Source organism: Musca vetustissima, unplaced genomic scaffold, assembly GCF_032173495.1.
Source record: "Musca vetustissima isolate MV318-11 ecotype Yass unplaced genomic scaffold, APGP_CSIRO_Mvet_v1 utg14980, whole genome shotgun sequence".
In the NCBI taxonomy this organism is placed as follows: Eukaryota; Metazoa; Arthropoda; class Insecta; order Diptera; family Muscidae; genus Musca; species Musca vetustissima.
The window spans coordinates 1-72089 of NW_026880833.1; the positions used below are offsets into that span (position 1 = coordinate 1).

General features: G+C 32.5%; 1 protein-coding gene, 2 non-coding genes and 1 pseudogene across 3 annotated transcripts; 2 read left to right on the forward strand and 2 right to left on the reverse strand.

The window, feature by feature from the left end:
* Positions 1-5: 5 nt before the first annotated feature.
* On the forward strand, positions 6-7976 carry LOC133326694 (tyrosine-protein phosphatase 10D-like; the record flags this gene model as incomplete). Its single annotated transcript, XM_061535314.1, is given in 5 exon segments — positions 6-593; positions 663-921; positions 985-1113; positions 5012-6373; positions 7945-7976. Coding segments are annotated over 5 exon segments (2370 nt in total), but the record flags the coding sequence as incomplete, so codon positions are not given.
* LOC133326698 (small nucleolar RNA U3) lies at positions 3092-3302 on the forward strand. Its single transcript, XR_009754201.1, has one exon. It is a non-coding gene; the product is annotated as a small nucleolar RNA U3 (small nucleolar RNA).
* A 4781-nt stretch (positions 7977-12757) lies between the features above and the next one.
* Positions 12758-12828, reverse strand: Trnag-gcc (transfer RNA glycine (anticodon GCC)). Its single transcript has one exon. It is a non-coding gene; the product is annotated as a tRNA-Gly (tRNA).
* A 9154-nt stretch (positions 12829-21982) lies between these two features.
* Positions 21983-22709, reverse strand: LOC133326696 (serine protease inhibitor 88Ea-like; annotated as a pseudogene).
* Between the last annotated feature and the right edge of the window lie 49380 nt (positions 22710-72089).

Below are 72089 nucleotides of genomic sequence, written 5' to 3' on the forward strand. Positions count from 1 at the left end.
GTCGCAATAATTGCCGTAAAACCACCAAGGATTCTCGTGCCAATGACAATATGTCCCTGCCGGATAGTGTAATTGAACAAAATCGCCCGGTGCCAATTAAAAACTTTGCCGAGCATTATCGTATGATGTCAGCCGATTCCGATTTCCGTTTCAGCGAAGAATTTGATGAGCTGAAACATGTGGGTCGTGATCAGCCATGTACATTTGCCGATTTACCATGTAATCGCCCGAAAAATCGTTTTACGAATATTTTACCCTATGATCATTCACGTTTCAAATTACAACCGGTCGATGATGATGAGGGTTCAGATTACATAAATGCCAATTATGTACCCGGTCATAATAGTCCGCGTGAATTTATTGTTACCCAGGGTCCACTGCATTCAACACGTGATGATTTCTGGCGTATGTGCTGGGAAAGTAATTCACGGGCAATTGTCATGCTGACAAGGTGTTTTGAAAAGGGCCGTGAAAAATGTGATCAATATTGGCCAAATGATACCGTACCAGTATTCTATGGTGATATCAAGGTGCAAATATTAAATGACAGTCATTATCCAGATTGGATTATGACCGAGTTTATGGTGTGCAGGGTAAGATATATAAATTTATTTTCTAATTCTTAAATTTTATAAAATATTTTTTATTATTTCTCATTATAGGGAAGTGAACAACGTATTATACGCCATTTCCACTTTACAACATGGCCTGATTTTGGTGTGCCAAATCCACCTCAAACTCTTGTGCGTTTTGTTAGAGCATTCCGTGATCGCATTGGCACCGACCAGCGACCCATTGTTGTACACTGTAGTGCTGGTGTTGGTCGTTCGGGTACATTTATAACATTGGATCGTATTTTACAACAGATAAATACCTCTGATTTTGTTGATATCTTTGGTATTGTCTATGCCATGAGAAAAGGTACGAACCAAAACAAAAATATTATTTGGTATACTAATATATTTTCTTTAATTTATTGAATAGAACGTGTTTGGATGGTCCAAACGGAACAGCAATATATTTGCATCCATCAATGTCTTTTGGCTGTGTTAGAGGGTAAAGAAAATATTATTTGTCCACCCCGTGAAATGCACGACAATGAGGGCTATGAAGGTAAGTTTTATTACTTTTTGTTGTTATTGTTATTTTATATTATTTCTGATAATTCAGATTGATGGTTATTGGTAAATTGGTTTCTGTGTAACCTCTATACGGGATAATAGATTAATAATACATGTTTAAAATTTCGTTCCTATGGATGTTTTATAAATTAAAAACCTTTAGTCTAATTTGCTTTAGGTTCGACTGTCTATGCTATTGTCTCAATATTTAAACATTTTTTAAAAAATATATATACAAAATTAAGTACATAAAATTTCAAATCGTGCTAAATGGCGTTTCACTTATTAAATTTTTAGGAGCAATTCCAATCTATAAAAATAGCCGACTTGTTATAATTGATATAAATTACGTTAGTTAGTAACAAAATTTGTTGAAATATCGAGGGACTGACCGGTATTCTCACAAGACATAACAGCCCGCAGACCCACTTACATAAGATTGGATGCGAGGGAAGCAGCTGATGCAGAACGTGAGGGGAAGACAGCGAAACGTTAGAACGTTTTATGTGTCAATGCCCAGCCTTTTTAAGCTTCCGATCTTAACTCTTGGGAAATGACACATTTCATGAACTAACCGACCTAATGGGTTGTGAATGGAAAAAACTGAAGGACTTCACTAACAAAACAAAGTTCCAGAGTAGCTCGGAATTAAGACAACATATCATAATAAAGCAGAAAATATCCATATTCTTCTCCTCTTGTAAAGTGTTGGTCATTGATCTGTTTATATTGTATTTGTGCATATGTTTGTTACATCAAAAGAAACCGAGATAGACACATGGTTCCTTCTTTAGATTTAGATATAGCTCCCATATATAGTTTCGTCCGAGTTTATGTAAATCCCAACATTTGTCCGATTGAGACAAAATTTTGAACAGAGTACTGAATTAAGTGCTGATTGATGTCCGCGAAGTTTTGTTAAAATATATTCAGATTAATATATAGCTCTTATATATAGTATGGTCCGATTTTATGTAAATGGTCTCCCAATATTTTCCGATGGAGACAAAATTTTGCACAAAGTCCTGCAATAGGTGCATATTAATGTATGCGAAGTTTAGTGGACATCGGTCCTGATTTGGATTAATCTCCCATATATAGTTTTGTCCGATTTTAGATAAATGGTACACCAAACTCCCAATATTTGAGTTGAATTCGATTCATATTTTATGTAAATGATGCCCCGAAGAGCCTATTTTGTTCGATTCACACGAAATTTGGAAGAGGTGAATTTAGAGTGATGTTTATTAAAGTTGCAAAAATCGGTTTAGATTTCTAAGTTCCGGATTTAGTAATCGTCCCATTGTTTTCAACTGAAAAGGGACATAGATTAAACGGTCTACATAACCAAACACATATTGATCCACATAATTCCCTAAATTTTAACATAACAATACCAAATCATATGTGACCGAAATGCGAACGACACACATAGCTTGCTAGAATCATATTGTTTGACTCTTGTTATACTAAAAGCTGGATTTTTGGGATCAATATTAATTCAATACATCAAGTCTTAAGTCTATACATCATGACTTCCTAATTAAAATTTTGGAAAAAGTTTTCGGAAATATCATTTTTTTATCTTAAAATTAATTTATAGATTGTCTAATCCGAATCAATCTGAAATGCTGGTGCGCTATGACAATACAACGTGTTTCCCCTCCTCATGTGTGTTTGTTTGACGTCATTGTTAGACAAGCAGCCACTCATAGAAATCCAAAAACATGCCGTTTACAACAACCACATTTATGGGGTGTGGATCTATTGTTGTTGTAAACGTTGTGTGTGCTGCTTGTTAATCACTTGTATACGATCGCTTGGTATGTGAATACCCGATATGAATTCCTATACAATTTGTTACCTTCAGTGTATTTCTAATTTTTAAATTTTTTCAACATTCTTCGATAGTTCTCATTTAGATTATAATTCTCCGAACTAATAGCGTTCACATTGAGTGTGTTGAAATTAAGACTATACTTCACAGGATCATTTCTGTAGTCAGTCTTCAATTACTTTCATTGCAAAATGAAAAATCACACACCCGCGATGAGGAGGTACATCGTTTTATCTGTAGCGTGAGGTTTTGAACTTTGTCTTTTGTTTGCCGATTCCGGTTGATTGGGACAAAGTTTCTTCGATGATCGCTCGATTAAACGGATAAAACGACTTCTGAGTGGTGTCGTCCCCCTTTTAATTAATAAATTTAAAAGAAACTTGGTTTTTCGATTCGTTCGATTGCAATAGCTACCTTCCATAAAGCTTAATATTATTAAGGTATTTAATATTAAGTGAGGAATATTCTAGCGATATAAAGATTTCCAAAAGGTCAAATAATTGTAATATACAGTATTGTTCGAAACCTAAGCAACTTTTTCTTAGTGAGTAATAATGGTCTTTTATTATCTTGTTAAATTGAATTATGAAAAGTATTATTTTATTAACTATTACATTATACAGTCGACACTATACGGTCGACTCCGCTTTAGTGAAACGGAAAAAAATTTGGATTTTTGAACTGAAAATAATTTCAGTTATCCGAACTCATGATAAGCGAAACATTTTTTACTTTTACGAATTTCAATAATCTCTATATCATAGCGAATATGTATGTTTCGATTTTTTTAAGAAAATTGACGATAGAAATTAAAACTGGTTAACATGTTCACTGCTTATGGGAATTATATTATGAACTGTAAAACTTATGAACTTGTAACGAAATCCATCGTCTGCCTGTTGCAATCGTAAGACCTATCTTAAATACAACGTTTGATTTTAAGAACCTAAAATATCGGTCTTAAGTCTTTTTAACAGCTGGCTAAGCTGTAATACCTAATATGAGGTTGTAAATGAGTATAATACTTCCTTGCAAAACTTGTCACCAGACCTCAATCCCATTGAGAGCCTTTTCAGCATTTTAAAACGAAGGATTGGAACACGTCGCTTTAAAAACAGACAGGTACTAATGAACTGCTTAAAATCAGAGTGGGAAGCTATACCAACAACAATTCTAACAAATCTTGTAGAGTCAATGCCAAAAAGATGTGCGGCAGTGATAAAAAAATTAAGGGTATCATACGAAATATTGAAAGTTGCTTAGGTTTCGAACAGCTGCTTTGTGAGTTAATTTTGTTTTCATTTCTTTATTTTTTTTCCAAAGAAATATAATTTAAATTTGTTATTATTTTCAGATTATAGACATATAGTATAATAGTAAATAAAATATATATTTTTTATAAATCAATCTAACGATATCATATAAGACCATGACTACGTACTAAGAAAAAGTTGCTTAGGTTTCGAACAATACTGTATATGTATATAGGATCTATAATGTCTTCCGAAATATATGAGAATTGTATTTAAAATATTTTATCAAACAAATAGAATCAGTCTGTATGTAGGTGTCCTAATTATAACTATAAAGATTTAAAAGATTCTATCTACCTGTAGGTTATTGAAGTATGTTGTGGTAAGGTGTGTAATCCATGAGATTCTGTGGCAAAAATTAGGGTTATATAGATGAAAGGAAAATAATATTTTTTAAATGTAATTTCTCGAATTTCATTTCTTCAGCCTTTAATAACAATCCATATGAACGAAAATTTTAAACATTTTTATTTCTTTATAAATAAATATATATTTTATATTCATTTTAACAATCTGAATTATTGCATAAATCACATTTCTTAAATATGTATACACACAAAGAAAATCATGTACTTGGTGTTGGGTTTCAATGCGTAACTAACATGCCACAACAACTATTTTTTCTCTTGTTTCTTCCCTAAACAAATACACAAATTAAAATAAATATATTCTAAAAAAAACAATATGAAAAAACACAAACAAAAACAAAAAAACTGCACATAATTCCTAAACCAAAAAAGGACAACCTTGTCAATTCGATGAAAATGGTGAAATTATTGCCACCATTGAAGGTCACAATGAAATGCACGATATGATATTACAACCCGAAGATGCCGAAGCCATTGACGATGAAAATGCTGGCATTATCAATGACGATCAACAGCCGCTGACTAGTTTCGGCGGTGGTGCTATACACAGTGCTTCCATGACATCCTTTGGCACATCTGGCCAGGCTTATACAAGCGATTCTTTGGACAGATGACATACGGCCAATCAGAACGATAACAACAATTCGGTGGTTATCGTTCTGGTTGACAATAAGCCTAGTTCGATGATCTGTAAGGAAGGTTCCATAGATGTCATTAGCATTGGTGGCGGTGGCAATACGACCACAACCACAAGCAGTAATAATAGTGCCAATTCGCAGCAGCAACTGAATGGTATCGGTGCTGGGGACAACAGCGGACAACACCGCGGTTCAATAGCCACCATAACAAATGGTCACAATACGTTACAACATAGGCGCAAATCACAATTAATAACATTTAGTTCATCTTCCTGTGATATTAAGAATAGTCTTAGCCATGAATATATTATGGTCAATAATAATAATAGTAATGCAACTAAAAATAATTCCTCAACGAATGGAATCACTGGCAGTCACACAATTGCCCGGGGCAGTACTGGTAGTGGTTCGCAAGCGGGCATGGGCAGTGCCCATAATAATACACGCCTCAGTTTTGCCGAGGAAGATATTATGATAATAACCGGAGCACATCACCCATCGTCTCAGACACCGCATCAGCAACTACAACAGTCTCAAGTTCCAAATGGTTCAATAACCGGTTCCAATGGCAGTGCTTGTGGTTCTGTGGATCATGGCAATGATCTAGATGATGATGTATTTCGTCGACATTCCCTTGAGGTGGACGAAGAGGCTCAAGATGCCCTATATAATGAAGAATATGGTAGTACACATATCGATGCCAAATCCAATAATGCCAATAACGACGATAGCGGTGGTGGTAGTTATGAAGATTCACACGCCCTGCACAGTTCCCTCGGCGGTAGTAATCGCAATAGTTTAGAAAAAGATGATGACGAAATTGAAGTGGATGTCATTAGCACCGATGCCAGTTGTTATGACCAGCTGTTGGGCAGTAGTTGTAATACGCGCAACGATGAAGATGAAATTGCCACCATTGTTGGTGATGCTGACAATTATACGAAACTCTCGAAACATAATAATATGAAAACGAATGGTGTTAATTCATATGGAATAGTAAATGGTAGTGCTGGAAGTGGAGGAGGAGGTGTCGGTGTTGGTGGTGGTAGTATTGGTGAAACTGGTGGTGGTATTATATATGCCAATCCTTTTATGGGTTTGTACAAAAATTTTTATTATAAAATAAGTAGATTTGCTGGTTGTCTTCTTTAGTTTGTAATATGTTTGTTTTTATTGAAAAAACAATTGCATGCTGTTTTAAAAATTTAATTGAATTATTTTTTAACAAAAACTTGAATATATAATAAACTATTGATTTATTAAACCGATAACAGAATCGTATTACGAATGTTTGTAAGGGATAATAAGATTCTATTATATGTTTAATAAATCAATAGTGTATATACTTAACTATCGTACTTTCTGGATATTCTCCTCATTTACATATTACGTACAATTTTAAAACATTTTTTTAAAATTAAAAAATAATTGAAGGCTGGGCCAACATTACAATATCAAATAATACTTCAAATTTTCACTTCCTGATATTTTTTAATTTTTTAATACTATTATGAAAGGTAATTTAAAAAAAGAAAGATTCACCCGATTTCAGTAAATGGTGCAGTAGAGAACCCACTTCAGTTCGAATTATACTACATCGCCTAATTGATCTATTGTTGTTGCCAGCGCCATCTATTGAATGGGTAGAATCAAAAATCGATTATGGAAAAATTTAAAACACATTTGTATTTTTTCTTGACCTTTTGATCTACTGTAGATATCTTAATGAAATTGGTGTCATGTGAAATTGTATTTTTCAACTGCATGGTTTGAATCATGTCCATCAATAGATGGCGCTGACGACATATTTAGAAAATTACCTCTTTTTTATATACCTCTTTTTTGTCATAACTATGGAAAAGTCCAGATATTTAAATTAAATTGGTGTCATATGAATAATACAATGATATTTGTGGTATAAAAATGATTCACTGACCATAGTGAAATATATATATATATATATATATATATATATAGGTGGGCTTCAAAAATGTGTTTTAAAATGTTTTAAATCATGTTTTAATAGATGGCGCTGATGGCGCTGGGTTTATAAAAATTACAATTTATTTTTGCTATAACATTTTTCGTATTGCTGATATTCAAGTAAAAGTGGTGTCATATGAAAGGTATAATTGTATACTTTTTTGGAAATAATTGAAATTTCAAAATTAATTGAACATTAATATAAAATTGGAGTTTTAAAATTAGTTTAATATTAATATGAAATTTGAGTTTCACGATTAAGACTGTTTTATTTATTTTAAGGCTGAAAGAAAAAAGTTTTTCGGCCGAAATCGTATAAATAAATTCCTCTAAAATGAATGTTCTCTCCGCTAAGATTTTATATTTACAAATTTTAATATTTTCTTCCATACATTCCCGCAAAAGCATCTCCCGCCAAAATCTCATTTTTTAAAAATTATACTGTGGCGGACCACAATATTGTTCCGTGCTTCCTTTTTATTATGCATGTTATTCGTTTATATTTAATTTATATAATTTACTATCATTGCTTTTATTTTGTAGTCTAGCTACTTTTATTTCACTTTTTTATTAGAAATATATTCTTAATTTTTCCGCATACTAACATTAATTGTTCTTTATTATAATTTAATTTAATTCAATTGCTAATATATATTTTCATTTCATTACTCTTTTTCATTACAGACGACGAAGGCATTGCTGAATCTGGTATGTAAGAGGTATGTTGTCGGATCATGTCACCCCCAAAAAACTTTCACAACCAATGCTTCCTGATCCACCTTATACATCCATCCCTCCCAACTTCCCTAAACATCTGCAGCAGCTAATCCTCATTGTTAGGGATATGGTATAATACAATAATAAAATTAATATATATATACATACATATATATGTAGACATATATACTTGACAAATTCTGATATTAGATATACATATAAATATAAACTATTAAACCATATATATACAAAAAATGTATATTTATTAATGAAAAGCCACATAAAACAAAACGTAATCATTAAAAAACAAAAATTGTTTTTTTAATGATATTCATTGAAATGCGAAGAAGAAGAAAACCTAACTCGAAATATTACAACAAAAACAAAAAACTAAATGAAAATTGTAAAACTCATCATTATTAAGAAAGAATCTCTCGCCAATAAGAACAAAATAAAAATGAAAAAACAACAACAAGAACATAAACATATATATAAACAATGTATTTTTTAGATAACAATGAAAACAAAACAAGGACACTTAACTATTTTACATTAAATTTATACAACAACAAAAAACAACAACATATAATAATTATATATATTAAATATTTAAAGGAAAATGTAATTTTTTTATTTCATAAGTTAAACAAAAAAAATATTTCATATTAAAAAATACAACATTTTGACAATGCAATCTAAATGGAGGATTATTATATTCATACAGTTTCGATTAAAATTTTTAGTTAAAAATGGTAATTAAAATAATTTATTAGCTAAAAATGGAAGTAATTTTTTGTCAATTTTATTTGAAGTAGTAAAACATCCAACCTATATTTTGTAGCTTTTAAATGTATTTAAAATACATTTTAAAAATTACCAATTGTCCCCATAAAAAATTCGTTGCCGTACACAGAATCGAATACAACTTTTTTGATTTTATAAAAGTGAAATCTTTTAATAATAGATTCTGGAACAGACCAATAATTTACCTTTAAGTTTTGATAGTTTAAAAACCAAAATGGTCTGAAATGTTTGTTTCTCATAAAAATCGTAATTATATTTCCACCATTAGGTTTTCAAGCAACATTAGAGAATTTATAATATTGTGTCATATTTTCTAAATATTTATATAAATATATAAAAATGTAACAAATCAAACAACCCTCGGTTTAAATTGCATTTTCGGAATTGTTGTGTTTTTTTTATATAAACAACTATATACAATTTTTTTTAGATGCAATTGTTTTATATATACACAAAACACACCTAATGTAACACTAATCAAGAAACAAAATATTATGTTAAATTATTATCACATTATTATTTTTTATTATACAAACAAGAAACTGTATTATTTTTGTTTTAATTTTTTTTTTCTTTTTGCCGTTTGAAATTTAAGCTTGTGTGAATGTAAATTGTAGAAATGATAAACAAACAACTCTTAACAAATTATAAACAATATGAAATGCAATAATAATTTAAATTTATAAGTGTAATTGTTAATATTCATCATAGTAACTCTCTTTAACGCCAATGTATTTTTTTAATTTTCTGTTTTCTTTTCTGTTTATTTGTTTCATATATAAGAATATCGATTTAAACATTTTGTTTTTGAATTGTTTTCCCATTTTGATTTTTATTTTTGTTTAAGATTTTTTTCTGCGTCCATTATTAAAACAGAAAAGCAAGAAGCAAACAATTGTGAATTTTTATTGTGTATGTTTTGATTTAAATAAATAATAAAAAAATAAAAACATCACTCATCTATAAAACAAATGTGTGTTTTTCTTATAAAATGTCAAGTAAGTATTAAAAAAATTGCTTAACATTTTAATTAAATAATATAATTATGGGAAAATAATGATTTAAGAATCAATTAACCACAACGTATCTCATTTATGCCTGAAAGTATGCTTCAAATAATGTCCATTCCCTAAAAAGTTGGCAACACTGGCATAGACATCCGGATAGCGCCATCTATTGAAACACATGATTCGAAATGGCAAAACAAAATTTGAAGAAATGTTTTTTCATCAAAAATGACATATCGTTAAAAAATTAAATTGCGTTTTTAAATAGTTTAGAAATAAAAATAAATTAAAAAAATTACACAACCGTAAAGTAGGGATCTTAGTCTAACGGCACATAATAAGAGAGGGCTACTCCTAACACGTTTTTGTATGGAAAACGAGGCCTATTGCGTATCGTATTTAGGTTGAAACAATTTATCATTATTTTTGGATTTTTTAATACTTTGAAAGGTTTGACTACATTTTCCCAACAATTTGAAAGTGGATATTATTATTGCATATAAATCATTTTTAAAATTTATTGATATCTGTCTATTTTTTGGTATTTTTTTGAAATTATTCCTATACCCTTTTAAACATTGAAAAACAGCCGATTCTGTTCTATGTGAGAAATACCAATTAAGATCTCCTCTGTCAAATGGGTTAGAAAATGCAGTAAACCTCTTTAATATTTAATTAATATAAAAAATAATGATTTAAAAAACAATTAACCACGTTTCTCATTTACGCCTGAAAGTATGCTTTAAATTACGTTTGTTCTCCAAAGAGTTGGCAACACTGGCATAGACATCCGGATAGCGCCATCTATTGAAACACTTGATTCGAAATGGCAAATCAAAATTTGAAGAATTGTTTTTTCATCAAAAATGACATATCGTTAAAAAAATTAAATTAAGTTTTTAAATAGTTTAGAAATAAAAATAAATTAAAAAAATTACACAACCGTAAAGTACGGATCTTAGTCTAACGGTGCATTATAATAAAGGGCTACCCCTAATACATTTTTGTATGAAAACCAAGGCATTTTGCACATCGTATTTAGGTTGAAACAATTTATCATTATTTTCGGATTTTTTAATACTTTGAAAGGTTTGACAACATTTTCCAAACAATTTGGAAGCGGAGATCATTATTGCATATAAATCATTTTTAAAATTTATTGATATCTGTCCTATTTTTGGTATTTTTTACTTATAACAATTTCGGCAGATTTTCGATGTTTAAAATGGTATAGGAACAATTTCAAAACAAATTAGCAATAATTTGGCAATATTAACGAAATATTGACGAAATAGAAATTCAGTTTTGCCTCATAGTGGAAATATAATAATAGTGGAAATATAACATTGATTATATTGAAGAGTTTTATCGCAACTAAATTTGTTTGAATTGGTTTTTGTTCTAGTGGTAGGGAGGGTTGTTGTGGTATTTAACGAAAAAAAAAAATCAGTTTTTTAATAAACAAACAACACCTCCCTGTAGTTTGCAGAAAAATAATTAAAAACAAAAATTGGTTCCAATATAATCAATGTTGTGTAGGGTATCATGTTGTCCTATATATCCACAATAAGGCAAACCAAATTTTCTATTTCCTCAGTATTAACAATTTAATGCCAAATTAGAGCTAATTTCTTTTGAAATTGTTCCTATACCCTTTTAAACATCGAAAAACAGCCGATACTGTTCTATGTGAGAAATACCAAAAATAGGACCCATATCAACAAATTTTAAAAATAATTTTGATTTAAATAAGATCACCTCTATCAAATGGCTTAGAAAATGCCGTAAATCCCTTTAAAATATTCAAAAATTGGAAAATAATGATAAATTGTTTCAACCTAAATACGATGTACAATATGCCTCGTTTTTTATACAAAAGTGTATTAGGAGTAGCTCTCTCTTATTATATAACGTTAGACTAAGATCCCTACTTTATGATTGTGTCATTTTTTTAATTTGTTTTTATTTCTAAACTATTTAAAAACGTAATTTAATTTTTTAACGACATGTCATTTTTGATTAAAAAAATTAAAATAAAAAATTGATTTTCAAATTCCAATCATGTGTTTCAATAGATGGCGCTATTTGCATGTCGTTGCCGGTGTTGCCAACCTTATCAAAATATTCTAACAATGTACGCAAGTAAAGCATACTTTTAGGCGCAAATAAAACAATGAAAATTAATTTGTAAGAAAAATTATTTTTTTATTAATATAATTTATTGCTATTTTTTAGAATTTATAAACAATTAAATTACAAATATCATCTTATATATGAATAAATAGTGTACTGAAATAAGTAAAGTGAAAATGGAAGTGAGATTTAATTTGAAAAAGGGCACATTTTTTCGTTTAGCTTCTATAATTTTCAAATGTTGTTCCTTTGTGTGTTTTTAATACTACAAAAAGAAATATGAATTTAGATTGCTGGTTGTTTAGAATCCCCAAGCCGTGGTAGGATTCTTCTAATAAATAATCCAAAGGGTATTTCCCACCATTGTCCTCCTATTGCGATCGAATTGAATCTGAAATGAAACACATTCATTAAATTAATAAATTTAAAATAAATTTTAGTGGTACGTATAAAACAAAATTGCATCTGTTTTTTTGAAGTTATAGTGTATATTAGAAAATAAATATTTGTTTCATTAATAAAATATTAACAAAATATGAATTACTGGTCACATTCATTAAATTAATAAATTTAAAATAAATTTCAGTGGTACGTATAAAACAAAATTGCGTCTGTTTATTATTGTTTTTTTTTTTTTTTCAAGTTATAGTGTATATTCGAAAATAAATATTTGTTTCATTAATACCAGTAAAAAATTTACATTTGAAATATTTTGTTAGGTTTACAAATTCCAAGATAAAAACTCTCTACAATATTAATGCTTCAAATATGATTACTATTTTTTAATAAAATTCAATATAAATATTAACAAAATATTAAAAAAAAAAAAGAAGAATTGCATCGGCCGGGAATCGAACCCGGGCCGCCCGCGTGGCAGGCGAGCACTCTACCACTGAACCACCGATGCCTGCGTTAGGTCGAAGACAACTAACACACAAATCATTTACAGTTTGAAATTTATTGCAACCACATGAAATAAAATTAAATATTTTCACCTGTTCAAACTACAAAGCAAAACTACAAGACATTACAAACATCAGATATTTCATCGTCGATTTGGAAAATCCTTTATTTTCTATTCATGGCGAAAAATATTAGAGATATTAAAAATTTGTTCAAACAATTAAAAAAGTGTCAGTCGGCGTTCCCGGCAGATATATGCAATACATACATATTATGTATTGTTGAGAATACTTTGCATATAACTACTTTAATTCAACATTATTATTTAATCAAATAATCCTTGAAGTCTTTCTTTGTCATAGAAAATAAATTTTATATTAATATAAAATATTGTCTCAATAAAAGCAATACTTTTCAATATTCCATTGCGCATTTATTCTGATTCAATAGGTTATGGGCCCAGCGCCATAACGGGGATATAAGGAAAAATCTGAAGGATTAATTTAAACAATAATTTGGTGAGAACAAATATATTCAATTTTTGGGTTGTGTGAGTTAAGATCTCGTGCTGAAGAACAAATAATGACATCGTATAATGGCCGTATTCCGTTATTCAACGGAAATAATTATTTGACCTGGAAGACACAGATGGAAGCTGTTTTGCACAAAAACAGACTGCTTAACATTGTGTTGGGAGTGGATAAAGCACCAAATATAGGCAGTCTCCCCAGAAATCCTACAAACGAACAACGAGCTGAATTTGAAGAAAAAATGGAAGTTTTACAAAGGTTTATCGAAAAGGATATGGATGCAAGAGCCGAGATTTTGATAGCATTGGAACCGAATATAGTGAACACGGTAAGGAATATAAAAACGTCAAGCGAAATGTGGAAGCATCTTCAAGATACATACGACCGCAAAACAACAAGAAAAAAAATTGAGTGTTATAGGAAACTGCTGAACTTGAAAATGTCGGATAATCAAACTATTTCTGAGTTTTTTATCGAGTTTGAAACGTGTTCATCATCAATATCGGAAATGGGGGTTGAACTCGATGAAGATCTGCAAGCTGTTGTAATTGTCGATGCGTTACCAGATAAATTTTCAGCCGTTAAGGCGGCTGTTGATACTGCTAACGAATTTCCAAAACTTGATGTCTTGAAGGCAAGGTTGCTTGAAATTGGCGAAAAAGTTGAAGTAAGCCAAGATGCTGCAATGAAAGCAAAGCATTTCAAGAAGAAGGCAGAAACGTATCCGAATTACAACCTAAATCTAATGGAAGGTAGGTACAAAAAGACAATAACATGTTTTCGGTGTAAGAAAAAAGGACACAAGGCTAAAGACTGCAGAGCGAAAATATCTATTGAATGGAACTCAAGATCCAGTGAAGACAAGGAAAATTCTTTGGGCGCTACAGAAAATGCATATTTTGTCAGATCTAAACAGGAATGGGTAATAGATAGTGGCGCATCATCACACATGTGCAATGATAAATCTCTTTTTCTTAATCTTGACACGAGCTATACTGGAAACGTCAAGTTAGCGGATGATAAAGGAATAGATATCAAAGGCATAGGGAAAGTGGCGATTTGTGTAAATGTTAGCGGAGAAAAGGCCATTTACTTAAATAACGTCTTATATGTACCAGATTTAAAGCACAATCTCTTGTCTACCAGTAAGGCCACTGATTCAGGTTGCAAAGTAGTAATGGAAGAAAATAAGGCATTTATTATGCGAAAGGGCAATATCCTGATAGAAGGCTGTAAGAAAAATAGCATATATACTGTCAACATATTTGAAAAGGAGATAGCCGCAAATTCTGTGAGTAAAAGTGCTGAAAATGAGTTTAAATTATGGCATGGGCGTTATGGTCATTTAAACTGCAAAGATCTGAGTAAGCTATCATCTTTTCAAATGGTGAAAGGATTACCTAGCTTGAAGACAATAAAAATTGATTGTGAAGCGTGCATTCGTGGAAAACAAACAAGAAAATCTTTTCCCCGAAAGAATGAAAAATCATCCACCGATGTGTTGCAACTTATTCATACAGACCTATGTGGTCCAATGAGGTGTGAGTCAATGGGAAGAAGCCTTTATTTTGCAACATTCATCGATGATTTCTCACGAAAAGTTTTTGTCTTTTTTCTCAGACATAAAGATCAATATTTAGAGGCTTTTAAGGAATTTAAGGCAATTGTAGAAAATGAGACTGGAAAGAGAATTAAGATATTGCGAAGTGATAATGCCAAAGAATTAGTCAGCGAAAAATTTTCAAAGTTCTTGAAAGATTGTGGTATTTATCGTCAGCTTACTGTAGAATACACCCCACAGCAGAATGGAGTTGCCGAACGTATGAATCGGACGTTAGTCGAGATGGGTCGCTGTTATATGTTAGAGGCTGATCTACCGACTTCTTTGTGGGCTGAAATTATAAATACATCAGCATATATTAGAAATCGATGTCCAACAAATTTAAATAATGGAAAAACCCCTGAAGAATTGTGGACAGGTAAGAGACCGTGCGTGAAACATCTGCGGCAAATAGGATGTAAAGCATTTGCCCTAAATAAGAAGTCTAAATCCAAATGGGAAGCAAGAAGTAATGAGTATATATTAGTGGGATACTCAAATGAATCAAAGTCATATCGGTTGTGGAGACCGGGCACCAAAAATGTTATAAAGAGCTGTGATGTAAGATTCATCGAAAACGAGTTATTCAAGAATACAAAAAAAGCTGATACTGATTTATTTTATGAATTTGAAATCAAAACTCTTGACAATATTAATAATGAAATATCAAATGATGATGAGCAAGAATCAAATGACGGGCTTTTGGAACGTGATGATAAGGAGCTTGACATAGAAATTTCCAAAGAAAGAATCAATCAGAAGCCAGATAAACCTGATAACAATAACACCAAATCTGTTGGAACGAACAGTCAAGAACCACTTGAATCCATTAAACATCGACTAAGGTCATGGTCATTTAGGAAAAATAATGAATCGTCCCATATGGTTGATGAAAAAAGTATGGACCCAAGATCAATTAAAGAAGCATTATCATCAAACCATGCTGCCGAATGGAATGAAGCTATTAATGAAGAATACGCATCATTGATGAAAAACAAAACATGGACATTAAGTGACTTACCAGAAGGAAGAAAAGCTGTTGGTTGCAGATGGGTCTTTAAATCAAAAATTAGACCTGATGGAACAGTAGAAAAACGCAAAGCAAGACTGGTCGCCAAAGGATACTCCCAAGTTATGGGTATAGATTATGTGGATACGTTTGCTCCGGTTGTAAGACAGACATCATTGAGATTGATTTATGCTCTTTCAGCGGAGCATAATCTTCAACTACGGCAACTAGATGTATCTTCAGCATTTTTAAACGGAACATTAGACGAAGAAATCTACATGGAGCAGCCAGAGATGTTTGTAGAAGAGGCAACAAAACATAAGGTATGCAAGTTACAAAAATCTATCTATGGACTCAAACAATCTGGAAGACAATGGTTTAAATGTATTGATGCTATAATTTTAGAGTTTGGTTTAAACCGATCAAAGTATGACCAGTGTATGTATTACATCAACAATGCAGAATCTTGCATGATTGTTGCACTCTATGTTGACGATATAGTCATTGCGTGTAATAACAAGATATTGACAGAAAAATTTGTTAAGACACTTCAGTCAAAATTTAATATCCGAGACATGGGTATTCCAAAACATTGCATTGGTCTTGAAGTATATGTAAAGAAAAATGAAATTTCAATATCACAATCAGGATACATAAAACTGTTAGTAACGAAATATAATTTAGAGAAATGCAAACCAGTCAAGATGCCCATGATAGCTAATATGAAGTTAGAAAAGGAACCGCAAGTTGCAGGAGAAAAAGAAAAAGTTGACGAAAAGCAATATCAAGAATTAATAGGACATTTATTATACATATCACTGCACAGTAGGCCAGATATTACGTGTGCTGTTAATATGTTATCGCAATTTTCAATAGATCCGAGGAAACAACATTATTCTGCTGCTTTACAAGTAGTAAGATATCTTAGTACTACAAGAAATGCAGTTATTTCTTACAAGAAAACGTCAGCTCCTATCGAGGGTTTTTGTGATGCAAATTGGGCGCAAGATGTCAATGATAGAAAATCTCAATCTGGATTTTGTTTTATTCTAGCAGGAGGAGTGATCTCTTGGGAATCTAAAAAACAGAAAGTAGTTGCAACATCCAGTGCTGAGGCTGAATATGTAGCTCTTACGGAAGCGGCTAAAGAAGCCTCGTACTTGAGTTACCTGCTGGCAGAAATTGGTTTTCCTAATGAGGAATCCATAATAATAAACACCGATTCTCAAAGTGCACAAAAAATGGCAGAATTTGGTGCTCACCATTCTAGAACAAAACATATACACTACAAGTACCACTTCATAAAGGAGAAGATACAAGATGGGACTGTCAAGTTAAGCTATTTATCAACGAAAGAAATGATTGCGGATGCCCTTACAAAACCTGTACCCAAACCAAAACATATATTTTGTTTTACCAATATGGGCATTGTATACAATTGAAGAAATAATATGTTGAGGAGGCATGTTGAGAATACTTTGCATATAACTACTTTAATTCAACATTATTATTTAATCAAATAATCCTTGAAGTCTTTCTTTGTCATAGAAAATAAATTTTATATTAATATAAAATATTGTCTCAATAAAAGCAATACTTTTCAATATTCCATTGCGCATTTATTCTGATTCGAATAAGATGTACATAAGCATACATGTTGTGTTTTTGGAAGACCAAATGTATTTTACAAGAAGTTATCACACAAAAACAGGAGAACTTATGAATGAAACAATAAAACATAAAGATGATGAGAATTTAGTGAGGATTATTCTGGGTGAAAATTCACATACTTCTATAACAATAATAATAAGGTGAAGATGAAAATAATTATGCTGTAAATCAAAGCGAAGGGCAGGATGCTGATATGAATATGAGTCAGCTGTTAGTGAGGAATTGTGAATGATTACGTTACATATGCCGTTTTTGGAATAAGGAATGAACCAGGTAATTATTCAGAAACAATTAATAGTAAAGAGAAAAAGTATTGGAAAAAGACTATCGAAGCTTAAACGAAAATAGTAAATGGAAAGTCGTTTATATGCCTGATAATGTAAAATTGCTAACAAAATGGAATGGAATATAGCTCGACATAAGGCTCGCCTAGTAGCACGAGAATGTGCACAAAGAAGTAATGTTGATTATAGTAAGACATATTCGCAAGTGGTGCAATATAGTTCCCTAAGGAATTGATTTTCAGTAGCGGTTGAGCATAAACTTAATATCAATCACATATATGTTTGCACAGCCTTTCTACAAGGCGATTTACATGAAGATATTTACATCGCAACTTCTGACAGTATGGTAATTCCCAAAGGGAAAGTTATAAAATTAAATAAAACAATACATGTTTTGAAACAATCGTCACGAATGTGGAATCCAAAATTAAGCAAAACTTTGAAGGAGCTAAGGCTAGATCATAAAAAGGGTGATCAATGTGTATATTAAAAAATTTATAATTCAAATATCTTGATACTCGCAGTCTATGTAGATGACATGATAATTCTTGGGAACAATGAATTTCAAAAGAATTGGTTTTTAAGGAAATTGAAAAAAAACTTAAGGAAAAACTAAATTTGTTTTTGGGTATACGTGTGTCAAAAGAATCGAATGAAAGTATATCCCTGGATAAATCGTATTATTTACAAGAAGTGTTTAAATGATTTACAATGTTTTCGTTTAACCCCGTCACAACTCCAATAGACCCGAATGTGAAATTATGTAAGGAGGAAAGTCCCAAGACGAAAACAGAAATTGAGAACATGAACAAGTATTCGTATCAACAGCTGATTGGGAGTCTTTTATTTGCAGCCCAAGTTACTAGAACAGACATATGTTATGCTGTACATTTTTAAGTTATTTTAACAGTAACTACGGCTTGCAACATTGGCAAGCCGCTAAACGAATTCTTCGGTACATAAAATGAAAAATCGATATCAGATTGACATTTAAAGGAAATTCCGATAATACTCTACATGGATACTCCGACTCCGATGGATGTCATGGAATCAGCAAAGATGTTATATTTACGAAATAAGTTCGACGGTTTTGTTAAGAATATGGGACTGAATTAAAAATTATTTTTAGTGAGGGGATGTTGAAGTAAAAATTATTTTTCTTGTGTAACAACATACCTCATTCATATAACTAATGTAATTTATGGCAACTCTGCTTTATCTTTGTATTCTTTGAATAAAAGCCTTCTTAAAGTTAAATACGTGCGCTTTCCTTTCTCTGTGAATACAGGCAAATAGTTAATTTTTTATCTTCAATTCCATCAAAGCCTTTATGGAGGGTGCGCTTTCAACTCTGTCCAATTGGGCACATGCCAATGGTCTTGGCGTAAATCCCGCTAAGACAGATATGGTGCTCTTCACTAAGAAAAGTAAAATTCCAAATATCCGCTTGCCAACTTTGGGTGGAGTTACCCTATGCCGTCTATGTGAGGACGAAGAAGAGCTAGAAACAATTGAACATATCCTCTGTAGGTGCCCATCGCTGAGTGGCAGAAGATACAGACAGTTTGGTAATTATGATAGTGATAACCTAGCATTCTTCTCCGGAATAGACCCCAAGCTTTGTTAAGACTTTTACATGGTTAAAAAGACCTCTTTTTCTAAACCATCCTTTTTCTCGTGGTATAATAATAAAAGGCAACAGCAAGTCCCAGGTGATTTGGTTCGTACGTTCTACTAGTGTCAAATTTGACATTTTGTCATTGCATTTGACATTTTGTTATTGTATTGTGTTTTTGTCAAAGGTTATTTCAAAACAAAAAATTTAAATAAATATTTGCGTAGATAAAATACAAAATTTGAATTTTAATTTGCAAAGAATCGGAAACTAATAATATTTAATTCTCTAGACATGCGAAAGTGCGTTTTGTGCAAAAAAAGAACAAAAAGAGAAAGGACCTTTTTCAAAATCCCAGTGAATCCACAACGCAGGCAAATCTGGGCTAAAATTTGTGGAACGGATTTTAGCTGAAACGACTGCATTTGTTTTGACCACTTTTTACCAGACGACGTTCAAAAAGTAGGAAAAATGGAAACTTATGCCAAGCGCAGAACCATTTGTGGTAGAAACACTAAACGATTAGAATTTAGAATGGTAAGTAAATACATATTTATGAAATTAAGATGTAAGTAATAATTACATTATTTAGTTTCGGAGATATGAAGGCAAGAAAATATGCACAAACAACAAACAAAAATCTATAAAAATGGAGCATGGCTGGAAATTTTTTCAAAGTTTAACCGCATTTTAGAGCCAAATTAATTAAAAAAAAATTATTATTTTTCACTTGCAATTTTCTGAAACAAAAGGACGTAACTACAACACAATTAAAGTACAACCAAGTGACTTATAATTATCCGATTGAGACTAAAATTTGTGCAGCTGTGTTAAATTTTGTTGAAATCGGTTCAGATTTAGACATAGCTCCCACACAAATTTTCGTCAGATTTTGTGTAAATGGTGCATTAAAGTCTCTATATTTCTTTCGATTTGCATCAAATTTTGCATAGCGTTCTGAATTGAGTCTAGAGTGATCTGTGCTAAGTTTCATGTATTTCAATTTATTTAGAATATATTTGAAATTGTATTCAAAACAATACACACACATATACAAAATATGTATTTTGATTTGATGGAAAAAATAAATTTACTTGTGTTGGAAGTAAAGTTCTAGGAAGTCAGTACTAGGAACTAAATCTTCGAATTTATATATTCATGTACGGGATATAGAAACCGGCAAAGAAATCTGGGATAAGTTGAAGAAAATGTACGACGATGCTGGCTTAACACGGTGCTGTGGTTTATTAGAAAAGTTAACAAGAATTTGCCCTATAAGTACATGCAGATTCATTTGGACCTATGGAGGAAAACTCGATAGGTGGAAGTCGATATTTTTTACTATTTGTGGATGATTATTCCAACAAAATTGTTACATACATATTGAAAAACAAATCGAAAGTTGCATCAAAACTGAAAATATTTATGAAAATGGCCGAAAATCAGTCAAAAAAGAAAGTAAGGATAGTGAGGTCGGATAATGGAAATTTGGAATTTTGTAATAGTGAGATGAGAAAAAATTGCGAAAATAATGGTATTTTACACCAAACATCAGTAACTTACATTACTCAACAAAATGGTAAAGCAGAAAGGATGAACCGTACAATTGTTGAAAAGGACAAAACAATGATGATTAAAGCGAATTTAAGTAAATGTTTTTAGAAAGAGAGTATAAATACTGCAACGTATTTATTAAACAGAACACCTCATAAGAAGCTGAGGAGATTATCATTCATGCCTTTATTCAAACCGACATTCAAATTTATAAATTGTGCTAATAAGACGCCGTAAAAAAGAAATATATTAATAAAAATGGATGATAAAAAAAATTGGATGTGAATTTTTAATAATAATAATCAAAAATAGGCTTCGAATTTTATTGGTTTCTCAATGAAATCTCGGTCTCACAATATTTTTGTGAGATTGTTGTTGACCATTATGCGGATTTTTATGGGCGATTTTTTTTTGATAAATCAGCTTAAATACAATTCGCTCAAAATTGTCATTCAGATCATAAATGTGACCCGTACTTTGTATACAATTTAACATCAACAGACAACAGACATGCTCAGAAAGTGATCCTGTGCATGTTTTCAAAAAGAACCATGTATCTACCTCCTTTTTTCATTTTGTTGTTGTATAAATTACCCTAACGGCCATTCTTGTTATTATTATAATTTATTCGAAATAAACAGAAAAACAAATAAAAGAAAATAAAAATAATTATTATAAACAAAACAAAAAATAATAAAATAATATTAAAAAATAAAACATATAAAACGAAAATTAAGCACTCCTCATTTTTTATAAATAAAACAATAGACAGAAAGAATAGGGCAAATGTCGTAGTATTAGCAGCAGCAGTAGAAATTAAATTGAAAGAAGAAGAAAACAAATAGAATGGGAACGAGACGAGTAAAGTCCTAGGAGAAAGAATCTCATTGCCTGTCTACTTTTGTGTTTTGGGACCACGATAAATGCCTGTGAAGAGTACAGCCTTGGCGGTATTATCATAGATCAGGAACATAAATGGATTATTACATTCGAATTTGGTTGGTTCGGCGGCACGTGCTGAACGGAAACTGAAAACAACTGTGGCTGCTGCAGCAGTACTGCCTTCCTCATCAACCTTGATTTTGGCAACATGTTTGGCATCAGCAAACATCAGGCTTGTTTCCGTGGAGAAGCCACTCAAGTTGGCGGTATGCTCGAACAGATTGTTGATGCCCAATTTGCGTAGAATCAGTACCAATTCCAAATTCTCCACGTTTATGTTTCATGGGTACGAAAGAATACTGGCAAGGGGTGGTATAGAAAATCACCTGTTTTGTATCTTTGGAATCGAATTTATCCGACCATTGAACCTTGAAATAGGCAGCATTAGCCAAAACCATTTGGCTGTCGAAGGGAACATCACAGGGATTGAACATTTCGTGGATTTCGTTGCGTGTTACATTTGCAATCCAGTTGTTGATTTCCATGCGTCCCTCTTCGGCTTTGGTTCTGAAGTCGAACGATTCAAGTTTATCTTGGAAATTCTCCTTCATGCAGGCAGCCAAATTGATGGACTTATCGAAGTAGATACGATCGGCAGCGGTGAATTCCAAAGGCATTTTCTTGGTACGGCTGTAGCGCATTTGTTTCTCCAGGCGATCGTTGCATTTTATTAGCAACATAGGAATTCTTTTAAAAATTCGTTTTCGGAGTCCATGTTATTGTTGAAATTTATTGTCTGACTGTCGTTTTTATGTTCACATTATCGAACCAACAAACATCCAACATCTGAATGTCACGCAACCATATATTTTTTTGTGGTTGCCTGATGACTGAGAGAAATTAACGGCCACACTGGCAAGCAAACCGATATTTCAGCAAGAGTGTCATTCAAAAATGATAGTGTGTACACCGCTTTACCCTTTGGCTTACAATTTACTTCTATTTCCTAATGGAAAAATTTAAAGTAGCAAATCCTTTTGCAACCAAAAATTGCAATTTTCAACGCTATTTTTATCGTTTTTGTGTGAGTTACTTCTACATATGGCAATGACTCATTTGGAGGAAAGATCTGGAAGCAGTAGAATTATAAATTTGCAAGATTTTCATTAATGTTTTTCAATTTTATTCTGAAAATTCACAAATATTATATTTTGAACATAAAGCAAATTTATTTATATTTCGTTTGTTTTCATTCCATTTTTCGACTTATCAAACTGACACTAGTGTTACATACTATAATAATTTTCTTTGTTGTAGTTTAAATATCACCTGATGGCACAAGAAAATTCTTACTGAATAAATTTTCCTTGTATTTGCAAACTCTTACAAGGAAAATTTATTCAGTAACACAATTGTCACATCTGCTCTCTCAATTCACTTTCTTTTACTGCACTTTTGAGTACACGAATAACATTTTGTAATAATTTGTACAGTAGTTTCAAAATTTAAAATTTTGTGGAATACGGTCAACGCTATGTATCTAATAATGAAACAAAAAGACTATTTTTTAATGCATTAAAAACCCAAATGTTTCCCTTGCAGCCATGGTACATAAATACAAGGTGGGGCAGCTTGAGGTGAATAACAAAAAAAGCAACTAGGCACGTGTGGCCTCTTCTGCCAAAAATAAAATAAATATTCGCAACAAGTGTTTGTGTTTATTTGACATTTTTTCAACACAAAACAAAAAACGCGAAAAATGAATGAAAGGTTATGATTTCTTCCCAAAATCCAGTAGGGAATACCCTAAAAAGTTTGTTTTGTCCACAACAAAGTAACTACTTCCAGACGAACGTGTTAAAAACATTATTTTCATTTCAATTAAACTTGAATGTATTACAATTTATTTAGAATTTATTTGACATTGTATTCAAAACAATACACACACATATACAAAATATGTATTTTGATTTGCTGGAAAAAATAAATTTACTTGTGTTGGAAGTGAAGTTCTAGGAACTAAATCTTCGAATTTATATATTCATGTACGGGATATAGAAACCGCCAAAGAAATCTGGGATAAGTTGAAGAAAATTTACGACTATGCTGGCTTAACACGGTGCTGTGGTTTATTAGAAAAGTTAACAAGAATTTGCCCTATAAGTACATGCAGATTCATTTGGATCTATGGAGGAAAACTCGAAGTCGATATTTTTTTTACTATTTGTGGATGATTATTCCAACAAAATTGTTACATACATATTGAAAAACAAATCGAAAGTTGCATCAAAATTGAAAATATTTATGAAAATGGCCGAAAATCAGTCAAAAAAGAAAGTAAGGATAGTGAGGTCGGATAATGGAAATTTGGTATTTTGTAATAGTGAGATGAGAAAAAATTGCGAAAATAATGGTATTTTACACCACATATCAGTACCTTACATTCCTCAACAAAATGGGAAAGCAGAAAGGATGAACCGTACAATTGTTGAAAAGGACAAAACAATGATGATTAAAGCGAATTTAAGTAAATGTTTTTAGAAAGAGAGTATAAATACTGCAACGTATTTATTAAACAGAACACCTCATAAGAAGCTGAGGAGATATGGAGCAATCGCGAAATTAAATTATTACACCTTCGAGTATTCAGTTGCGAAGCAATGGTGATGATTCCAAGATCAAATAAGTGTGTCATGCTTGGATATTTTTAAACATCCAAGGCTTATAGAGTATACGGAGGCGAATAAGATGTACATAAGCATACATGTTGTGTGGAAGACCAAATGTATTTTACAAGAAGTGATCACACAAAAACAGGAGAACTTATGAATGAAACAATAAAACATAAAGATGATGAGAATTTAGTGAGGATTATTCTGGGTGAAAATTCACATCAGCGAAATTCAGCGTGAACCAGATACTTCTATAACAATAATAATAAGGTGAAGATGAAAATAATTATGCTGTAAATCAAAGCGAAGGGCAGGATGCTGATATGAATATGAGTCAGCTGTTAGTGAGAAATTGTGAATGATTACGTTACCTATGCCGTTTTTGGAATAAGGAATGAACCAGGTAATTATTCAGAAGCAATTAATAGTAAAGAGAAAAAGTAAGAAAAAAAAGAAAATAGTAAATGGAAAGTCGTTTATATGCCTGATAATGTAAAATTGCTAACAAAATGGAATGGAATATAGCTCGACATAAGGCTCGCCTAGTAGCACGAGAATGTGCACAAAGTTGTTGATTATAGTAAGACATATTCGCAAGTGGTGCGATATAGTTCCCTAAGGAATTGATTTTCAGTAGCGGTTGAGCATAAACTTAATATCAATCAGATATATGTTTGCACAGCCTTTCTACAAGGCGATTTACATGAAGATATTTACATCGCAACTTCTGACAGTATGGTAATTCCCAAAGGGAAAGTTATAAAATTAAATAAAACAATACATGTTTTGAAACAATCGTCACGAATGTGGAATCCAAAATTAAGCAAAACTTTGAAGGAGCTAAGGCTAGATCATAAAAAGGGAGATCAATGTGTATATTAAAAAATTTATAATTCAAATATCTTGATACTCGCAGTCTATGTAGATGACATGATAATTCTTGGGAACAATGAATTTTAAAAAAATTGGTTTTTAACGAAATTGAAAAAAAAACTTAAGGAGGAACTAAATTTGTTTTTGGGTATACGTGTGTCAAAAGAATCGAATGAAAGTATATCCCTGGATAAATCGTATTATTTACAAGAAGTGTTTAAATGATTTACAATGTTTTCGTTTAACCCCGTCACAACTCCAATAGACCCGAATGTGAAATTATGTAAGGAGGAAAGTCCCAAGACGAAAACAGAAATTGAGAACATGAACAAGTATTCGTATAAACAGCTGATTGGGAGTCTTTTATTTGCAGCCCAAGTTACTCGAACAGACATATGTTATGCTGTACATTTTTAAGTCGTTTTAACAGTAACTACGGCTATTCAGAAACAACTAATAGTAAAGAGAAAAAGTATTGGAAAAAGACTATCGAAGCTTAAACGAAAATAGTAAATGGAAAGTCGTTTATATGCCTGATAATGTAAAATTGCTAACAAAATGGAATGGAATATAGCTCGACATAAGGCTCGCCTAGTAGCACGAGAATGTGCACAAAGAAGTAATGTTGATTATAGTAAGACATATTCGCAAGTGGTGCGATATAGTTCCCTAAGGAATTGATTTTCAGTAGCGGTTGAGCATAAACTTAATATCAATCACATATATGTTTGCACAGCCTTTCTACAAGGCGATTTACATGAAGATATTTACATCGCAACTTCTGACAGTATGGTAATTCCCAAAGTGAAAGTTATAAAATTAAATAAAACAATACATGTTTTGACACAATCGTCACGAATGTGAAATCCAAAATTAAGCAAAACTTTGAAGGAGCTAAGGCTAGATCATAAAAAGGGTGATCAATGTGTATATTAAAACATTTATAATTCAAATATCTTGATACTCGCAGTCTATGTAGATGACATGATAATTCTTGGGAACAATGAATTTCAAAAGAATTGGTTTTTAACGAAATTGAAAAAAAACTTAAGGAAAAACTAAATTTGTTTTTGGGTATACGTGTGTCAAAAGAATCGAATGAAAGTATATCCCTGGATAAATCGTATTATTTACAAGAAGTGTTTAAATGATTTACAATGTTTTCGTTTAACCCCGTCACAACTCCAATAGACCCGAATGTGAAATTATGTAAGGAGGAAAAAGACGAAAACAGAAATTGAGAACATGAACAAGTATTCGTATCAACAGCTGATTGGGAGTCTTTTATTTGCAGCCCAAGTTACTAGAACAGACATATGTTATGCTGTACATTTTTAAGTCGTTTTAACAGTAACTACGGCTTGCAACATTGGCAAGCCGCTAAACGAATTCTTCGGTACATAAAATGAAAAATCGATATCAGATTGACATTTAAAGGAAATTCCGATAATACTCTACATGGATACTACGACTCCGATGGATGTCATGGAATCAGCAAAGATGTTTTATTTACGAAATAAGTTCGACGGTTTTGTTAAGAATATGGGACTGAATTAAAAATTATTTTTAGTGAGGGGATGTTGAAGTAAAAATTATTTTTCTTGTGTAACAACATACCTCATTCATATAACTAATGTAATTTATGGCAACTCTGCTTTATCTTTGTATTCTTTGAATAAAAGCCTTCTTAAAGTTAAATACGTGCGCTTTCCTTTCTCTGTGAATCCAGGCAAATAGTTCATTTTTTATCTTCAATTCCATCAAAGCCTTTATGGAGGGTTCGCTTTCAACTCTGTCCAATTGGGCACATGCCAATGGTCTTGGCGTAAATCCCGCTAAGACAGATATGGTGCTCTTGTGAGGACGAAGAAGAGCTAGAAACAATTGAACATATCCTCTGTAGGTGCCCATCGCTGAGTGGCAGAAGATACAGACAGTTTGGTAATTATGATAGTGATAACCTAGCATTCTTCTCCGGAATAGACCCCAAGCTTTGTTAAGACTTTTACATGGTTAAAAAGACCTCTTTTTCTAAACCATCCTTTTTCTCGTGGTATAATAATAAAAGGTAACAGCAAGTCCCAGGTGATTTGGTTCGTACGTTCTACTAGTGTCAAATTTGACATTTTGTCATTGCATTTGACATTTTGTCATTGTATTGTGTTTTTGTCAAATGTTATTTCAAAACAAAAAATTTAAATAAATATTTGCGTAGATAAAATACAAAATTTGAATTTTAATTTGCAAAGAATCGGAAACTAATAATATTTAATTCTCTAGACATGCGAAAGTGTGTTTTGTGCAAAAAAAAGAACAAAAAGAGAAAGGACCTTTTTCAAAATCCCAGTGAATCCACAACGCAGGCAAATCTGAGCTAAAATTTGTGGAACGGATTTTAGCTGAAACGACTGCATTTGTTTTGACCACTTTTTACCAGACGACGTTCAAAAAGTAGGAAAAATGGAAACTTATGCCAAGCGCAGAACCATTTGTGGTAGAAACACTAAACGATTAGAATTTAGAATGGTAAGTAAATACATATTTATGAAATTAAGATGTAAGTAATAATTATATTATTTAGTTTCGGAGATATGAAGGCAAGAAAATATGCACAAACAACAAACAAAAATCTATAAAAATGGAGCATGGCTGGAAATTTTTTCAAAGTTTAACCGCATTTTAGCGCCAAATTAATTAAAAAAAAAATATTATTTTTTTTTCACTTGCAATTTTCTGAAACAAAAGGACGTAACTACAACACAATTAAAGTACAACCAAGTGACTTATAATTATCCGATTGAGACTAAAATTTGTACAGCTGTGTTAAATTTTGTTGAAATCGGTTCAGATTTAGACATAGCTCCCACACAAATTTTCGTCAGATTTTGTGTAAATGGTGCATTAAAGTCTCTATATTTCTTTCGATTTGCATCAAATTTTGCATAGCGTTCTGAATTGAGTCTAGAGTGATATGTGCTAAGTTTCATGTATTTCAATTTATTTAGAATTTATTTGACATTGTATTCAAAACAATACACACACATATACAAAATATGTATTTTGATTTGATGGTAAAAATAAATTTACTTGTGTTGGAAGTAAAGTTCTAGGAAGTCAGTTCTAGGAACTAAATCTTCGAATTTATATATTCATGTACGGGATATAGAAACCGGCAAAGAAATCTGGGATAAGTTGAAGAAAATGTACGACGATGCTGGCTTAACACGGTGCTGTGGTTTATTAGAAAAGTTAACAAGAATTTGCCCTATAAGTACATGCAGATTCATTTGGATCTATGGAGGAAAACTCGAAGTCGATATTTTTTTTACTATTTGTGGATGATTATTCCAACAAAATTGTTACATACATATTGAAAAACAAATCGAAGGTTGCATCAAAATTGAAAATATTTATGAAAATGGCCGAAAATCAGTCAAAAAAGAAAGTAAGGATAGTGAGGTCGGATAATGGAAATTTGGAATTTTGTAATAGTGAGATGAGAAAAAATTGCGAAAATAATGGTATTTTACACCAAACATCAGTACCTTACATTCCTCAACAAAATGGGAAAGCAGAAAGGATGAACCGTACAATTGTTGAAAAGGACAAAACAATGATGATTAAAGCGAATTTAAGTAAATGTTTTTAGAAAGAGAGTATAAATACTGCAACGTATTTATTAAACAGAACACCTCATAAGAAGCTGAGGAGATATGGAGCAATCGCGAAATTAAATTATTACACCTTCAAGTATTCAGTTCCGAAGCAATGGTGATGATTCCAAGATCAAATAAGTGTGTCATGCTTGGATATAGTTAAACATCCAAGGTTTATAGAGTATACGGAGGCGAATAAGATGTACATAAGCATACATCTTGTGTGGAAGACCAAATGTATTTTACAAGAAGTTATCACACAAAAACAGGAGAACTTATGAATGAACCAATAAAACATAAAGATGATGAGAATTTAGTGAGGATTATTCTGGGTGAAAATTCACATCAGCGAAATTCAGCGTGAACCAGATACTTCTATAACAATAATAATAAGGTGAAGATGAAAATAATTATGCTGTAAATCAAAGCGAAGGGCAGGATGCTGATATGAATATGAGTCAGCTGTTAGTGAGGAATTGTGAATGATTACGTTACATATGCCGTTTTTGGAATAAGGAATGAACCAGGTAATTATTCAGAAACAATTAATAGTAAAGAGAAAAAGTATTGGAAAAAGACTATCGAAGCTTAAACGAAAATAGTAAATGGAAAGTCGTTTATATGCCTGATAATGTAAAATTGCTAACAAAATTCTTTGAATAAAAGCCTTCTTAAAGTTAAATACGTGCGCTTTCCTTTCTCTGTGAATACAGGCAAATAGTTAATTTTTTATCTTCAACTCCATCAAAGCCTTTATGGAGGGTGCGCTTTCAACTCTGTCCAATTGGGCACATGCCAATGGTCTTGGCGTAAATCCCGCTAAGACAGATATGGTGCTCTTCACTAAGAAAAGTAAAATTCCAAATATCCGCTTGCCAACTTTGGGTGGAGTTACCCTATGCCGTCTATGTGAGGACGAAGAAGAGCTTGAAAGTTTGGTAATTATGATAGTGATAACCTAGCATTCTTCTCCGGAATAGACCCCAAGCTTTGTTAAGACTTTTACATGGTTAAAAATACCTCTTTTTCTAAACCATCCTTTTTCTCGTGGTATAATAATAAAAGGCAACAGCAAGTCCCAGGTGATTTGGTTCGTACGTTCTACTAGTGTCAAATTTGACATTTTGTCATTGCATTTGTCATTTTGTTATTGTATTGTGTTTTTGTCAAAGGTTATTTCAAAACAAAAAATTTAAATAAATATTTGCGTAGATAAAATACAAAATTTGAATTTTAATTTGCAAAGAATCGGAAACCAATAATATTTAATTCTCTAGACATGCGAAAGTGCGTTTTGTGCAAAAAAAGAACAAAAAGAGAAAGGACCTTTTTCAAAATCCCAGTGAATCCACAACGCAGGCAAATCTGAGCTAAAATTTGTGGAACGGATTTTAGCTGAAACGACTGCATTTGTTTTGACCACTTTTTACCAGACGACGTTCAAAAAGTAGGAAAAATGGAAACTTATGCCAAGCGCAGAAACATTTGTGGTAGAAACACTAAACGATTAGAATTTAGAATGGTAAGTAAATACATATTTATGAAATTAAGATGTAAGTAATAATTATATTATTTAGTTTCGGAGATATGAAGGCAAGAAAATATGCACAAACAACAACCAGGAGGGTGTGATTATTAGTCATACAATTTTTATATCACTGGTACTTAAAAATAAGAATATATCGTCATCATAAATGCAAACGGACGTAACTACACTTTTACAAATTTAACAGGAGAAGCAAAAAGCGTTATAAAATCTATAAAAATGGAGCATAGCTGGAAATTTTTTCAAAGTTTAACCGCATTTTAGAGCCAAATTAATTAAAAAAAAATTATTATTTTTTTTCACTTGCAATTTTCTGAAACAAAAGGACGTAACTACAACACAATTAAAGTACAACCAAGTGACTTATAATTATCCGATTGAGACTAAAATTTGTACAGCTGTGTTAAATTTTGTTGAAATCGGTTCAGATTTAGACATAGCTCCCACACAAATTTTCGTCAGATTTTGTGTAAATGGTGCATTAAAGTCTCTATATTTCTTTCGATTTGCATCAAATTTTGCATAGCGTTCTGAATTGAGTCTAGAGTGATATGTGCTAAGTTTCATGTATTTCAATTTATTTAGAATTTATTTGACATTGTATTCAAAACAATACACACACATATACAAAATATGTATTTTGATTTGATGGTAAAAATAAATTTACTTGTGTTGGAAGTAAAGTTCTAGGAAGTCAGTTCTAGGAACTAAATCTTCGAATTTATATATTCATGTACGGGATATAGAAACCGGCAAAGAAATCTGGGATAAGTTGAAGAAAATGTACGACGATGCTGGCTTAACACGGTGCTGTGGTTTATTAGAAAAGTTAACAAGAATTTGCCCTATAAGTACATGCAGATTCATTTGGATCTATGGAGGAAAACTCGAAGTCGATATTTTTTTTACTATTTGTGGATGATTATTCCAACAAAATTGTTACAGACATATTGAAAAACAAATCGAAGGTTGCATCAAAATTGAAAATATTTATGAAAATGGCCGAAAATCAGTCAAAAAAGAAAGTAAGGATAGTGAGGTCGGATAATGGAAATTTGGAATTTTGTAATAGTGAGATGAGAAAAAATTGCGAAAATAATGGTATTTTACACCAAACATCAGTACCTTACATTCCTCAACAAAATGGGAAAGCAGAAAGGATGAACCGTACAATTGTTGAAAAGGACAAAACAATGATGATTAAAGCGAATTTAAGTAAATGTTTTTAGAAAGAGAGTATAAATACTGCAACGTATTTATTAAAAAGAACACCTCATAAGAAGCTGAGGAGATATGGAGCAATCGCGAAATTAAATTATTACACCTTCGAGTATTCAGTTGCGAAGCAATGGTGATGATTCCAAGATCAAATAAGTGTGTCATGCTTGGATATTTTTAAACATCCAAGGCTTATAGAGTATACGGAGGCGAATAAGATGTACATAAGCATACATGTTGTGTTTTTGGAAGACCAAATGTATTTTACAAGAAGTGATCACACAAAAACAGGAGAACTTATGAATGAAACAATAAAACATAAAGATGATGAGAATTTAGTGAGGATTATTCTGGGTGAAAATTCACATCAGCGAAATTCAGCGTGAACCAGATACTTCTATAACAATAATAATAAGGTGAAGATGAAAATAATTATGCTGTAAATCAAAGCGAAGGGAAGGATGCTGATATGAATATGAGTCAGCTGTTAGTGAGGAATTGTGAATGATAACGTTACATATGCCGTTTTTGGAATAAGGAATGAACCAGGTAATTATTCAGAAGCAATTAATAGTAAAGAGAAAAAGTATTGGAAAAAGACTATCGAAGCTTAAACGAAAATAGTAAATGGAAAGTCGTTTATATGCCTGATAATGTAAAATTGCTAACAAAATGGAATGGAATATAGCTCGACATAAGGCTCGCCTAGTAGCACGAGAATGTGCACAAAGAAGTAATGTTGATTATAGTAAGACATATTCGCAAGTGGTGTGATATAGTTCCCTAAGGAATTGATTTTCAGTAGCGGTTGAGCATAAATTTAATATCAATCACATATATGTTTGCACAGCCTTTCTACAAGGCGATTTACATGAAGATATTTACATCGCAACTTCTGACAGTATGGTATTTCCCAAAGGGAAAGTTATAAAATTAAATAAAACAATACATGTTTTGAAACAATCGTCACGAATGTGGAATCCAAAATTAAGCAAAACTTTGAAGGAGCTAAGGCTAGATCATAAAAAGGGTGATCAATGTGTATATTAAAAAATTTTAAATTCAAATATCTTGATACTCGCAGTCTATGTAGATGACATGATAATTCTTGGGAACAATGAATTTCAAAAGAATTGGTTTTTAACGAAATTGAACAAAAAACTTAAGGAAAAACTAAATTTGTTTTTGGGTATACGTGTGTCAAAAGAATCGAATGAAAGTATATCCCTGGATAAATCGTCACAACTCCAATAGACCCGAATGTGAAATTATGTAAGGAGGAAAGTCCCAAGACGAAAACAGAAATTGAGAACATGAACAAGTATTCGTATCAACAGCTGATTGGGAGTCTTTTATTTGCAGCCCAAGTTACTAGAACAGACATATGTTATGCTGTACATTTTTAAGTCGTTTTAACAGTAACTACGGCTTGCAACATTGGCAAGCCGCTAAACGAATTCTTCGGTACATAAAATGAAAAATCGATATCAGATTGACATTTAAAGGAAATTCCGATAATACTCTACATGGATACTCCGACTCCGATGGATGTCATGGAATCAGCAAAGATGTTATATTTACGAAATAAGTTCGACGGTTTTGTTAAGAATATGGGACTGAATTAAAAATTATTTTTAGTGAGGGGATGTTGAAGTAAAAATTATTTTTCTTGTGTAACAACATACCTCATTCATATAACTAATGTAATTTATGGCAACTCTGCTTTATCTTTGTATTCTTTGAATAAAAGCCTTCTTAAAGTTAAATACGTGCGCTTTCCTTTCTCTGTGAATACAGGCAAATAGTTAATTTTTTATCTTCAATTCCATCAAAGCCTTTATGGAGGGTGCGCTTTCAACTCTGTCCAATTGGGCACATGCCAATGGTCTTGGCGTAAATCCCGCTAAGACAGATATGGTGCTCTTCACTAAGAAAAGTAAAATTCCAAATATCCGCTTGCCAACTTTGGGTGGAGTTACCCTATGCCGTCTATGTGAGGACGAAGAAGAGCTAGAAACAATTGAACATATTCTCTGTAGGTGCCCATCGCTGAGTGGCAGAAGATACAGACAGTTTGGTAATTATGATAGTGATAACCTAGCATTCTTCTCCGGAATAGACCCCAAGCTTTGTTAAGACTTTTACATGGTTAAAAAGACCTCTTTTTCTAAACCATCCTTTTTCTCGTGGTATAATAATAAAAGGCAACAGCAAGTCCCAGGTGATTTGGTTCGTACGTTCTACTAGTGTCAAATTTGACATTTTGTCATTGCATTTGACATTTTGTTATTGTATTGTGTTTTTGTCAAAGGTTATTTCAAAACAAAAAATTTAAATAAATATTTGCGTAGATAAAATACAAAATTTGAATTTTAATTTGCAAAGAATCGGAAACTAATAATATTTAATTCTCTAGACATGCGAAAGTGCGTTTTGTGCAAAAAAAGAACAAAAAGAGAAAGGACCTTTTTCAAAATCCCAGTGAATCCACAACGCAGGCAAATCTGAGCTAAAATTTGTGGAACGGATTTTAGCTGAAACGACTGCATTTGTTTTGACCACTTTTTACCAGACGACGTTCAAAAAGTAGGAAAAATGGAAACTTATGCCAAGCGCAGAAACATTTGTGGTAGAAACACAAAACGATTAGAATTTAGAATGGTAAGTAACTACATATTTATGAAATTAAGATGTAAGTAATAATTATATTATTTAGTTTCGGAGATATGAAGGCAAGAAAATATGCACAAACAACAACCAGGAGGGTGTGATTATTAGTCATACAATTTTTATATCACTGGTACTTAAAACTAAGAATATATCGTCATCATAAATGCAAACGGACGTAACTACACTTTTACAAATTTAACAGGAGAAGCAAAAAGCGTTATAAAATCCATAAAAATGGAGCATGGCTGGAAATTTTTTCAAAGTTTAACCGCATTTTAGAGCCAAATTAATTAAAAAAAATTATTATTTTTTTCACTTGCAATTTTCTGAAACAAAAGGACGTAACTACAACACAATTAAAGTACAACCAAGTGACTTATAATTATCCGATTGAGACTAAAATTTGTACAGCTGTGTTAAATTTTGTTGAAATCGGTTCAGATTTAGACATAGCTCCCACACAAATTTTCGTCAGATTTTGTGTAAATGGTGCATTAAAGTCTCTATATTTCTTTCGATTTGCATCAAATTTTGCATAGCGTTCTGAATTGAGTCTAGAGTGATATGTGCTAAGTTTCATGTATTTCAATTTATTTAGAATTTATTTGACATTGTATTCAAAACAATACACACACATATACAAAATATGTATTTTGATTTGATGGTAAAAATAAATTTACTTGTGTTGGAAGTAAAGTTCTAGGAAGTCAGTTCTAGGAACTAAATCTTCGAATTTATATATTCATGTACGGGATATAGAAACCGGCAAAGAAATCTGGGATAAGTTGAAGAAAATGTACGACGATGCTGGCTTAACACGGTGCTGTGGTTTATTAGAAAAGTTAACAAGAATTTGCCCTATAAGTACATGCAGATTCATTTGGATCTATGGAGGAAAACTCGAAGTCGATATTTTTTTACTATTTGTGGATGATTATTCCAACAAAATTGTTACATACATATTGAAAAACAAATCGAAGGTTGCACCAAATATTATGAAAATATTTATGAAAATGGCCGAAAATCAGTCAAAAAAGAAAGTAAGGATAGTGAGGTCGGATAATGGAAATTTGGAATTTTGTAATAGTGAGATGAGAAAAAATTGCGAAAATAATGGTATTTTACACCAAACATCAGTACCTTACATTCCTCAACAAAATGGGAAAGCAGAAAGGATGAACCGTACAATTGTTGAAAAGGACAAAACAATGATGATTAAAGCGAATTTAAGTAAATGTTTTTAGAAGAGAGTATAAATACTGCAACGTATTTATTAAAAAGAACACCTCATAAGAGCTGAGGAGATATGGAGCAATCGCGAAATTAAATTATTACACCTTCGAGTATTCAGTTGCGAAGCAATGGTGATGATTCCAAGATCAAATAAGTGTGTCATGCTTGGATATTTTTAAACATCCAAGGCTTATAGAGTATACGGAGGCGAATAAGATGTACATAAGCATACATGTTGTGTTTTTGGAAGACCAAATGTATTTTACAAGAAGTGATCACACAAAAACAGGAGAACTTATGAATGAAACAATAAAACATAAAGATGATGAGAATTTAGTGAGGATTATTCTGGGTGAAAATTCACATCAGCGAAATTCAGCGTGAACTAGATACTTCTATAACAATAATAATAAGGTGAAGATGAAAATAATTATGCTGTAAATCAAAGCGAAGGGAAGGATGCTGATATGAATATGAGTCAGCTGTTAGTGAGGAATTGTGAATGATAACGTTACATATGCCGTTTTTGGAATAAGGAATGAACCAGGTAATTATTCAGAAGCAATTAATAGTAAAGAGAAAAAGTATTGGAAAAAGACTATCGAAGCTTAAACGAAAATAGTAAATGGAAAGTCGTTTATATGCCTGATAATGTAAAATTGCTAACAAAATGGAATGGAATATAGCTCGACATAAGGCTCGCCTAGTAACACGAGAATGTGCACAAAGAAGTAATGTTGATTATATAGACATATTCGCAAGTGGTGCGATATAGTTCCCTAATGAATTGATTTTCAGTAGCGGTTGAGCATAAACTTAATATCAATCAGATATATGTTTGCACAGCCTTTCTACAAGGCGATTTACATGAAGATATTTACATCGCAACTTCTGACAGTATGGTAATTCCCAAAGGGAAAGTTATAAAATTAAATAAAACAATACATGTTTTGAAACAATCGTCACGAATGTGGAATCCAAAATTAAGCAAAACTTTGAAGGAGCTAAGGTTAGATCATAAAAAGGGTGATCAATGTGTATATTAAAAAATTTATAATTCAAATATCTTGATACTCGCAGTCGATGTAGATGACATGATAATTATTGGGAACAATGAATGTGAAAAGAATTGGTTTTTAACGAAATTGAAAAAAAAACTTAAGGAAAAACTAAATTTGTTTTTGGGTATACGTGTGTCAAAAGAATCGAATGAAAGTATATCCCTGGATAAATCGTATTATTTACAAGAAGTGTTTAAATGATTTACAATGTTTTCGTTTAACCCTGTCACAATTCCAATAGACCCGAATGTGAAATTATGTAAGGAGGAAAGTCCCAAGACGAAAACAGAAATTGAGAACATGAACAAGTATTCGTATCAACAGCTGATTGGGAGTCTTTTATTTGCAGCCCAAGTTACTAGAACAGACATATGTTATGCTGTACATTTTTAAGTCGTTTTAACAGTAACTACGGCTTGCAACATTGGCAAGCCGCTAAACGAATTCTTCGGTACATAAAATGAAAAATCGATATCAGATTGACATTTAAAGGAAATTCCGATAATACTCTACATGGATACTCCGACTCCGATTGTGCTAACGACATGGACTAAAGAAAATCTGTTTTTTATGAAACAATGCACACCAATAACATGGGTTTCTAAAAAGCAGTCTACAACGGCCTTGTCAACATGTGAAGCTGAATATATGGCATTACGTACAGCAGTGCAAGAAGCAATTTGGCTGAAAGGATTTTCTGATGAATTATTCAAGAAGAACGGTGATCCAGTAAACCTTTTTTGTGACAACCACGCAACAGTTCAATTTGCGTCGAATGAATCTTTTTACCCGATGGCCAAATATATTGACGACCGACATCATTATATAAGTGCGGGAAAAGTATCTGTGGATGTCATGGAATCAGCAAAGATGTTATATTTACGAAATAAGTTCGACGGTTTTGTTAAGAATATGGGACTGAATTAAAAATTATTTTTAGTGAGGGGATGTTGAAGCAAAAATTATTTTTCTTGTGTAACAACATACCTCATTCATATAACTAATGTAATTTATGGCAACTCTGCTTTATCTTTGTATTCTTTGAATAAAAGCCTTCTTAAAGTTAAATACGTGCGCTTTCCTTTCTCTGTGAATACAGGCAAATAGTTAATTTTTTATCTTCAATTCCATCCATCAAAGCCTTTATGGAGGGTGCGCTTTCAACTCTGTCCAATTGGGCACATGCCAATGGTCTTGGCGTAAATCCCGCTAAGACAGATATGGTGCTCTTCACTAAGAAAAGTAAAATTCCAAATATCCGCTTGCCAACTTTGGGTGGAGTTACCCTATGCCGTCCATGTGAGGACGAAGAAGAGCTAGAAACAATTGAACATATCATCTGTATGTGCCCATCGCTGAGTGGCAGAAGATACAGACAGTTTGGTAATTATGATAGTGATAACCTAGCATTCTTCTCCGGAATAGACCCCAAGCTTTGTTAAGACTTTTACATGGTTAAAAAGACCTCTTATTCTAAACCATCCTTTTTCTCGTGGTATAATAATAAAAGGTAACAGCAAGTCCCAGGTGATTTGGTTCGTACGTTCTACTAGTGTCAAATTTGACATTTTGTCATTGCATTTGACATTTTGTCATTGTATTGTGTTTTTGTCAAATGTTATTTCAAAACAAAAAATTTAAATAAATATTTGCGTAGATAAAATACAAAATTTGAATTTTAATTTACAAAGAATCGGAAACTAATAATATTTAATTCTCTAGACATGCGAAAGTGTGTTTTGTGCAAAAAAAGAACAAAAAGAGAAAGGACCTTTTTCAAAATCCCAGTGAATCCACAACGCAGACAAATCTGAGCTAAAATTTGTGGAACGGATTTTAGCTGAAACGACTGCATTTGTTTTGACCACTTTTTACCAGACGACGTTCAAAAAGTAGGAAAAATGGAAACTTATGCCAAGCGCAGAACCATTTGTGGTAGAAACACTAAACGATTAGAATTTTGAATGGTAAGTAAATACATATTTATGAAATTAAGATGTAAGTAATAGTTATATTATTTAGTTTCGGAGATATGAAGGCAAGAAAATATGCACAAACAACAACCAGGAGGGTGTGATTATTAGTCATACAATTTTTATATCACTGGTACTTAAAAATAAGAATATATCGTCATCATAAATGCAAACGGACGTAACTACACTTTTACAAATTTAACAGGAGAAGCAAAAAACGTTAATTTTTCAAAGTTTAACCGCATTATAGAGCCAGATTTAGACATAGCTCCCACACATATTTTCGTCAGATTTTGTGTAAATGGTGCATTAAAGTCTCTATATTTCTTTCGATTTGCATCAAATTTTGCATAGCGTTCTGAATTGAGTCTAGAGTGATATGTGCTAAGTTTCATGAAAATCGGTTCAGATTTAGACATAGCTCCCACATATATATGTAAGGATAAACTTAATATTTTTTAATTGTCGTAAACCTTTTTTTGAATTTGGGATTTTTATAGAGTTCGCGAGTTACAGATTGACATTTAAAGGAAATTCCGATAATACTCTACATGGATACTCCGACTCCGATTGTGCTAACGACATGGACTAAAGAAAATCTGTTTTTTATGAAACAATGCACACCAATAACATGGGTTTCTAAAAAGCAGTCTACAACGGCCTTGTCAACATGTGAAGCTGAATATATGGCATTACGTACAGCAGTGCAAGAAGCAATTTGGCTGAAAGGATTTTCTGATGAATTATTCAAGAAGAACGGTGATCCAGTAAACCTTTTTTGTGACAACCACGCAACAGTTCAATTTGCGTCGAATGAATCTTTTTACCCGATGGCCAAATATATTGACGACCGACATCATTATATAAGTGTGGGAAAAGTATCTGTGGATGTCATGGAATCAGCAAAGATGTTATATTTACGAAATAAGTTCGACGGTTTTGTTAAGAATATGGGACTGAATTAAAAATTATTTTTAGTGAGGGGATGTTGAAGCAAAAATTATTTTTCTTGTGTAACAACATACCTCATTCATATAACTAATGTAATTTATGGCAACTCTGCTTTATCTTTGTATTCTTTGAATAAAAGCCTTCTTAAAGTTAAATACGTGCGCTTTCCTTTCTCTGTGAATACAGGCAAATAGTTAATTTTTTATCTTCAATTGCATCAAAGCCTTTATGGAGGGTGCGCTTTCAACTCTGTCCAATTGGGCACATGCCAATGGTCTTGGCGTAAATCCCGCTAAGACAGATATGGTGCTCTTCACTAAGAAAAGTAAAATTCCAAATATCCGCTTGCCTACTTTGGGTGGAGTTACCCTATGCCGTCCATGTGAGGACGAAGAAGAGCTAGAAACAATTGAACATATCATCTGTATGTGCCCATCGCTGAGTGGCAGAAGATACAGACAGTTTGGTAATTATGATAGTGATAACCTAGCATTCTTCTCCGGAATAGACCCCAAGCTTTGTTAAGACTTTTACATGGTTAAAAAGACCTCTTTTTCTAAACCATCCTTTTTCTCGTGGTATAATAATAAAAGGTAACAGCAAGTCCCAGGTGATTTGGTTCGTACGTTCTACTAGTGTCAAATTTGACATTTTGTCATTGCATTTGACATTTTGTCATTGTATTGTGTTTTTGTCAAATGTTATTTCAAAACAAAAAATTTAAATAAATATTTGCGTAGATAAAATACAAAATTTGAATTTTAATTTGCAAAGAATCGGAAACTAATAATATTTTATTCTCTAGACATGCGAAAGTGTGTTTTGTGCAAAAAAAGAACAAAAAGAGAAAGGACCTTTTTCAAAATCCCAGTGAATCCACAACGCAGGCAAATCTGAGCTAAAATTTGTGGAACGGATTTTAGCTGAAACGACTGCATTTGTTTTGACCACTTTTTACCAGACGACGTTCAAAAAGTAGGAAAAATGGAAACTTATGCCAAGCGCAGAACCATTTGTGGTAGAAACACTAAACGATTAGAATTTAGAATGGTAAGTAAATACATATTTATGAAATTAAGATGTAAGTAATAGTTATATTATTTAGTTTCGGAGATATGAAGGCAAGAAAATATGCACAAACAACAACCAGGAAGGTGTGATTATTAGTCATACAATTTTTATATCACTGGTACTTAAAAATAAGAATATATCGTCATCATAAATGCAAACGGACGTAACTACACTTTTACAAATTTAACAGGAGAAGCAAAAAACGTTAATTTTTCAAAGTTTAACCGCATTATAGAGCCAGATTTAGACATAGCTCCCACACATATTTTCGTCAGATTTTGTGTAAATGGTGCATTAAAGTCTCTATATTTCTTTCGATTTGCATCAAATTTTGCATAGCGTTCTGAATTGAGTCTAGAGTGATATGTGCTAAGTTTCATGAAAATCGGTTCAGATTTAGACATAGCTCCCACATATATATGTAAGGATAAACTTAATATTTTTTAATTGTCGTAAACCTTTTTTTGAATTTGGGATTTTTATAGAGTTCGCGAGTTACAGTTATGCGAGTTAACTCAGCTTCAACGAAAGTACAACTTTTTTGAATATATTATGTATATATATATATATATATATATTGTATTAATGTGTTTATTTGTATCATTACTAAAATGTGTAGCATGTTTTTTTTCTTCTACATTCCTAAAATCATATAGAGAAGTAGTTCCTCAAATATGTGGATTACGTCAACATTTTGTTAAAATATTGAATAATTTTTATTTTAAAATTTCAAATATGTTATTTATGATTATATAACATGTTTTGCTTTTTTTCTTATTATTTAAAAAATAGTTAATGCCTTAATTTCTTTTAATATTATAATTTCAATAGATTAATTTATTTGCAATAAAAGAGATAAAAACATTAAAGCTTCTCTTCCAATTAATGTGTATTTTTAAAATATATTTTAATAACTTGGACAAATTGTCATATCCATATAAAGTATATATACGATAATCTCTAGAACTTCAGATAGAATCTAGAACTTCCGAATTACACACAGATTTTATTATTATTTTATATATGAAGAAATATGTTTTTATCAAAGAGGTTTCGGATTTATTGTTGATAAAATTTTATAAAATATTGACCATTTGTGTGGGAGATACCGGAAGGAGTGGATTACTGGGTCCCATCTTCGGAATTGATATATGGTTGGTAATGACAAAAAGGTGTGCAAGTTTTGGTTGAAATATGGCATTCCATTCGCCTGATATTAGATTTACTAATATTGAAAATTTTTACCATTTGTGGGGGAGGTACCAGAAGCAATGGACAAATGGGTCCCATGTTCAAACTTGATCTATTCTTGGTGAAGATAATAGGTTGTACATAGTTCGTTTCAAATCAGACATTCCATTCGCCTGATATTGAATTTATTAATATTGAATACTTTGACCATTTGTGAGGGAGGTACCAGAAGTGGTGGATCAACGGGTCCCATCTTCGGACATAATCTAGACTTCGTAAAGAAAATGGGTTGTGCAATGTTTGGTTCACATCGGACGTTCCATTCTCCTGATGTTGGATTTACAAATATTGACCATTTGTGTGGCAGGGATGTACCAGAAGGAGTGGACCAACGGGTACCATCGTCTTGCTTGATCTGTGCTTGGTAAAGATAATAGGTTGTATGAAGTTTCGTTGAAGTCGGATAGTTCGTTTGCAAAAAGTATTTGAATTGAAATTTAAACTACAAAATATGTACATATATATATTTTTTTATTTGTGTTTTTGTTTACATTTCTACTAATCGGTAGAAGTGTAAGTGAAACTAGTGTCGATGACACTAGTTTCACTTACAACAACAAAATTTCTATGTGGTTGTTGTTTCGATTGTTGTACAACAACACTTGATGTTACCTTTTATTATTATACCATACCATGTCTCTGCGTGAACGGTTGCAATTACCTACCGTACATCCCTTACCTAAACCACACTGGCTTTCAAATGGCTGTCAGCTGGTATTTGTATACATATGTACACTGACATTTGCTTACAAAAAGAAAAAAAAAATTACCACGAATTTTTTACAAAAAAAAATAAGATTTTAACAGAAATTTTTATAGGAATTTGATATTTATAATTTTTATTATTTCCTAAGATACGTACTTTCGGCTTTCTCTTGAATGAAAAATACAATATCATTTCAGCCGCTCAGTGTACTCCATAAAATGATAACTTGAGAAATCCAATGATATATGTTGTTTTTAAAATTCCTTTAATAATACGAATTCAAATATATAATGTAGAATACATAATGGCGATAATTTATATTAGTTAGAGATATTATTATAAGTATACAATTTTGTGACTATACCAAGAACATTGATACTTAAAGTTAATATTTTTCAGTATATGCACCGAGCGACTCATTTAATGAGAACAGTTGCAACTTTTAGTACTTTTTGGCACAAAAGCAGGTAAATGGTAAATGACGCAAAATTGTGCCGGTCTTAAGAAATAAATGACGCAACAGCCCTAAATCCTGAATTTGCTACTGTGTGTACATGTGCTGTAATATTAATTTTGAGGCTTTCGCAAATCCACATCTTATAACGTGCGTATGTAAATGCGCTATAAAGCTGTGGACATAAAAACATATTGTTTAAAGGCACCCTTTTTCATTCATATCAGCCTTAGTTGGTTTTGTTGTCACCCTGTACTTTATATTAAAATGCTGTTAAAAAATGTTAGCAACGTAGCTACCTTTACACGGAAAGTAGTAATCGATTTTTTCTTTAGACCCTGTGCTTGCAAAAATGTCATCAGCTGAGAGAACGTAAACAAGTTTTGATGCTAACAATTTCATAAACTTGGAATGACATTTCGTATATTAATTATAATTCGTATATTAATAAATGCTATGTGGAAATGTGTCTATTAATTAATAGTATTAAAAATAATTCATATCAGTATTTTATGCCGACCAGGTAAGAAATATTAGATTTATTACTAGTTAAGTTTTACTAGTTTACCCGGGGAACAAATGCAATTCATGGCGCTTACTGAAGATTATTTTCACAGTAGTTTACACACAGTAAACGCTTACTGAAGATTATTTTCACAGTAGTTTACAAACCCAACTGAAACCCGCGGCTTTAAGACTTTATCCTATGGACAGGTGGAAAGTTGTACTAGCTGGCATTCGGTCGTGAATTTTGTATACATACTTCTGAACCAGAACAATCCGAGATGAGTCTAAAGGCAAACAAGTAAAAGTTATTTCTAAAATTTTGGAACCCTACATTTCCGGAAGTACGAAGTTCTCCCCAAACAAATTGAAAAGGTTGTCATCAGTATCAAAAGGACAATCTGTAGTAAAAATGTCAAACGTTTCGGAGTGATATTCTTAACGATATTTAATTAAAATTGGGGGGATTTTTTTAACTTTGGAGCTTCATATATCGGGAAGTACTGAATTCGGCTTAAATGCAATTTACGGACACCTCTCAGATCATTTTGAAATGTTTATCATAGGTAGTCCTTCTGATGCTGATTACAGCAACATACGTTTTTTCGGGGGGAAATCAGTACTTCCCGAGATATGGGGTTCTAAAGTTCAAAAAATACCCCCACTTTTTATTAAACATATTTAAGAATACCACTCCGATACGTTTATTTTTTTTACAGCACATAGTCCTTTTGGAGCTGATTACAACCACATAATTTTTTTGGGGGAAACTTCGTACTTCCGGATATATAGGAGAATGTCTTAAATCCCCGGCCGGCTATTTAGAAAAAATTGAAATTAAAAGAGAATTCTGCTCGCGTAGCCCAATTTTCCACCTGTCCATAGGAGAAAGTCTTAAATCCCCGGCCGAAGGCCGGCTATTTAAAAAAAAAATAATTAAAAGAGAATTCCGCTCGCGTAGCCCAAGTTTCCATCTGTCCATAGGAGAAAGTCTTAAATCCCCGGCCGAAGGCCGGCTATTTAGAAAAAATTGAAATTAAAAGAGAATTCTGCTCGCGTAGCCAAATTTTCCACCTGTCCATAGGAGAAAGTCTCAAATACCCGGCCGAAGGCCGGCTATTTAAACAAATTTAAATTAAAAGAGAATTCTACTCGCGTAGCCCAATTTTCCACCTGTCCATAGGAGAAAGTCTTAAATCCCCGGCCGAAGGCCGGCTATTCAGAAAAAATTGAAATTTAAAGACAATTTTGTTCTCATAACTCAATTTGTTGTCGGATAATAAGTAAGGGTATGAAATGTAGGTTTTTATTACATTTTGATACTCCATATTTCCGGAAGTACGAAGTTCTCACCAAAAAAAAAATTATGTGGTTGTAATCAGCTTCAAAAGGACTATGTGCTGTAAAAAATTTAAACGTTTCGGAGTGGTATTCTTAAATATATTTAATAAAAAGTGGGGGTATTTTTTGAACTTTGGAACCCCATATCTCGGGAAGTACTGATTTCCCCCCGAAAAAATGTATGTTGCTATAATCGGCATCAGAAGGGCTACCTATGGTAAAAATTTCAAAATTATCTGAGAGGTGTCCGTAAAGTGCATTTGTTCCTTTATTGTTAAGGACGACGTCTATGATTTATTTTAGTGCGTTTTCTCAAGTCGCGTTATATGCTAAAATTACAGTACATATTGTACAACTGAAATTGGCTATGTGGAAATATGTAGTAATCACATAATTTGAAGTTGAAAAATAGGTCAACTTAGTATTTTTTCAACGTTTTAGGTTCAACTGAAACTGAAAATGTAATTTTTCCAGAAATTTTTGGTATTTTACTGTAAAATTTATTGATAAATAGATTACTCGATATTAGCTGGGTCAAAACATGTGCAATTCTGACGAATTGAAAAAATACCGTTATTATAGATATCATCATCATCATATTTTTTCGCAAAGTTTAAGTATTCTTGAGAGTTAAGAGGTAGTTTTATATTTATTTATTTTATTTTTATTTATTTGTTCCAAAAAATGCAATTTGAAGCCATTTTTTAGCTCATGGGTTATATTATGTTACGACTGCTAACATTCCGGTTAACTTCGATCATTTCTCCGATTTTATCGACATTTTCGACGACCGGCCTATTTATGCGAGGTGCATCTTTAACACTAAAAATTCCTGGACGGAATCTACGAAAACAAAATTGCACATAATTGGCTGTTACAGCCAGGGCTGCCAGATTTTTTTTTGGAAAAATCGTCAAAATGACGATTTTTTTTATCAAAAATCGTCAAAAATTTAAATACGCACATTTAGATATATTTAGATATATTTTTTTATTAAAATGAACATAAAAGAGGTATTCAATTTATTAAACACGTTTTTGAAAGCTAATCAAGAAATGTATTTATTTTATAAATAAATATTTGAATAGTCATTTCGACTTTTTTAAAGTCATTCATTTTGAAAAGAAATATTTGTGTTAATCATTTTCAACATGTCGGTTTTAATTAACGTATCATAACAATTTGTTTTTTTAACTTTTAAATAATCTTTGGTATAAATTTCTCCATTGAATCCTTATTGGGGGAATTTCGACTTTTCGTTTTATTAAGATTTACTTGGCTGAAAACACGCTCAACATTAGCTGAGGAATGGGGTAATACCATTACCTTCCGTACAACCGTTAACTTTTATTTGTTTTGTTGCTGTCTACCCAGAGAACGGCACAGCTGATTGGTAGTTTTTCATCTATCTGGGTAAACGTAAACTGTTGTTGGCTTTGTAACAGTACAAAGTATACCTCACACACATATGCCAAATATTCAAATTCTTTTTCTTTTTCTTTCGCTTTATACATTTTTGATGTTGCCATAACAAAAAGAACCCAAATATTGCAATATTACTAAAATGACCAAAAATCGTCAAATCGTCATTTTTCAATTTTTGACCAAAAAATCGTCAAAATGACGATAAATCGTCAAATCTGGCAGCCCTGGTTACAGCATCGGAACCATTAACACCATTCACAATTTTATCCGCTTGGCTTGCATTTTTTGCCTTTGTCAAAGAAAAACTGTAAAATGTACCGAATTTTTTTCTTTGTTCACTTCCATTTTTAACACTCTGTAACTCACAACTGAATGCACCAAACAAAAAACAGCAAAATATTTTTTTACTGCGAAATGTCACCCTTCCAACGAGCATAAATCTGAAATTGTGTGATCGATACCTTACGATAAATCACTGAATTCTTCCTGCGCCCTTACAAAAAAAAAAAATAAATAAAAGTTGTAGAATGTAACTCATGTAACTTTTGACGACAACTGAAAAAACCACGCAAAATGATTTACACAGATAAAGAACAAGATTGGCATATACAAAAATTGGTTGCGGGTCGGAAAAATTTTATACCCAGATTTTAAGAGTGCTGTTCAAACGTGTCCCCCTCTTTCATACTATATAGCAACTTGTAATGTTCAGGTATTATATCAACCTTGTTTCTGTCGTGGATATAACTTAAACAAGTATATTTTGTAGGCATCAGAGATCGGCATGAATGACATAAAAAGACACATTCGTCCTTTTACTCAAAAACGAATAGTGTAGTGTCATGCACTAAAAACAAATGATTGATGCAAATGCATGATTCATTACAGAAAATTTCGTTCTTTAGTTGTTGTTGTAACTGTTCGGCTGGAACCATGTGTTTTTCCCTGTAGATGTAGTAGAGGTATTAATAATTGTGCGGGATTTGTGTGATGATGGGATATACGTATTTTTAAACGTTTCACCATTCCAAGTGCATCTTTTCCACTATATTGTATTTAGGCTCATATGTTTCCAAATTTTGTTTACTCTCCGATGCAATATAAATTAGTTTATTTAATTTTTATTAAATTAGATTAAATTGATAATTAGTTAAAATAGTGCCTTTGTGCCAATAGTCGGCACTTTTATACAATTGCCGGAATGTCATGTTTCAATAGTCGGCATGTCGTATATTAGTTAAACAAAAAATAGTTATTTAATTAATTTTTCTGCTATTTTCATTAATAAATTATTATTATCGGGCGTTCCCATCAGCGTTGTGTTAAAAAATAATTGTATTCATTAAAATATTACAATTATAAAACATGGTGCCGACTTCGGGAACCTTTTATCCAATAATTGTATAATAATTATAATATTTTTTAATGATTTTTAATTCTAAAGTATTCTCCTCTATGTTCTTTACAATTACAAAGAAAATCCTGGTTAAAAATATAAAATTTTAATATAGTTACAAGTCTTTTGAAATCGACATGCCCACTAATTTTTTTCTTAAGGAACGTGAGTTATCGCTAAAGTTGACCAAATGTCAAATTTTGACTGAAAACATGTACTTAGCCCGATGAAATTTTACACAGGGATAGGTTGCAATATTATTGAACATTATTCAAGTTATTTTTCAAAATTAGGTATAGGATTTTTTAAATATTTGAAGTTATATAAAACAGATGCCGACTATTGGTACATGCCGGAATTAGGTGCAGGCCCGGCAAACGTTGTTTTGCCGTATCAGAATAGCACCAATTTAGGTTTGGTAAAAATTAACGAATTCATGAAAAATATATTTCACAAACTATTTACCATTTAATTTTTGTCAAATTTCCAATATAAAAAATACGCATAATGTTTTCCTCACGACGGTAAACTTTCATTTACTGATACCCCAATATTTGAAGAAATATTAAATTATGTCAGTATGTGTGATATTTCAGTTTATCAATTTGCCGAACTTATTCCACCAAACATTTTTCAGGAGAAGGTCAAGTTTTGATCTAACTACTCTTACTTAGTATGGATGGCGTAATTAATATTCCTATTTTGATCACATACAATTCATAAGTCCTTTGATTCATCAAAATTGTTGCAGACGTCCTTGAGTTATAAAAGGTGTAAATAACACAACATTTGTTTACTCCAATCTCCGAATTTTTTATGTCTTTCTCAAAATTTTCTTTAGTAAAACCTCTTTCCCAATGCAATTAAAAACCAGTGAGCGGAGCAGTATAGTCGGACGGGGCCGACCATATGATACCCTACCAAATTTCCACGAAAGTCTAACTTTCTGTGGTACTGCATTTTGAGCATGGGCAATACTTCGCGATATTTGTACCCTCTTAACCGACTAGAGGTCAACAAATATTATTATTACTAATATTCAGTACTGCCCTTCTAATTACTTGTCCAGATTTCTTTCACCGTGGGTTGTGTTGTAATGTTCGGCTTTCAATTGTGACCTATAGATCAACTCGGAAAAACACCAAAAAAATAAGTTTTCAGCCCACTTCATCCCAATATTATTATCTGATCATCAACGAAAATTATTATAAAATTATAGGCGATATCCTTGACCATACTCGGATCCCCATAGAAAATTTCAAAGCGATCCGCGCTTTATTTTCGCCCTCTAATGTGGTAATGGGTTACTAAATAATATATGAATACGTAAGCGTCTGTAAATATTTACGTGTAAGTCCCACATCCGAGTACATACGACAATGTAATTGGTATCAATTTAAAGGTCAACCACTCCTCTTGGATGTACTATCAACTTCTCTGGTCTATGTCCTTCATGGGTAAATATATACGCCCCAGAATAAACATTTTGTTATTTTTCACACAAAAGTCGGGGTCCATTTGAACCGCTAAATATTGACCGATCTTTATCAAAACAGCCATGCTTATTCTTTGACCCGATCCCCTTCTTCATGTAAAAATTTGCGATGTTTGAGCCATAATTGCGACTTGTGGAGCGACCAGAAAACCCGACAAAAATTAAGTATTTGGTCCATTTCATTCCTTAAATATTAACCGTTCTTTACCAAAAACAATAGGGGTCTTCATTGGCCAGAACCGGTCCTACATGCAAAATTTCGTAAAGATTGGTCCATATATCGTGTTTACAAAATATAATGGACAGACGGACGGACACACATGTCTACATCGACTCAGCTAGTCGAGATATGACGATCGGTATACTTAAAGGTGGGTCTAGGACCAATATTTCGCGGCGTTACAAACTCTTGGGCTGCACAAAGCTATAATACCCTGACAACATAGTTGTGTAGGGTATAACAACCGTAGGAAAGTGTGAGTCAGTCGTTCTCAATGGAAACCTTTTTCACATCATGAAAAATATATTTGAGGACAATAAAGGCACATATAAGTTAGTCACCTAGAGCATCTAATGCGCAATTTTTTTCCATTTTTTTTAATCTTTTGTAGCAATTACCATTTTGGTATATCCTAAACATAACAACGTATGTATATGTATTGCAAATATAGCTGGTTTCGATTCCTAATTAGAATACGTTCAAGTTTCTGCCAATGGTTCAGATATAGTTTCGGTATATGTCATGTGTTGGTTTTATAACATAGAAAAATTGGCTCGCCATTATTGTGCGTTTTTAAGCCTTCTTATCTTTGGTCCATATTTTGCATAGTCTGATTTTAGGTACTTTGAAAGTAGTAACAAATACCCTATAAATAAATTGCCTTTAATTCGGTATTAATTGTAGGGTAAGGAACTTCTCTGTAAATTGTCGGTATAGTATCACTTTATGTCCCACATAATGGTAGGCAAATCGGTCCCGCCGCTCCTTCAAAAAATGTTTTTCAAGATTTTTTGCGTATTTTTCTCAAAAATTTCTTTCATAAAAACCTTCCCACTTCAATTTCAGATAACTGATAGAAATTTTTTGTCAAATCGGTCCCTCCATTCTCATCATGAGTTACTATATGCTTTTTACATCATTTTTATAAGTAGATTTAAATTAATTTTACTTCAATTTGATAAGTTATTTTTTCGTTTGACTCCCACGCGCTATTCACGAAAACAGGTTATGTTTTGAATTGGTGTCGGAATACTTAACGTCGATTAAGCACCCAATCTCTAATCGGACAAAACTCAAAGAAATTATATAGAGCGCCATCTGTCGGACGAACTTGAAATTAAACAGAAATACTCCTCACGCCCCATAGAGCATATACATAAAATTTGGTCAAATTCGGTGCAGTAGTTCTTGAGTTACGGTGCAAAAACGCAAAAAAGACTAAATATAGCGCCATATATCGGATGAACTTCAAACTACACAGAAACACTCCTCACGCCCCATAGAGCCTGTGCATACAATTTAGTCAATATCGGTGCAGTAGTTTTTGAGTTTAGAGATCACGAACATACACGTAATTTTTATATACAGTGACGAGCAGAAATCAGTACATGTTTGTAGATTGGACACTTTTTACGTCATAAAAATAAAAATATAAAAGCAAATTCCAAAATTTTGGTTGTATTTTATAACGTATTTGGTACCTAACACATCAACCTAAAGTTAAATAATTTAACTCTTTAATTTCTAAGAAAAAAACAGAGAAAAGTAAATCAACTCCAATGTACTCACTTTTGCACTTTTGAACAAATTTGCAGAATTTGAATATTTTTATTAATTATACCGTAGTTTTATATTTTAAATGTTTGATTTATGAAATTTGACATATTTTCAACCAATTTTAGTACAATTTCATTGGAATTATTCTTCCAATCACTTCAGATCCACTACCAAAGTTCGTCTATATTATTAGGGGCTGATTGGTACTGTCCCACCTCTCTCTTTGCGATTGGCCCCAAATTATCGATCGGATTGATGTCGAAACTTTGTGCTGACCACTGTGTTAATTCATTTGCTCACGAAGATATTCTCTCACGAATTTTGACGTATATCTTTGATCACCGTCCTGCTCATAATAACTTCTTCTACAGAATAGGCGTACTTAGCTACCTAAACTGAATGATATGACTCTTCAATGATCTAAATGGACTTCTTTCATTATTATATTGTCAATTTTTTTAACATCGGTCCAGGACCCACAAGTTAAAGCCTACGCATACCATGACAATTCCTCAACCGTGCTTCACATTAGTTTTCATCACCAATAATGCTTATCGTCGGATTGAAAACGGTAGAATTTGGATTCGTCGGACCCGATCACACGTTTCCAGTCGACCACAGTTCAACTTTTGGTCTAGTTGAAAAGTCTTTAACCTTATTTTGTAGTTTTTTCCTATAATACAGGTTTTTAGTCTTTTTTTTAATGCTGCTATATCCAATGTCGGGAAGGGCTTTTCACGCTGTTCAATGACTAACAGGTTTGACGAGTACTTACGAAGCATATTTTGGTGTTAAAACTTATCAAATTACATTTCCCTTATCATTAGACGTGGGTCCACACAACTTATAAGCGGTGTACGACCTCTAATTTAAGGATTGGGAAAAACGGAACATCGTTTTTGTACCCATATGACCAATAATTGACACAATTTAATTCCCTTTGCAATTTCCAGGGTAGAACAGATTTTTCAGATTTTTCCGAATGTCCTCTTCAGTGGTTATTATATATATTTTTTCTTAAATTATTATTATTAATTATTTATTTGATTTTTGTTCAAAACTTTGTACAATTTTTAGTAAACGGGACTTAAATGATGTAAAACTTATATATTTTCTTAAAAAAACTAATGAAAACCAAAAAAAGATTAAAAAAGTGTGATTTTGCATTCCTTTTCTGCACATTATTAAAAAAATGCAGACGTGCAAAAGTGAGTACATTGGGGTTGATTTCGTTTTCTTTATTTTTTCTTAGTTATTTTTAAGATTTAGATTTTTAAATTTAGGTTGTTTTGTTAAGTACAAAATACCCAATAAAATGCAACCAACATTTTTGAATTTGCTTTTTTAGTTTTATTTTTATGACGTAAAAGTGTCCAAAATGCAAACATGTACTCGTTTCTGCTCGCCACTGTATATAGAGATAGAGAAGATATATATATATATATATTATGTGGAAGCAATAATTGGACCACTTCACTGACTGGGCAAGAAAATAGATGATTTGTGTCATGAGGAGTGCTGTGCCAATGTGGGCACTGATCGCATGTGCTGAAAATAATACGCGATTGGTAATTATTTAGGATGGTGCTCCTGCCAGATCTAAGTTGAGCTAGAGTTGTTCTAGGGGATCTGGGAAGGCGCTTTTCGGAGTCACTGATTGCTGGGGGATGTTCATTAAGGACTTTATTTAGGCAATATCCGTCGACGGCTTGATTCACCGCTTGAGTGTGGAGCTGTTTCAGACCTGCAGCTAATGACAATCTGTTGAGGTCGGATGGTATGACGTCTTGGATGCTCTGTCTTAAGTTCACGTATCCAGGAGGTAAATAACGTCGCAGTAGATTTGGACGGGGATATAATTAATTTCCTTGTCTGCATGAATGCTGAAATGGTGGCGAGGTAGTGATTGATTTTCGCGGGACGCCCATTTCGATCTTGTGGTATTTAGATATCCGATCTCTGAACTCCACATATGCCTGTCTGCCATTTAGATAGTTATCAAGCCAGCGCTTGGTAACATTGGGCAATGTGGAGTTCATGATATCACTGAGCAAAATCGAGTGGTCCACTGTGTAAAACGCTTTTGATAGGTCTAACGCAGCGACCACAGTCCGCGCTGGCCGTCGATTTTGGTTGAGGCCGTTTGCGATGTATGTTGTGATATCATTTAGCGCCGTTGTAGTACTGCGTGCTTTGCGGAATCCGTGTTGGCGGTCAGCTAAATGGAGATGCTCTCTCATGGTCGGCAGTAATAGTGCTTCCAAAACTTTAACTACAGGTGATAAGAGGGAGATAGGGCGGTATGATTCTCCAAGATGAGCTGGTTTTTCTGGTTTGGGAAGTGGGATTATTCTGGCAACCATCCAGATCTCTGGGACTGCTAGTGAGTTTACCGATTGAGATGGGATTGCTGCCAGATAATCCAAGGCTATTGGGCCGAGATGTTTTAGCATGACCATAGAGATGCCATCCGGACCATGGGCTTTAGAAGCTTTTGCCATCGATATTGTAGCCTGAACTTCTAAGGCTGAGAAGAGGCAAAGATTAGTCTCACGTTGGAGCTTCTTAAATGTTCTCAAAGTAGCTCTGAAGGTCCGGTTCTGCTGGGTAGGATTGGCAATGAATTGCTGGCAGAATTTGTTAGCACATTTTTTGGCATCAGTTTGTTGGATTTCCCCAAAGGTTATGGCTATATTACCTGTTTTTCTATTTGTACCAGAAAGATGTTGTATGGTAGACCAAAGTTTATGCGAACCAGCTTCGCAGTTATTTAGGTGTTCTATCCATTTTTCACGACGGTGCTGGTTGATAAGGGAGTTAACTTTTTCCGTCAGGGTAGCAATCCTAGGTTCATCCGGACAGGTTTGGCGCAGTTGGTCTCGCTGATCTGCAAGTCTTGCAGCTGCCGTGGGATAACCTGGTCTAAGTTTGGGAATTCTGCCTGCTGGGATATGTCGCTTGGCCGCCCGAGTGATGATGTCCCTCAATATTCTCTCTCCCTTTCTGGCACATTAGGGTGGCGGCTGATGACTGATTACATTGTCAACATCATTTGTGAAGCCATGCCAGTTGGCTTTGCCATAATTCACAAATGTGCGCACGGTGATCACTATATGGATGTGATCTGAAGCTAGGGCCACATGTGTTTGCCAGGATGTTGTAGCTATAAGCGACGAGCTAACGATGGTGATGTCAGGGGAGCTGGAGCAGTGGGCCAATATTCTGGTGGGGAAGCATTCATTTATTGCAGCGAATTCCGAATCTTCTATCTGGTCTGCAATGCTTAGCTCACGATGGTCTTGGGCTAGTTCTATTTCATGGTGAACATTAAAATCGCCAATGACCATTCTGCTATCACCTACCAACAGGTGTTTAATGGAGGGTTGATAGCTGGGCCCGATGCTGTTTACTGGCGGAATGTATACATTGACGATCTCTAGTTCATTGCCTCCTGTTTGAATAGAGATGTCCATTTTCTCAAGGAATTCGTCATTAAGATTGGGTGGAAGGGTCATGAGGCGGTAGCTGACATTACGATTTATAATGAAAGCCAGCCCTCCTCCATGACTCCTCTGCCTGTCCTGCCTTATAATGACATAATTCCCATGAGAACTAAGTCGTACCTCGCCCGTAAGTTTTGTCTCTTGGATGGCAGCTATATTGATGTTATTAACATGCATGAAATTGGTGATCTCCACGCTGTTGTGGATGTCGACGTTGATGTTGAGGAGCACAAGGAACTGCTTAATGTGGTGTTAGTCGCTGTAGTTGAAGTGCTTTGGTTGGAGTTGGAACAACAATCTGCCACAAATTGGGTTGTGTACTCTCTATGCGACCGCAAGTTTGTGCAACGTCGCATGTGACACCAGTTATTGCATCTGTTGCACCGGACAGATGTAGTATTTCTCCTAATGATATGGTTGCAAATTGAGGACTTTAGTCAAGTACTCCACTCCCGGCTCGTCCAGATTCATACCAGGGTTCGAGACGGACATAAACGTTGCCCACAGTTTAATTACACCCGTATCGATGTTGCACCTTTCAGGTTGTCCAACCATTTATTTTGCTTATGCTTCCCGACTAATCTGTTGACCTCCAACGCAAGTTCCCTAACCCTGGGATCTGCTTCGTTAGATTGACGGAGTTCATTACGCTCATTTGCTAGACCAACTGCTACTGCTTGGAAATTAGGTCTCTTCCTCTGGATTTGTCTCGGAATTTCCTTTCTGTACCCGTACATCAGAATGAATGGAAAGTTCTCTGAAGCGCTGGTTTTGTGAACTCTCTGAATCCTTGCCAATGGATATGTCTGGCAAACTGTAAAAAATTTAATTGTGTTCGATTTATTTAGCATTTAAAGTTTTATTTTGCCTTCGGAAGTCGTGTAAGTGACCCCCCGGTAGTGCCAATATGCCTCCTTCGTGAAACAGGAATATGGAGATATTAGCTTGGGGAAAAAGAATTCCATTATTTGTCGTTAGTAGTCTGTTAGCATCGCCCAGAAGCTATACATCGACCCTAAAACTTTCTTAAACCATTTACACAAAGCTGGATTCAAAAAGAAGCTCGATGTTTGGGTGTCACAATAATTAACAGAAAAAAAATGGATGGATCGAATTTCCATCCACGAAGCCTTGGCCAAACGGAATGAAATAGACCCATTTCTTAAACGGATGGTGACTGGAGATGAGAAATGGATCACGTACGATAACCAAGTGCGAAAACGAGCGTGGTCAAAGGGCGGTGAAGCACCTAAACGGTGGCGAAACCAGGACTAACGGCCAGGAAGGTTCTGCTATGCATTTGGTGGGATTGGAAGGGGATTATTTATTATGAGTTGCTTCCGTATGGCCAAACGCTAAATTCTGATCTCTAGTGTCAACAACTGGGCCGTTTGAAGATAGCAATTGACCAGAAACGGCCAGAATTGGCTAACAGGAGAGGTTTCGTGTTCCACCAGGACAACGCTAGGCCACACACATTACAGTGACTCGCCAGAAACTTCGGGATCTTGGTTGGGAAATTTTAATGCATCCGCCATACAGTCCGGACGTGGCACCAAGAGATCATATCGCTGGCTTAACTTGTAAAGACAATAAGTCCCTTTTTAACAATTTTTCAGGTAAAAATGTTTTAAATATGAAAATGAAATTTGTTTTTGTATTGTATTTGTATTTTATTTGCGGTAAGGCAAAATTAAAAAAAGAGTATTTGCGGAGATACACTCCTTTTTTGGGACTTCTCTATTGCTACGTTTTTCTTTTTTGATGGACTTACGTCTTTTTCTTACAACTTGCCTCTTATCATATTGTCCCTTATTAATTACTGTAATAAATGTGACATTTTGTTGGTTTTTTACTTGCTAATTTTATTTAAAAGAGTAACGGTTTCTTTGGAATCATAACTTATACAGAAAAATGAATAAAAACAAGTAAAAACGTCGTTAAATTTGGGTGGGCCGAAATTTTTATACTCTCCACCATGAGCACAGTCAAATACTTAAAATCGATCGGGACTTTTATATTGGAGTCATGTCATGGCAAATTACTGCCAAAAGAAAATGAAATATCAAACTACAGGCTATGGGAAATTTGCAAATCGTGTCTAAAATCCTAAAAATAAAAAGTGGACGTAGAAATTTTACAAGATGTTAATCCCGCAACGTGTGTTGAATTGGACTAAGCACGTTCACTCATCAATACAAAACAAAAATAAAAAATGAGATAACTGTATTTTTTTTAAATCGATGTATTCTGCTTTTTATACATAACAATCAAAATCTCAATTTCTAGAAAAATTGACTTGTTCATAATTTTTTGTTGAAAGGTTTTCTACGCCATAAGTACCTAAAATACCAAATTACAGTAAATTCGGCTGCAAATCGTGTCTAAAATCCTAAAAATAAAAACTGGACGTAGAACATTTACAACATGTTAATCCAGCAACGTGTGTTGAATTGGTCTTAGCACGTTTACTTATCAATACAAAACAACAATAAAAAATGAGATAACTGTATTTTTATTTTTTAAATCGATGTTTTTTGCTTGTTATACATAACTATCAAAATCTCAATTTCTAGAAAAATTGACTTGTTGCCTTTACAAGTTAAGCCAGCGTTATTTTTCTTGCATTGCAAAATTTCTTTAATGATGACAAATTTGTATATAGGGAGGATTGCGAAACTACTCGACTACTAGAGTTTATTCAAATAGAGATCAGGACTTTTATGAGAGTGGTATTATGAAGTTACCTTTAAATGGCAAAAACTCATACAACAAAACGGTGCATATTTGGCCCAAATCGGATATATTTTTCTCCAACATAATATTATAATAATCGTGAAAAAGTTACAGATTTTTGCGAAATATGAGAAAGCTAATTGAAATATTGGAGATTACTACACCATTGTTTTCATTATATTAATAATATATATCCACCTCAATATTAATTCAAAAAAATATCTACATGATCTAAATACTACGCTTAATCAAACGATATCAAATTCAAACAAATATGTGAAGCGGTTTGTAAATATATAGAAAAAAATATTGGGGGAAATTATTTGTTTTTGGTTTGATGAAATAAAGTCATTATATTAATTTTTTTAGTTTTATACAACGTTACTACCTGAAATTCAACTAGGTCGTTCGACGTTATTCACCACAAAAGTAAAACACATGTATTTATATGAATGTTACCGAAATACGTCGTCGTACGAATTTTCAAAGTTGAACAAATTCAACTATGACAGAACGTAGGTTTGTTTTTTTTCTTTTGTTGAAAATAGAAACGAAACAGAAAGAAAATTTCAATAAGAATGTGAAATATTTGAATACATTGCATATTTTTTTAATTTTGTATCGCGATTTTGTTTAGTTCGCCAAGAGATAACGATTCGACGTATTTGGGTAATACGGCCGTACAAAACATATTGGCATGGTGGGGATGTTGAATATTTTTGTACACCTCGTTGAATTTTAGGTAACGTTGTAAAATCCGACGGGGCGGACAAAAATATTCAACTTCCCCACTATGGCAAAATGTTGTGTACGGTCGTACTACCCAAATACGTCGAATCCATATCTTCCAGCGAATAATACAAACCGCAAAATAAAATTGAAAAATTATTAAATTAATCCACATATTTTGAGTTTTCATTCGAAATTTCAAATTTCCTGAATGTTTTGTTTTTATTTTCAACAAAAGAAAAAAATCATGGTATAATAATAAAAGGTAACAGCAAGTGTTGTTGTACAAAAAACGATACAACAACCACATGAAAATTTGTTGTTGTAAGTTCTACTAGTGTCAACTCACTTGACAGAAAAATGTAAACAAACAAACAAATTATCATCAAATTATTTTTATTTTGAAAATGGAATATTTTCGAATCCTCAAAATAAAAATTGAAAAACATGAATGAAAATCTATCAAATTTATATTTCTATCGCTTCCACATATTTCCTTTAATTGAGCCATTGCCATATATATGTGTAACACATATGACAATGCTGGGAAAAGCGAGTAATTCCTTCAAGAAAGATTCGCTTCCTCAAACTTTCCCAGCAGGCAGATTGAGTAAATTGAATACGGGAGCACATTAATAAAGAACAATTTCAAATTGTATGCGTTCCCAATTTTCCTGTAGGGTGATTTTTAAAAACACAATTTGTCAAATTTATATTGACACTAGTATTACGTTGGAATCAAATCAGCTGGGATTTGCTGTTACCTTTTATAATTGTACCATGGAAAAAAATGAAAAATACGTTCTGTCAAAGCTGAAATTTTTCAACTTGAAATTTTGTACGTTCGACGTATTTCGGTAACATTCATATAAATACACATGGTATAATAATAAAAGGTAACAGTAAGTGTTGTTGTACAAAAAACGATACAACAACCACATGGAAATTTGTTCTTGTAAGTTCTACTAGTGTCAACTCATTTGACAAAAAAATGTAAACAAACAAATTATCATCAAATTATTTTTATTTTGAAAATGAAATATTTTCGAATCCTCAAAATAAAAATTGAAAAACATGAATGAAAATCTATCAAATTTATATTTCTATCGATTTCATCTTTCCTTTCAAGAAAGATTTGCTTCCTCAAACTTTCCCAGCAGGCAGATTGAGTAAATTGAATACGGGAGAACATTAATAAAGAACAATTTCAAATTGTATGCGTTTACAATTTTCCTGTTGGGTGATTTTTAAAAACATAATTTGTCAAATTCATATTGACACTAGTATTACGTTGGAATCAAATCAGCTGGGATTTGCGTAAGCAGTAAGCAAATAAAGTAATAAATTATTCATATTTTTGCATAAATGGGTTTGGTTAAGCTATTATATGGTACGGAGACAAATATCATGGATTCTATGAGAGAATATGGACATTCTAATACCAAAATTCGAAAATTACATTCTTTTGCAACAAATATATTTTAAATCGTTCAGCCCGATCAATCAGTTCGAACCCAAAATATCAAGTTGTCAATTGGGTGGAAAAATGGGCTCATAAGACCTAAAATACCGAATAATACATAAAGGTGTCCTACGCATTCAACACCAAATTACAGTAAATTCTACAGTATGTGGTTGCTATGATAAAAAGAAAAACATTTTCAGTAGGAAAACAAATGAAAAGTCAAACATCCTAAGTGTAATAAAAATGTCAAAGCTTTATATTTAATATTGAAAACTCGATCGTAATTTCAACAGTGAGACGGACATGGCAAAATCTCATCAAAAATATATATCGTCATCATAAATGCAAACGGACGTAACTACAATTTAACTAATTTTACAGGAGAAGCAAAAAACTTTATAAAATCTATAAAAATGAAGCATGGCTGGAAAAATGGAGCATGACTGTTTAATCGCACTATAGAGCCAATTTTTTTTTGCTTTTTAAGGGTTTTATGTCAGTTACGCCCTTTTGACTTCATATTTTCTGAAACAAAAGGACGTAACTACAACACAATTGTAGTACAACAAAGTGACTGATAATCCGATTGAGATTAAAGTGACATGTGTTGAGTTTTGTTGAAATCGGTTCAAATTTAGACATACAGTGAGCAGCAAAAGTCATGGTACCCCATACAAATCAAAAATATTCAGTAATTCCTCAAAAAGTAATTCACAAAATTTCAAATATATATTTTTATTTCATTTAATCTTATACTACAACAAATTAAAGTAATATTTCATTTTTTTATTAAAACAAAATCGACATAGTGCCAAGTCCATATTTTTGCACAGCATAAGTCTTGGTACCCCTGGAGAAAAAGAATGAATTATAATTAAATTGACTTACCTAATATTTGGTAGGATATCCCTTGAGTTTTACAACTTCATTCAATCGTTCGGGCATTGAGTATACAAGTTTTTTAGTGTAGTCCGACGATATTTTACACCATTCTGTCAGAAGTATTTCTTTGAGTTGGGCCTTACTAGAAATTGTATGATTTCGGATTCGTTTATCTTGATGATACCATAGGTGGAGGTGTTATTAGCATGTGTGGTGTATTGTCAATAGCAGTGTGTCATTGTCCTGTTGGAAGTAATAATTATCACGAATGTTGAGTTTTTCAGCACTTTGATTCAAATTTTGTTTCAAAATATTCATGTAAACTGTTTTATTCATTATTTTCTCAATGAATACCAAATTGCCAACACCAGTTGCTGACATGCATCCCCATACCATTAATCCACCCCCTCTGTGCTTTACTATTTTCCGAGTATTCTTTGGATTGAGCTCTTCGCCTTTTTTCCGTCACACCAAAAAGCGTCAACCCGACCCAAATATGTTAAATTTCGATTCGTCCAAAAAAATAACTTTTTCCCAGAACTCATTTGTCTTGTTTTTATAAGCATTATCGACAGCTTGTTTCTGTTTGTTTTGTTAACAACATACACTTCTTGATGCACCTACGTACCAGAGATGGACATGCGGTAGCTTTTTTTTGACTTGCGTTATGCATAAAATAAAGCGATAGTAATACTTAACGCAACTACAAATGATGCGGTATAGTACAGTCAACACTCGGTCATTCGTGAAAATACTGCCATTGTTGACTCTCACTTTACCGATTGTTTTCAATTCACATCATATCTTCGTATAAACACTCTCTGCTATCGCCGGCTTCTTTCAGAGTGTTTTTATGCATGTGAGTGCGGGAGAACATAAACAATGCAAACAACGCAAAAGAAACAAAGTCAATCGAATCAATGCGGTGCACCGCATCATAACAGTACTACTCTATGAGTGAAGTTTGTTTTTATGATCACTTAATTTTAGAATGAACTATGACAATCCAGTTTTTAATTTATTTTTATTTCTGTTATGTTATACATAATATTTTAAAATTTCTCATAAAACTCGAACTATTCTTTTAATTTTTAAATACATTTTTTATTTCCCCTAATAACTATACTGACTTATTTATATGTAGAATTTTTATAATTTTTTTTTATAATAAAAAAATGAATTAATTTTTTGTTTAAAAACGTTTTTGCACTATTAATTTCTAATTTGCCATTAATTGTAGTTGCGTTATTTTATTTTATGCAAAACGCAAGTCAAAAATAAAATACCGCAAGCCAACCCCTGTGTATAGAAAATTACTCTTAATGTTACTCTCAATGTTATTCTCAACACCAGTTTTGTATTTACTCTTTCACACAATAAGTCATTTGATCGTATAACACGTTATTCATTTGGTGGTTGATTTATTTCAACCTACGCTCTCCACACACTCGGTAGTGCAAACTCTGCTATGAACGATCATTTGCGTTGTTTGTGGAAACAATTGTAGTCCGGTGGGATTCATTTGTATTTGACTTACTTTTGTGTTTATGTTATGCTTAGGAGAATTTGCGTTGGTGAATATGAATGATTTTTCTATTGCGTTAGCCGGTGTACTACTAGTTGCGTTGAATGGATGTCATTCTCTGCTACGTACCGTGTGTGCTGAAACTGATTTCCCAAATGATTCTTTTAAGCCTGCAGCGATTTTAGGGGCGCTGGAAAATGCATCTTTTTTAATAATAAATATATTTTTTAATAAATATATAAATATAATATATAGCTAAAATGCAAAAAGGCGTAACTAACAAAGGCATAATTGTGTAGGAGAAGCAAAAAACTGTTTTGAATGAAAACTATAAACATGTCAAATGAAGATTTTTCAAAGTTCACTTTTAATACACTGACAGATGTATACCTAAATAAAACAAAATTGTTTTTCAATTATAATATTACACCTAAGTCGGTTTTTACACGGTAGATTGGTTCCAGACGAAGCCGTGTAAAAAAACAGTGTAAAAAAGACATTGATCGTATACATAAAGGGAATTCCCATAAATTAGTGCTATTCATATTTGCTTTGACCAGTAAAAATTGTTTGTACGCGCTAAAGGGGAATTCACTTAAATCTTTAAGCTAGTGTTTGCAAGCTATCGATACTATCGATGGTTTCAGACTTTTTTCTTTCATAAATTCTTTTTTGTGATATGAACATACTTCGCAAAAATTAAATTTGAAAAAAAATAAGTACATAAAATTTCAAATCGTGCGAAATGGAATAAAATCGTCTAAAAAAATTAAAAATATTCAAATTTCAAACCGTGTTATATCAAAACCGTTTAAAAACAGACTTAGGTGTATTATTATTATAAACCCACTTGTAGTTACGTCTTCTTGTTTTTTGTTAATAGAAGCTCCTTTTTTGATCGCAGACGTGTTAAACTTTGTCAACACATGTAGTTTATTGACATTCACAATATTCATTCAAAAAGTCAATTATCAATTTTTTTGTTAGTTATTCGTTTTTGCATTTTAGCTAACGATATTAAATTGTTTGTTCTTCTCTGATGTTGAGCTTTCTGGGATGACCTGCTCGCGATTTATTTTCAATTGTATTTTCTTTTTTGTATCGATTAACCACTTTTTGGACTTCTGATTTGGTTCTGTTTATCATTTTACCTATTTCGGAATAGGATTTTCCCATTTCATGGTTATTAATTATTATTTTTCGCTCTTCAATAGTTAGTTCTTTTCTAGGCATAATTGCTTTCACTTGTTGCACTAAGCAAATGCTTTTGGAAACGTGAAAAGTACCGTTATTGTTTTAAAAGAGAATTTGACAAAACTCTAAATAGTTGTCACCTATTTTACTAAACGATCCCATAAATAATGTGTAATATCAGCTCTGACCAAGAGTACTATGACTTATGCTGCGCAAAAATTTGGAGTTGACACGATCTCGATTACTTTTATTAATTCTTTTATTACTTTCCATTGTTGTAGTATAGGAGTGAATACATAAAATAAAAATAATTGTTTTAAATTATGTAAATTATTTTTTGAGTAATTACTGAATATTTTTTTATTTGTATGGGGCACCATGACTTTTGCTGCTCACTTTTGCTGCTCAAATAAAAATTTTTGCTCCACAAAATTTTTTATCCGATTTTGTGTAAATGGTGCATTAAAGCCCTTATATTTCTTGTGATTTGCACGAAAGTTTGCATAGCGTACTGAATTGAGTCTAGGATGATGTGTATTAAGTTTAGACATAGCTCCCACATATATTTTCGTCCGATTTTATGTAAATGGTGCATTAAAGACCCTATATTTCTTTGGTTTGCACGAAATTTTGCATAGCGTACTTAATTGAGTCTAGAGTGATGTGTGTTATGTTTCATGAAAATCTGTTCAGATTTCGATATAGCTCCCATATACAGTTTCGACCGATTTTATGTAAATGTTGCAATAAAGACATTAAATATTTCTCCGATAGCGATAGAACTTTGCACAGGGTACTTTTCCACCCAGTGAGAAACAAAAATACTTAATTATAGCTGATTAGTTTAAAAAATGAAGAAAACCCTTAAAAGTACCGAATTTTGGGGTAGCGCTTTATGGGGGCTACTGTAAAAAATTGGCCGACATATCTCATTTTTAATATCAAACATCATAGAAGTAACATTAATATAAGTTCAGAATTTCTATCTTCAATATTGGAAGCTTTAGTTTTCTACAGGAGTGTAGTTACGTCTGTTTGCATTAATAAAAACATACTATTGTAGTTACGTCCGTTTGAATTTCTTTAATAAGATCGCTGTTTTTGACGTTAGATGTCTAAAATTTGTGTGAACATCAAACAAAAAGTCAATTTTGAATTTTTCTGTAGTTACGTCCGTTTGCATTTATGATAACGATATACTTCATGGGGTCTCCGACGAAACTATCGAGTTGTTGCAAACGGAATCACAAATTAATATACACTCCACCTTATGGTGGAGGATATAAAAATAAACTGTTAGAGTCTAAACACAACCAGAGAGTCAGGAGTTAGCGGCTTACTTTTTCGCCGACGTGAAAGCCAATGCTGCAATGCTGTTCCAAATTTCTTCCTTTTGATTGTGTTTTTGTAATCAGAAGATTCCAAGTTGTTCAATTTTTTTTATTACCTCGAAATATGTTTCTTCCATTTTATTATTAATTCGTTAAAAAACGTCCACAATCTTTAAAAATATTTGTTTTTTAACTGCACTGCCATATGTTTTGATATAAATTTCCATTGAAATGTTGTTGTTGTAATATAGCTCCCATATACAGTTTCGACCGATTTTATGTAAATGTTGCAATAAAGACATTAAATATTTCTCCGATAGCGTTAGAACTTTGCACAGGGTACTTTTCCACCCAGTGAGAAACAAAAATACTTAATTATAGCTGATTAGTTAAAAAAAATGAAGAAAAACCTTAAAAGTACTGAATTTTGGGGTACCGCTTTATGGAGACTACTGTAAAAAATTGGCCGACATATCTCATTTTTAATATCAAACATCATAGAAGTAACATTAATATAAGTTCAGAATTTCTATCTTCAATATTGGAAGCTTTAGTTTTCTACAGGAGTGTAGTTACGTCTGTTTGCATTAATAAAAACATACTATTGTAGTTACGCCCGTTTGAATTTCTTTAATAAGATCGTTAGATGTCTAAAATTTGTGTGAACATCAAACAAAAAGTCAATTTTGAATTTTTTTGTAGTTACGTCCGTTTGCATTTATGATAACGATATACTTCATGGGGTCTCCGACGAAACTATCGAGTTGTTGCAAACGGAATCACAAATTAATATACACTCTACCTTATGGTGGAGGATATAAAAATAAACTGTTAGAGTCTAAACACAACCAGAGAGTCAGGAGTTAGCGGCTTACTTTTTCGCCGACGTGAAAGCCAATGCTGCAATGCTGTTCCAAATTTCTTCGGCTGGAACCATGTAGATGTGGTAGAGGTATTAATAACACTGCGACACGAAAATTATTCAGGGTTTCTAATGTACAAATTCTGTTTAGTTGGAGTCTCTGGACCACGAAAATACATTTGTTTTTTCTGGGTCACGTCGAAAATTAGTTTTATAACGGTAAATGTAAAGAAAAAGGTGGTTTCATAGATTTTCAATTTGAAACGCGAATAACTTATTTTCTTTCTAACGGATTAATATTGTTCTTTTTTCTTTCGAAGAGTAGAATTTTTCCTTTCAAACAATATATATATATATATATATATTTGGTAAAATGGTTGAGGTTGAAGATTACAGTGGTTGAAATGTGAAAAATATGCATAAAAAGACAAAATTAATTTTTCTTCCGACTGTACGATGAAAATATGATATCAAGCCTTATAATTCCTTCCAAAAATGAGAAAAATCAAAAAAAAAAAAGTTTAAAAATTTTTATATACACATTTTAGTATTTTAACTTTTTAGTTCCTTATTTAGAAATATAATAAGATAATGAAAATATGCATCTTTTCTTGAAACCCATCAACAACAAACATCATTGTGTCTGAAAATAAGTTCTAATTAACTCATCAATGGGCATTGTACTTGATTGATGTTATTGTGGAGGGCATAAAAATGATTTCATACAGAATGTGTTTAATGATTCTTATAAATGAGTTAAAAAAACAGTAAGGAAAGTAGTAAAGTCGAACGGGCCCGACTATGTGATACCCTTCACCACTTTCGGTATATTCAACAGATGCATTCTAACAGACGTCGCATTTTCGAAGGGCCATTGACATGGAATTGGATGAACTAAAATATGTGATCTATATCTAAATGTGAATAGATTTAGATCAGTCCATAAACATATCATTCTGTGACTAAACTCTTAATTTAAAACAAAAATAAATTATAGTGATACAGTGTATTAGTTAAATGTGGAATACTAATTCAATTTGTGTTTATTAAAAAGATACGTGAATTAATTTTTGTCTACTTACAGTCAGTGTTTACATTTTGTTTTTCTTAGACTGACGTTCGTTATTATAGTTGTTGTAATTTATTTTTCTTCATATTTTGTAGTTTGATTTTATAATTAACATTTTTATAACATACTGTTAGCCGTTTATAGTTAAATTGGCAATGCAATTTTTTCATCAAATCATCTTAAATAATTTTGAGCATATTTTTAGTAATTACTTAATAATGGATTGTCTATATAAGGAATGTAACATTACTAGCCTGACTGAACGTCTTATAACTTGTTGGCTATGCGAGAAACATGCACATTTCAAATGTGCTGGTTTCAATGGCAAACAGTTTGACCTAATAACTAATCGGGACAAAGGTCTTCGTTGGGCTTGCATCGATTGTAGGTCCCTAGAAGTCGATTTTTATCGTCTATTTAAGGCAGCTAAAATGGAAATAGCAGCCGTGAAGAAGGATTTCGAAGCAGTATAATCAAAATTTGTTGAATTTGAAAAAATGTTTGCAAAGTTTGAATACATTGATGGTTCACCAAAGAGGAAGAAATCATCAGATATAGCTAACGGTGAAAATTTAATCACATTAAATTCACCGATGGTGGTTCCACCAACTAGCAGTCCCCGCGCTGTATTCATCTACAGAACCTATTAATACAAATAAAATTAATATTCATAGTACTTCGATCGAAATTCAGTCTTCAGAGACTCATGTTCCATCAATTACAAAAAGGTCTTCCACCGTTCAGACAATAGTCGTTGAATCAGCTACAGTCCTTCCATCTATAATAGTAACTGAAACTTCTTCTCCTTCTTCCACCAATGAACTAATAGTAGTTGCTGCTAGAAGAAGTATATATATATTTCAAGATTTCATTGTAATACTACAGTGGAGAATATTATCAATTACATACAATCTGAAAAACAAAATTTAAGTAATACCGACTACAAAATTTTTTAATTTAAATCTTCAGCTCAACGTGAAATATCTTCATTTAAAATTGTTGTACCGTCAAATTTATTTAAAGACTTAGTAAATAGATCATTTTGGACTGATAGTGTTTTAGTAAAAGGATTTGTATATAGGGAACGAAATAACCCAGTAAATCTAGAGGCTATTCCCCCTGTGTCGCCTATCTCAAAATACCTTTATCTATATTCTACCAAAATGTAAGAGGTCTTAATACTAAGCTTAAAAATTTTCATTTAAAGAATTTTGGCTGTGAATACAAAATTCTTGTATTCACCGAAACTTGGTTAAAACCAAATATTGGTGACGCAGAAGTTTTTTCTGATCAATATCAAACCTATAGAACTGACAGAGTAAATAAATCTGGTGGGCGAGTTCTTATTGCTGTACACAACTCCATTGCCTCAGAGCGTATTGTTACAGAAAATTGCAACATAGAATTTATTTGTGTTAAATTAAATTACTTGGGAAATACACTAATTTTAACATGTTCATATATTGCTCCAAATTCTGATGTAGACATTTACTTAATACATTCTAAATTAATTAAACGAATTTCAGACTTAGATACCTCAAAATTTGACTTTATTTGACTTTAATTTGCCTTATATTAATTGGATTTTGGACGAAAATACTACTGATTTTGTACCTGTTTTGTCAACCAGCTCAGAACCTGCTATGGATGATTTTTGGGACACTACAATTGATAGATGTTTACTACAATTAAATAACATACGAAATGCCAACAACAGAATTCTTGACCTTGTTTTTCTTCTTTCCCAAGCGTCTCATTGTCTAGGTGTTCTCCATTTGCAGAACATAAAGATAAACATCTTCCTACTTTATGTTTAAATTTAGAACTGCAAGATAATTCTTTAAATAATACTTCGAAACGAAAGCCAACTCGTAAATTAAATTTTGCGTAGACTGACTTCAGTTTAAATAAATAATGCCTTCTCAATGTCAGTCCCAGTTAATAAGGTTAGTTTGGATAGAGGACCAGCATGGTCTACTCCGTATCTTAGACGTTTACGTAATGTTAAAAGCAGATTATTTAAAAAGTTTAAAAAATATAATACTCTTGTGAACTACACAAATTATTCTAAAGCTAGGCATAAATACAATTCTGAGAACTTAACATGCTATTCAAATTATCTCTCAAAAATTAGACAAAATATTTTTCCCAATCCTAAAAGCTTTTATAATTTTGTTAATTCTAAAAGAAAATTTCAAGAATTTCCTAGTTGCATGAGGTATGGTAGTAAATACTCCAGTGATACATCTGAAATAGCAGACATGTTTGAAGATTTTTTCAAAGCACTTACTCCGCATTGTCTTTTAACTCAAATTATGTTTTTAATATTGATAAAATTAACAATTTTCCAATCTTCTAACAGAGGATGAAGTTTTAAAGGGTCTATGCTTGATTAAATGTTGGTGTTCCCCAGGACCTGATGGAGTACCGGCGAACATACTGAGAACCTGTGCTTATGAACTATATAAGCCCCTTACTGCTATTTTTAATCTTTTGCTGTCTTCAGGATACTTTCCCATGTCCTGGAGATCTAGTTTTATTACTCCCTTACATAAATCCGGCAGCAGAAATGTCGTTGAAAATTATAGGGGTATAGCAAAACTATGTGCCATTCCAAAACTTTTTGAGCTCTTAGTATCACTTATTATTTATTTTGTTTCGCCAAAAACCTCAACATGGTTTCATTAAAGGCAGTTCTACTTTGACTAATCTAATGGAATTAACATGTCATACATAACATGGGTTTTCCAGAAAACAACAAACAGATGTACTAATTTTAGTAAAGCATGTGACACTACGGGTTTTCCAATGCTAATCTTATCTTGGATTTCATTCTACTTAAAAATCGCACTCAAAGTGTAGTATTCAATGATATTATCTTTAGGAACATTAATGTTCATTCTGGTGTTCCTCAAGGCAGCCATTTAGGTCCACTACTCTTTGTTTTGTACTTAAATGATCTTCCTTCAGTGATACAATTTTCTAAAGTGCTAATGTTTGCTGATGATGTGAAACTATTCAAAAATGTAGACTCGCAAAATCAAGTAGTTAATCTTCAAAATGACCTGCATTCTCTTCAGAATTGGTGCAACATTGACGGAATGTCACTAAATCTTAAGAAATGTGAAAAATTTAGCCTATTTAGATCTCGGTCAATTTCGGCCGATTATTTTATTGATTCTTATTCTTATTTTATTGATTCTTATTATTGATCTTCCAACATTAGAACGAAGACGTTTACTTAGAGCTGTGTTCCCATACAACAGAACCATATTCTAATATAGGTCTAACAATCTTCCAAGTTGTTTTGTTATATAAGAACGCCCACCGTTTTATAAAACTTAATACACCATATGCTTTATTTTTAGAAATGACAGCTGTGATACAACAGAACCATATTCTAATATAGGTCTAACAAGAGACGTGTATAGTTGTTTTGTTATATAAGGATCCGAGAATTCTTTGGCCCACCGTTTTATAAAACTTAATACACCATATGCTTTATTTACCATAGAAATGACATGATTGTTAAAGTTTAACTTTGGATCCATTAAAATACCAAGATCCACGAATGTTTCAACTGTTGATAAAACCGAACCGTTAATATTGTATTGCCTCATTAATGAAGCATTTCTAGAAAAACACATATGTTTACATTTGTTCAAATTAAAAACCATACAATTTAATCTGCACCACTGAAAAAGGTTATTTAAATCATTTTGGAGTAAATTGGCTTGTTTCTCAGAATTATGGGTAATGAATAACTTGACATCATCTGCATACATTAACAATTTAGAATGTACTACAGAAGTAGGCAAATCATTTATAAACAATAGAAAAAGAACCGGCCCGAGGTGACTTCCTTGTGGAACACCTGAAGGTACGTTAATCGATTTTGAGAGACATCCTTCAAACAAAACTAGCTGTGATCTATTTTGTAAGTAAGATGATATCCATTTGACTAAGTTTAGACTGAAACCCATATTATCTAATTTATATAATAAGAGTTCATGGTTAACCCTATCAAAAGCTTTACTAAAATCTGTATAAATGGTATCAGTTTGATTTCGCTGAACAAATCCCTTTATTACAATTGAAGTAAACTCTATAAGATTGACTCAAATTTTCTAATTGGTAAAAAAAATTTAATGTGCTTTCACGTTTAACTCGTAATTATATACCGCTAACTCTTCCTTTAGTGAGATCTAATTTTGAGCTAAGTAATCCGCTTAGATCACTATGTATTTCCATGTCTGATCCTATACACATTATTATTTTTTTTTTCGAACGTTCCCACGCCTCACTTTCCTCACTTTCTCCAACAGCCAGTTTGTTATTAAGTTGCACTACTCATTTAAAAATACAATTATATTAGATTTTATAAATTCAACATTCTTGCTAAAATCTACATTAGAGTACACAGAATTAAAATCAATACAAATGTTACTGAGTGGATCTCCCATAGAATAATTTGTGCGATGAAAATCTACATATAATAGTTGATAATATCTACTAGATCGAAAAGGAACATTTATTCTAATAGATGAAATTAGGAAATCAGAGGGTATATTACCATTTAATATTTTTAGTACCATCATGGTGTTCAACATAATACGTCTACTTTTTAATGTAGGTAACCGAATTAATTTTAACCTGCTAGTGTAAGAAGGCAACACAAAATCACTATTCCAATGTAAACCCCTCAGTGCAAAAAGTAAGAATTGTTTCTGCACTGAATCGATTTTATCGGAATATATTGCATATTGAGGATCCCATACAACAGAACCATATTCTAATATAGGTCTAACAAGAGACGTGTATAGTTGTTTTGTTATATAAGGATCCGAGAATTCTTTGGCCCACCGTTTTATAAAACTTAATACACCATATGCTTTATTTACCATAGAAATGACATGATTGTTAAAGTTTAACTTTGGATCCATTAAAATACCAAGATCCACGAATGTTTCAACTGTTGATAAAACCGAACCGTTAATATTGTATTGCCTCATTAATGAAGCATTTCTAGAAAAACACATATGTTTACATTTGTTCAAATTAAAATCCATACAATTTAATCTGCACCACTGAAAAAGGTTATTTAAATCATTTTGGAGTAAATTGGCTTGTTTCTCAGAATTATGGGTAATGAATAACTTGACATCATCTGCATACATTAACAATTTAGAATGTACTACAGAAGTAGGCAAATCATTTATAAACAATAGAAAAAGAACCGGCCCGAGGTGACTTCCTTGTGGAACACCTGAAGGTACGTTAATCGATTTTGAGAGACATCCTTCAAACAAAACTAGCTGTGATCTATTTTGTAAGTAAGATGATATCCATTTGACTAAGTTTAGACTGAAACCCATATTATCTAATTTATATAATAAGAGTTCATGGTTAACCCTATCAAAAGCTTTACTAAAATCTGTATAAATGGTATCAGTTTGATTTCGCTGAACAAATCCCTTTATTACAATTGAAGTAAACTCTATAAGATTTGTTATAGTTGAAAGACCATTACGAAAGCCATGTTGATATGGAC